The 72,089-nt window shown below is 40.7% G+C and overlaps 2 protein-coding genes across 3 annotated transcripts; both read right to left on the bottom strand.

The window, feature by feature from the left end:
• Positions 1-31,272: 31,272 nt before the first annotated feature.
• LOC127782952 (glutathione S-transferase T3-like) lies at positions 31,273-33,868 on the bottom strand. The gene is made up of 4 exons (XM_052310245.1): positions 33,577-33,868; positions 32,974-33,269; positions 31,800-32,593; positions 31,273-31,709 (listed from the first exon to the last, which is right to left on the bottom strand). Exons 2-3 carry the CDS (start codon positions 33,259-33,261, stop codon positions 31,805-31,807), a joined length of 1,077 nt encoding a protein of 358 aa, XP_052166205.1. The 5' UTR covers positions 33,262-33,269; positions 33,577-33,868; the 3' UTR covers positions 31,273-31,709; positions 31,800-31,804.
• A 2,225-nt stretch (positions 33,869-36,093) lies between these two features.
• On the bottom strand, positions 36,094-40,332 carry LOC127782779 (BURP domain-containing protein 12). 2 transcript variants are annotated; one of them, XM_052310049.1, is made up of 2 exons: positions 37,107-40,332; positions 36,094-36,811 (listed from the first exon to the last, which is right to left on the bottom strand). In XM_052310049.1, the coding sequence occupies exon 1, from the start codon at positions 40,214-40,216 to the stop codon at positions 38,336-38,338; it is 1,881 nt and encodes a 626-aa protein (XP_052166009.1). In that variant the 5' UTR covers positions 40,217-40,332; the 3' UTR covers positions 36,094-36,811; positions 37,107-38,335. The 2 variants fall into 2 exon arrangements, with proteins under 2 accessions (XP_052166009.1, XP_052166008.1); XM_052310048.1 differs by having other exon boundaries at positions 36,094-37,223; positions 37,345-40,332.
• Positions 40,333-72,089: the final 31,757 nt, after the last annotated feature.

Genomic DNA, 72,089 nt, shown 5'->3' with positions numbered 1-72,089 from the left:
TGGGGATCATGGGACCGATGTGCGGCCATGCGTTCATCAGCCTTCCTTGCCACCTCCTCTTGCATGCTGAGCTCGTAGCTCGATACCCTGTACTCAAGATCTGCAATCTTCGCCTCGGTATCTCTCTTGCTGCTCATCCGACTCCTGTACGTGTGGATGTCCTCCTTGAACCCAATCTTCCAAGGAATCACCCCTTTCCCTCGTGTTCGTCCTGGATGCTCTGGAGTCTGCAGGGCGAGTGACAGCTCATCCTTCTCTCTGTCGGGTTGGAACGTGCCCTGAGAAGAGGTTTCCACTGCGTCCGTTAGTCGACGTGCAGCCTCGTGTATCTGATCGCTGAAGACCAGGGAGCCATCAGCTGGGTCGAGCGTTCCACCGTCAGCATAATACCAGAACTTCGATCGATCCGGCCAATTAGCGGTGGCCGATTCGATACCCCTCTCAAGCAAGCTTGCCTCCATCTCCTCCCACTTCGGCATCGCGACGCTATAGCCGCCTAACCCCAAGTGGTGATGGTACTTCTTCTTGGAGGCATTTTCTTTGTTTCTTTCCATCATCGCCTATCCTTGTTGACCTGTCTTATATGCAACAAACTCGTCCCAGTGATCCCTTAGCTTTGGGAATGTGTCGAAGTTCGGTGTCTGCCCCTTCAGGATATATTTCTGGTACAGATCTCCCTTGAAGCTCTGAAACTGTTCTGCCATTTTCTTTAGAGTCTACCTTTTCACTTTGTCCTCTGTATCCACGAGAAGGGTGAATGTCTCGAGCATTGTGGTCCACAGCATCTCTTTGTCCGAATCTGGGACAAAGCTCTCATGATCTCCGCGTGCCCTTGTTCTGCGCCAGTACACCGTATTGACAGGCACGTTATCCCGGACAACCCAATCGCTGTGACGTATGTAGTTCTTCGCTGCTTCCACCGGGGCACTAGGTCGGCCGTCTTCGTCCACTTCCGTTATGATGTGCCGACCCTCAAGCTTCTTCGCGGCACCTCATTGCCCGTGTGCCCTCTTCTGTCCAGCGGAGGGTTGACTTCCACTAGCCTCCTCCTCCTGGTTCCCCTCCACATCCCTCTCCACGTGCCCCTCTTGGTTCCCCTCCGCATCCCTCTCCACGTTCCCTTCCTCGTTCAAGTACTGGTTTGGATCCTCGTTCCCCTCTTCTTCGTTCTAGTACTGGCTGCTTCCCTCCGCGATTGTATCATACAATATATGTTCCTCATCGCGATCAGCCGTCTGTTCATACAAGAAATAGTTGCTAAGTCATGAGACATTTTTGCTTTAACAATCTTATATGCTAACAATCATATATGCTAAGTCTAACTGTCGTATATTAGAACCCTACACAATCTTATATGCTAAGTCTAATTACAAATCTAATAATCTTATATTAAAACTATAATAATCTTATATTAAAACTCAAATAGTCATATATGCTAAGTCTAACTGTCGTATATTAGAACCCTACACAATCTTATATGCTAAGTCTAATTACAAATCTAATAATCTTATATTAAAACTATAATGATCTTATATTAAAACTCAAATAGTCATATATGCTAAGTCTAACTGTCGTATATTAGAACCCTACACAATCTTATATGCTAAGTCTAATTACAAATCTAATAATCTTATATTAAAACTCAAATAATCTTATACTAAAACTCAAATAGTCATATATATGCTAAGTCTAACTGTCATATATTAGAACCCTACACAATCTTATATGCTAAGTCTAATTACAAATCTAATTATCTTATATTAAAACTATAATGATCTTATATTAAAACTCAAATAATATTGTATTAAAACTCTAATTATAATGCTAAGTCTAAGTGTCGTATATTAAATCTAATAGTCTTAATTGCATTAAAAATCTAACAATCATATATTTACATCACTTGCCTGCGCGAATTCCTTCGAGGGCTAGCTACCACTCCGGCTTGAGGGACGATGACGACAACGTCTTTTCTGCAACATACAAAAAGATGTATTAGGATAAACGCGAAGTAATATATATTGTATTTCACGTTCGCGTTCTCGTTAAGTTCACGTTTCGTTCACGTTCGCGTTCTCGTTAAGTTCACGTTTCATTCACCTACATTTGTTCGTTCACGTGCGTCCACGTTAACGTACGTTAAGTAATGTTCGCGTTCTTGTTAAGTTCACTTTTCGTTCACGCACGTTCATTCGTTTACATACGTTCAAATACAACATTAAGTTTACGTTCGTTCACGTTCACGTTCGTTAACGTTCGTTCATGTTCGTTCGTTTGTTCATGTTCTCGTTCATGTACGTTTCGTTCGTTCACGTTCGTTCACGTTCACGTTCACGTTCGTTCGTCCACGTGGCGGCAGCGGAGCGGTGGCGAGGCGGCGCGGCTACGGCTTGGCGCGACGGCGGCGTGGCGGTGCGGCATCGGCGTGGCGCGGCGGCGGTGTGGCACGCGGCCTGGCGGCAGCGAAGCGCATGGCGCGGCGGCGGCGTTGCGCGGCGGCGGCGTGGCGGTGCCGTGCCGCGGCGGCGTCGTGGCGTCCCGGCGTGTCGTGCCGCCGCGGCGTCGTGGCGCGGCTTCGTCGGCCTCGCGGCTTCGTCGTGACGTCGTCGCCGGTGCCGGCTGCATCGAGGTCGGGGTCAGCATCGTCAGCGCGGCGGAGTCGTGTTCGGCCGCGACGATGTCGGCGGCGGCGTCGGCAACGAGGCGGCCGGCGGTGGTGTGGGGAGAGAGAGAGAGAGATCGAGATCGGAGAGAGAGAGGGAGGCGGCGGCGGCGGAGGCGGCGGAGGTGACGACGACGACGCGCGTGAGACGACGGCAAGATACGACGGCGGCGTCGGCGCGGGGATGCCCTAGGCAGTGGCGGCGAAGGAGAAGCCGAGAGAGATCGATCGGGGAAGAAACTTCTAAGTGTTGGTGGAGAAGACGAGGGCGGCGCATCGGGAATATATATACCCCTAGATCTTTAGTCCCGGTTGATGAGAACAACCGGGAGTACATATCATCAACCGGGACTAAAGATATTTTCCAGTTATTTCCAAATTCTTTTTAAACCCGGTTAGGATTAAGAACCGGGACTACTGATAAGCATACTGAATATTAATATCCATTACATCTGTGTTTCTAAAATAGAAAATAATGCATTAAAATTATTTAAAGTCGAAAAATTAATGACAATTACTTCGAAAAATTATTGTTGTTTGTAGTAAATTAAGTGGATAAAACGTAATAAGCAAATATATGATTTAAAATTAATAAAAATTCTAATAATCATATATACTTAGCATATGAATGATATTAAATTGTTAAAAATTGTAATTAACATATGTATATACATACGACATGCATGATTTAAAATTAATAAAAGTTCTAATAATCTTATATAATTAGCATATGAATGATATTAAATTAATTGTTAAAAACTCTAATTAACATATGTAAATACATACGACATGCATGATTTAAAATTAATAAAAATTCAAATAATCATATATAATTAGCAAATGAATGATATTAAATTAATTGTTAAAAACTCTAATTAACATATGTAAATGCCACAAGCATGATTTAAAACTTTTAAAAATCCTAATTATCGCATATAACTAGCATATGCATGATTTAAAATTGTTAAAAACTCTAAGTAACATATGTAAATGCCACATGCATGACTTAAAACTTTTAAAAATTCTAATTATCGCATGTAACTAGCAATTACATGATTTAAAATTGTTAAAACCTCTAATAATCGTACGTAATTAACATATGCCATACAAAAATTGATTTATATGGATAATCAATACATCTAAAATAGTTTACATCGTGTACACAATAATTACGGCAATACATCGGCGGTGACGGTTGACCGCACGTACTTTCTCCTCACTATTGTTCCCTCCTTGTGATCGCTACATGAGTAAGGGGTGTATTCATTTGATAGGAGGATGCTAGGATCAATCGTCACCGTGAAAGGGGGTTGCCCATCAAACTGATCGTAATCCTCGTCAGTCTTGTCCTCAACTCCGACGATTTTTATTTTGCCTGGGAGAACCACGTGACGCTTCAGCTCGTTAGGCCCTCTGCCCTTCTTTCCTTTGCTAGACATGTCCTTCACGTAAAAGACTTGCGTTAATCATTGGCAAAGACAAAAGGTTCGTCCGAGTATCCAACCTTGTTAAGCTCAACCGTTGTCATCCCACTGTCATCAATCATTACGCCTCGACCAGTCAACCTTGAGAGGACCATAGTCAAGTTCCTATATGTCCTCGATGGCACCGTAATACCGTAATACGTGCCAGTTATTCCATCGCGTCCCATGGCATCGATACGAACAGCGCTGTTTTGGTTCGTGCTCTTCATGTCTTAGGCTCTCGTGCAGAATGTGTACCCATTGATCTCATATCCCTGGAATGTCGCGATCGACCCAGATGGTCCCCTCGCCAGAAAGGCTAGTTGTTGGTTGATCGTCTCGTTACCCATGAGATGTTGTCGTAGCCACGCGGGGAAAGTATCAATGTGATGCTGTGTAATCCATGCATCGGACTTACCGATGTTTCTGGCGCGAAGTAGAGCCAAGTGCTCCTCGATGTAAGGAGCTACCAATGAAGATTGTTGTAGAACCGTGAAATGGGCTTTACGGAATAAATTGTTGTCTACCGTCATTATTGCTTTCCTTCCGAGAGTTCCCTTTCCCCGTAGTCTCCCTTCATGGCGTGATTCAGGTACCCCGATTGGGCGAAGGTCTTCAATAAATTCTACGCAAAATTCGATGACCTCCTCTATTCCATACCCCTTGGCGATGCTTGCCTCTGGACGAGCACGGTTACAAACATACTTCTTCAGAACGCCCATGTATCTCTCGAAAGGAAACATGTTGTGTAGGTACACAGGCCCGAGAATACTGATCTCTTTGACAAGTTGACAAAGCAGATGCGTCATTATATTGAAAAATGAAGGTGGAAATATCAACTCAAAACTGACAAGACATTGCACCACATCATTCTGAAGGGCTTCTAATCTATCCGGATCGATGACCTTCTGCGAAATTGCGTTCATGAATGCACATAGCTTTGTTATTGTTGCTCGGACATTGTCTGGAAGGATACCCCTTATTACAACTGGTAGCAGTTGTGCCATGAACACGTGACAGTCATGAGACTTTAGGTTTTTGAACTTCTTCTCCTTCGTGCTTATTATTCGCTTGATATTCGTGGAGTATCCAGACGGTACCTTTATGCTCTCCATGCATTCAAACATACTTTCCTCCTCTGCCTTACTAAGAGTGTAGCTGGCTGGACTCAAGTAATGGCTTCCTTTCTCCTTTGGTTCCGGGTGAAGGTCGCCGTGTTGTTCCATATGCTTCAGATCATTACGTGCTTCCAGTGTATCTTTCGACTTTCCATATACACCTAGGAAGCCAAGAAGGTTTACGCAAAGGTTCTTAGTGAGGTGCATCACGTCGATTGCGTGGCGGACGTCCAAGAATTCCCAATAGGGTAACTCCCAAAATATAGAGTTCTTTTTCCACATCGCCGTGTGACCATCTTCGCTCTCTATAGGCTAGCTTCCAGTCCCCTTTCCGAACACTAATTTAAGATTTTTAACCATAGCAAGCACTGTTTTCCCGCTGCGATGTTTAGGTTTCGTATGGTGGTCCACCTTATGTTCAAAGTGCTTGCCTTTCTTCCGTACCGGGTGGTTTGCTGCAAGGAATCGACGATGACCAATGTACACAACCTTCCTACAGTGCTTAAGATACGTACTTTCTGTTTCATCCATACAGTGAGTGCAAGCCTTGTACCCCTTGTTGGACTGTCCGGATAGGTTGCTAAGTGCAGGCCAATCGTTGATGGTTACGAACAGCAGCGCTCGTAGGTTAAACTCCTCCTGTTTGTCCTCGTCCCACACGGGGACACCTTCCTTCTTCCACAACAGTTTAAGATCTTCGACCAGTGGTCTTAGGTACACATCGATGTCGTTACCAGGTTGCTTGGGGCCTTGAATAATAATCGGCATCATTATGTACTTCCTCTTCATGCATAGCCAAGGGGGAGGTTGTAGATACACATCGTAACGGACCAAGTGCTATAGCCGCTGCTCATCTCTCCAAAAGGATTCATGCCATCCGTACTCAAACCAAACCGTATGTCTCGTGCGTCCTTTCCAAAGTCTTTAAATTCTCTGTCAATGTTCCGCCACTGTGAACCATCGGCAGGGTGTCTCAACATCCCGTCCTGTTGACGCTCTTCAGCGTGCCATCGCATCATTCTAGCATTCCCCTTGTTCCTGAACAAACGCCTTAGCCGTGGTATTATAGGGAAATACCACATCACCTTAGCAGGAATTCTCTTCTTTGTTAGCTGCCGATCAACTTCTCCTAGATCGTCTTATCTAATCTTGTATCGTAGTGCTTTGCAAACAGGGCATGCTTCTAGGTTCTCGTACTCCTCACCGCGATATAGGATACAATCATTCGGACATGCGTAAATCTTCTGAACTTCCAGTCCTAGAGGGCAGACTATCTTCTTAGCCTCGTACGTTGTCTCGGGCAATTTGTTTCCCTCCGGAAGAATGTTCTTGACGAGTTTCAATAAATCGCCAAATGCCTTGTCACTAACACCATTTTTTGATTTCCATTGCAAGAACTCCAAAGTGGTATCCAACTTTTTGTGCCCCTGCTCGCAACCTAGGTACAACGACGTTCTGTGGTCCTCTAACATCTTGTCCAATTTATGGGCCCCCTTTTCACTTTCGCAGTCCTCCTTGGCGTCCTGCAACATCTAACCAAGATCATCCGCAGCGTCGTTACCATCAGCATCCCTTTCCTCCTCGCCCATTTGATTTCCTTCAAATCCAACGTACTGAGCAAAGTCCGGAATATTATCGTCTTCCACTTCATCTTCTTCCATTTCAACACCTTGCTCTCCGTGGGATGTCCAACAATTATAGCTTGGCATGAACCCCAACTCAAACAAGTGGAAATGAATAGTCCTGGATGCAGAATACTCCTTCTGATTCTTACACTTATTGCATGGACAACAAATAAAACCATTATGCCTGTTAGCTTCGGCCACTCTCAAAAAATAATGCGCGCCGTCAATAAACTCTTTGGACCGCCGGTCAGCGTACAACCATTACCGATCCATCTACATGACATAAAAAAAATCGTACACAAATAATTATTCTTACAATAATGACAGTCATACAATAATTATAAAATAATTACAAACTCTTTCAACAGTCATACAATAATGACATATCATTATTCATACAAAAATTATAAAATATTACACCAAATAATTCTTATTTACTATTTCTAAAGTTTTAAACTAATATTAATGTGTTTTACATCTTTTAATTTTCATTTTAGTTTGTTTTCTATTATTTAAGATTAACTTTCACTATATTTTCCTTCTCAACTATTTTATAAAACCTTCTTTAGCAAATAAACTAAATTTCTATATATTCTTTCTTCCCCACACAAATTTTCTCTCTCATCAACTTACAACTAAATTTTGGAGACAAAAAAGTGTGCAAAACATAGCACCAAATGTAATATGACAAAAAAAACATTGGAGGATGAAGTTGCTAACCTTTTAGGCAGCTCCGATTTGTATATAATCACCAAAATAAATTCACTAGAAATTTTGGCATGACCTCCCCCTCTTTTTTGAAGAAATTTTGAAGCTTGCTCGGGCAGCTGGAGGAGGAAGAAGACATATATATAGGGGTGGGACTTTAGTCCCGGTTGGTGTTACCAACCGGGATTAAAGATCCCAGGGGGACCTGACAGGCCCTGACAGCATTTGAACCGGGACTAAAGATGATCTTTAGTCCCGGTTAAAAAGGGTTTAGCCCCAGTTTTTATTGCAACCGGGACTATTGTGGAATTCGGGCGACCAACGAAAGATGGTTTCTCCACCAGTGAAGGAACCTTCTAGCCGATTTGAAATATTTAGCAAGATTGCTTTTACATCATCGGCTAAAGGTGCCAAAGCTGTGCTCGTGGTCTCTTCTTCTTCATCCATAAACTATCGGATATCGAAGGAAAACATATCGGCTAAAGTCTGAAAATAATATGGGTAGTTAGAGTCATGTGATAGCCGATATGATTTGAGAAGATGAAGATTGAAACTTACAGGGATGGCCGGAGATGGTGTTACCACTTCTTCTTCTTCTTCTTCTTCTTCTTCTTCTTCTTCTTCTTCTTCTTCTATATGACGACTTCCCGCAGCATCGATTACTTAAAGCTGAAAATGGAAAGTTCGAAGCCTTCGGAAGAGTTCGGGTATGGCTCTAGTAGCTTATCTCTTCTCTTTTGTAAGATTTGTACTTTTATTAGAATACTCTTCTATATACATTTATGGTATTGAAATACTCTCCGAGTATATGAGTACCTACTTTACATTATGTTCATGTTATACTGAATATACAGCTAGATTATCTGGGAGATGCTTTGGTGCGGGTATAGTGTTTGCTTATACAATTACTCTACGTCATGACAATGATATTAGAGTAGTATCTGGTAGTTTAGATATTGCTTGAGGTGTGTGTTGAAGTGAAGAGAGTGAAGCCTTTATATAGAGGTGGTTATGACGGTTTTGGAAGGGGAATTGTCCAAAGTACCCTCCAACCGTCATTGGGATGCAATCTTGGACATCCATGCCAAACCCTGGTCTCAACGGTGGAGATGGGGGTTCGGCCGAACCATGGGCTGGCCCAAACCAGCCCATCTTCGGCTGGCGACCTCCTCTATTGCTTCACTTTATAGACTTGTGAATTTTGGCCCAATTCATCGTGTCAATTCTGAGTTCTTGGCCCATTTATACATAAGTCTGGTTCTCGACATTGTCCGATTGATTTATCGTCTATGTTGATGTCAATTCTCCTCCACTTTAGTGTCATTCTCTACAAAAAGGTTAGTATACCTAATACTAGTGGAATATTATTACTCTAACAAACATATGCATTGCTAGCATCACTAGTTCTCTCCTATTTTGGTAATATTGACGGTCGAAACTGATCGATAACGACCGTCAACACCCTCCTTAGCGTGCTCCTTGGCAATATCAATAAATTTAGACACTTGTTCCATATATGGCGATAAAAACATCGGCCAATGATACATCCATTCGAGCCTTTCCATATCTCTGCAAAATTTATATTAATAAATTTTTTTTACAAATATATTTGTAAACAACGAATTGGAACCTATAAATTTTCGAGAACATACTAGTCTTATTTCTACAAAATATAACTATAATGAAATCAAATGTAACATTTTGAAGTTAACATATTATATTTAACCAACTAGAGGATGGGACGACTACATGAAATCAAAGATTACACATAAATCCAACAAAATCATAATGTACAAAAATTAAACATAATAATTGGTTTCTTCATGTCATGAAGTTTTCTCTCTCCTATCTAGATCTAGGCAAATACATAAGAGCAAAGTATATAATTTAGTCCATTATATTACATTATAAAATCACTAGAAGATGAGAGAACCCCATAGCATCAAGAAACACACATAAATCTAGCACACATATCAAAGCAAATTAAAAAAACAATCATGGGAGCTAGCTTTTCCCCTCACTATTTTGCATACGTAGATCCATAGTCAAATGGGGGTTTAAATTACAAAAAAAATTATGTATATAGAGTGCAAAGGCATAGATCTAACTACAGTAGAAAAATCCCTCAAAGATTTGAAGTTCAAAACCTCCCCCCTATATTTTGGTGCCTTTAAGAGAGAGAAAATCGTCGAGTATGAACAGGAGCTCGGGGAGGAAGAAGACTATATAGTCGGCCAGATTTTTATAGGCGGTAAATGGTGTTGCCGCGAATGAATTTTGCAGGTGGCAAAAAATGGGCGCTTGCGAAGATGGAGCTTCACAGGCGGACCACATAAATAGACCGCCTGGAATAATCACAGGTGGTCCTTATTAGAGATAGGCTCCATGAAATAGATGACAAAATTCCAGATGAGCTAGCCGAAGCCATTACTCTAGCAACATACCTTGAGCAACATCGGCTTAAGCTTGAAAAAGCCTAGAATAGAATTGCCGATCGGCATGAAAGAAGAGATCTTGAAGCAACCGCAACCATCCAAGCAAACAGAGCTTCTATCAATGAGGAAACAGCTAAACTGGATGAATTGGAAGCCGGTCCAAGTGCAACCCAAACAAACATTGATCGGCTAAACAATCGAATGATAGAGCTCCTGGCTGAACTAGAGCAATGCAATGCACAACTTGCTCTTGAACAAGCAAAGCTTGCCGATTTGCCAAAAGCCATTGAAGATCAAAAGTCCAAGTTGAAGGCTTCTATCAAACACCTAACTAAGTTGACAAAATCTCTGAAGCCGATCCCTGGCACTGATGCGGCCGACGCCAAGATGATAGATGAAGTGGATCAAATTAGACAAAGGGCGATATCAGCCATCCAAAGAAATATATCTGGATGAGCTATATCTTGTAAAATTAACATTAAACATGCAAACTTTTGGGCTGTAATGAATTCCATGTTAATCTCCTGCCTTTAAATTTCGCTTTTGAAATCCATGTTTTCTATATCTCTGCCCCCCTAATTTTGCAATGTTGAAGACATTGATAAAATTATAATTTGAACTAAGGGTGATATGTCAAATATGAACCATCATACATCGGCAGAACACAACCGATTATGATAATTAAAAACAACTGAGGGCGATATAACATATATCGGCCATCTAAAGGCGATGTTAACCACATTGGCTTTGCATGTATTGGCAAACCTCAGCCGATCATGAATTAATCCATTAAGCACTTGTCCATAAACTTCACCACCAAGTACTTGCCATTAAGCGCTCGTCCATAAACTTCACCATCAAGTCCTTGTAACATATAAGCTCCTTTGGATACAACTTTATGGATTTGAAACGGTCCTTCCAATTCGGTGACCACTTGCCGAATTTATTATCACGTGTTCCAATCAGTAGAATCAATTTCCAAACTAATTCTCCTTCTGAAAAGGACTTATGTACCACTTTTTTGTTATAATGACGAGTAACTCGTTCCTTATCCTTAGTAACTTTCACAAGGGCTCTCAATCTAGACTGAACTAGGTCTTCTGTTTCATCGGCCATGAGATTATAATATTCATCGGCTGTCAACTCATCTTGTAAGCCTATCCTTCATGAGTCGATTTTAATCTCCCATGGTAAAACTGCCTCATGTCCATAAACAAGCTTATAAGGAGGAAGTTGAATCGATCCATGGCAAGCCATCCGATAAGACCATAATGCTTTAGCTAATCTTGTATGCCATTACCGAGGATAATCAGAAATTTTTCTCTTAATTAATTTGATCAAACTCTAATTAGATGCCTCGGCTTGCCCATTAGCTTGTGTGTAATATGGAGAAGAATTCAACAACTTGATACCCATATCATTGGCAAACTGAACAAATTCATCGGACACAAAGATCGAACCTTGATCTGTTCTTATGGTCCAAGGGATACCAAATCGGTAGATGATATGTTCCTTGACAAATTGTATAGCATCCCCTGAATCAACCTTTTTCAAAGGAATAGCTTCTACCCACTTGGTGAAATAATCGGTCGCGACCAATATAAATCTATGCCCCTTACTTGAAGGAGGATTAATCTGACCGATCATATCCATACCCCATCCTCTGCATGGCCACGGCTTGATGATAGGATTCAGAGCCAACGCTGGTGCTCTTTGAATTGCTCCAAACTTCTGACAATCTTGACATCCCTTGTAATATCGGAAGCAATCCTCTAACATTGTCGGCCAAAAATACCCTGCACGCCGAAGCAACCACTTCATCTTATGTGACGATTGATGAGTACCACATATACCTTCATGCACCTCTCCCATCACAACTTTAGCCTTATCGGCGCTCAAACATTTAAGCAACACCCCATCAATCGTTCGATAATATAGCTCGTCATCCAACAAGGTGTACTTCAAAGCCTTATAGCGCAATTTCCGAGAAGCCGATTGTGATGGATTTTGCAAATATTGATACACATCATACCTCCAATCATCGGCTGCTACTATGGCAACTTCAACCTCAATATCTTTCACCATCGGCTTATATCCGGATGCCCCTTGAGCCCAGTCATTAGCTTCAACGTTTTGCTCCCGGGACACATGCTTTAGAGTCACCAACCGAGTCACCAACCGAAATCCATCCATCAATTCCCGGCACTTCTCGTTGTAGACCATCAACATATCATTTTTGCATTCATATTCCCCTGCCAATTGACTGATCACCAAGAAAGAATCTCCCATAATTTCAACAGCATCGGCTTCAACCTCCCTGAGCAATTGTAAACCCTTGAGAACTGCTTCATACTCAGCCTGATTATTAGTTGCGTAAGGTTTAATAGTATAGGCAAACTCAAAGTTTGCCCCCCGAGGAGAAATTATAACCAAGCCGATACCACATCCATGAGTGCACACCGATCCGTCGAAAAATAAAGTCCAAGGCACAATATCGACTGAGCCGACTAAATCATCACGATGCTCTACAATAAAATCGGCTATAGCCTGCCCCTTTACTGCCTTAGGTGATTCATACTGAAGATCAAGTTCTGTCAAAGCATATATCCACTTTCCGATTCTCCCCTTTAAAACCGGAGCCGATAGCATATATTTGATCACATCGGCTTTGCACACCACAGTGCATTCATTGGATAACAAATAATGCCTCAACTTTGTGTAAGAGAAATATAAACACAAACATAACTTCTCCACCGGAGAATACCTTGTCTCTGCGTCCAAGAGCCTGCGACTCAAATAGAAAATAACTCTTTCCTTGCCTTCGAGTTCTTGGATTAAAACCGAGCCGATTGACTTCTCGCCAGCCAACAAATATAGTTTGAAAGGTACTCCCTTCTGTGGAGAAGTCAACACCGGAGGAGAGCTAAGATATTCCTTAATATTGTCCAAAGCCTTCTGTTGCTCTGCCCCCCAGGTGAATTCTTGATCGGCTTTCAATCTTAACAAAGGTGTAAAAGGTTCCAATCTCCCAGATAAGTTAGAAATAAACCTTCTAACAAAATTCACCTTGCCGATCAACTTCTGCAATTGTTTCTTGTCTTCTGGAGGTAGAATTTTCTTAATCGCATTGACACTCCTCTGAGTTACTTCAATCCCCCTCTCATGAACAAGAAAGCCCAAAAACTGCCCAGCCAATACACCGAAAGCACACTTCATAGGATTCATCTTCAAACCATATTTCCTTGTCCTCTCGAAAACCCTTTTCAAATCGGCTATGTGGTCCTCCACCTCCTTTGATTTATTTAACAACCACATCATCAATGTAGATGAACCAACAAGCCGATCAGATCGAGGAATATATAATTCATGGCCCTCTGATATGTAGACCCAGCACTCTTCAAGCCGGGAGTCATCACAACCCACTCATATAAACCGATCGCACCAGGACACCTGAAAGCAGTCTTCTGAATGTCTTCTTCCGCCATAAAAATTTGATTGTAACCCGCATTGCCATCCATAAAACTGATAATCTTGTGCCCTGAAGCAGCATCAACCAATTGATCGGCAATCGGCATTGGGTACTCATCCTTAGGGGTAGCCTTGTTCAAATCCCGAAAATCGATGCACACCCTAAGCTTACCGTTCTTCTTGATGACCGGAACTATGTTAGAAACCCACTCAGCATATCGGCAAGGTCTAATAAAACCAGCATCATATAAGCAAGTAACTTCAGCCTTGATAGCGTCATACATATCGGCTTTACATCTCCTTGGAGGTTGCTAGTATGGCTCATATCCTGGCTCGATAGGGAGCCGATGTTCAACAATCGATCGGCTATGTCCTGGCATCTCGTAATATTCCCAAGCAAAGCAATCTCTATACTCTTTTAAAAGCTCTATCAACTTGGTTCTAAACTTTGCCGATAAATTCTTGCTGATAAACGTCGGCCCTGGCCTATCTCCTGGGCCTATGTCAATCTCCTCCAAATCATCAGCCGACATAAAACCCTATCATAATTTGCCATCGAGATCATCCACCGTGTCCTTGGTGCAGAAATTTGAACCCTCCACGACGCCCTCAAAATAATAATTTGGGGTCTCCGTCTTCAATTGGATGTATATCACAATCGGACACTTTTAGAAAATCTCCATCCCAAGCTTTTCCAGACATGCAATCAATCCCATCCATCTCCCAAAGAGCTAAATCGGCACTAGCAACATTAACTGACCTGTCGGCTGGCACGATCTCAATCTTGTCACCTTGCCATTGAATCAAGCACTGGTGCATGATTGAAGGAATACAACAATTTGCATGAATCCAATCCCTTCCAAGCAACAGGCTATAGGAACCCTTCCCATCGATGACAAAGAATGTTGTAGGAACGGTTTTATTGCCGATTGTCAGCTCCACATTCAAAACTCCTTTGGTTTCCGATGGATTGCCACCAAAATCATTGAGAACCATGTTTGTCTTCATGAGATCATCTGAATTTCTACCCAGCTTCCTGAATGTAGCATATGGCATCAAATTTACAGTAGCCCCACCATCGACCATCATTTTGGACATCGGCTTCCCATTGACATATCCACTAACATACAATGGCTTGAGATGCCGATTTTCTGTCTCCTCTGGTTTCTCAAAAATTGCTTGTTCTGGCAACAAAATCAATCTAGCAGAGGCTTCTTCAACATCATTGACATCGGCTTCCTTGACTTCATATTCTACAGGCAATAAAAACACCATATTCACCGACGTAGATGTAACACGTTTTCCTTTAGCTAGCCCCTTTGCCTTACCAGCTTCAACCTCATCTGTCGTCGCTACTTTGCTCTTAATGCGCCATTCTTGCTTAGTCTTCTTCAGCCGATGGTTGATCTCCTGCTGCACCTCCTGAAAACGCTCCCTGTTCCTCATCCGCTGAACCCTTCTCTTCTGATTCTTTGTGAAAATACCAGAAGGACACCATTGTGTGTTCCTGTCCTCCTCCTCATCTTAACGACAATCTTGATTGACCAGGCCCAACCTCTGATGAACATACAACCTCTTCTGACTCAGCCGATTTCCTCTATTGTAAGATCGGCTTGAACTCCCTGCATTGTCACTACATCCAGGGCAATCCTCAATTGACGGTAGCATCATTCCCTCATTCCAACAGAACCTGAAGAACTCACAATCCCAATGAGGATCAAAACCACCATCATCTTCCTCGTAGTACTTCTCCTATTGCTTATCATGCTTCTCTGATAATAATCCTGGCTGAATTCAACTGAGAACTCCGATTTTTCCCTCCATCGGCTGCTCTTCCAGCTGTATGCACCATATTGACGGGGAAATTATGTCCATCTACCTTCATCGGCTTCTTTGATTCATCAAATTTGATTTCTCCCTCCCTCAATAGCTGCTTGGATCTGCTGCCTAAAGACTTTGCAATCATTGGTAGCATGGGAACCAGAGTTATGCCACTTACAATATTTTCTCTTCCCTAACTCCTCAGCCGATGGTATTATATGACCAGTAGGAAGTTGTATCTGTTTCTCCCGAAGTAGCAAGTCAAAAATATTATCAGCCTTAGTGATATCAAAATCATACCTCTCTTCTTTTCCAGAACTCTTCACCCATTGACACGGTACAACCTTTTTGCTTCTCACCATTCAGCTGCTGCCACTTCGGAGTCATCTTCCTCATCAGTGTCATACATATAAGGATACACGTGATTGATCTTCTTGAAATTCTTCTTAGCCTCCGCAAACCTTTGCTCATGCAGGGTCACCTTCTATGCAAGATGAGACCAGCTTTCAAACTCCTGCGACAAAAATTTCTCCTTGATCGGAGCTATCAAACCCTGGAATGCGAGATCGGCTAACTGGGAATCTATCAAGGCCAAACTGTAACACTTGTTCCTCATATCTCTGAATCTCTGGATGTAGTCTTGCACGGTTTCATCATGCCTCTGTCTAACTGCTGTCAAATCAGAAAGTTTCATCTCATGGGTTCCACTGTAGAAGTAGCTATGGAACTGCTTTTCCAAATCAGCCCAACCTTGAACATAATTATAAGGCAACAAAGAAAACCATCTGAATGCTAACCCAGACAAAGACAAAGGAAACAACAGAATTCTGAACGCATCAACAGCCGATGCTTCTCTACACTGAGCCAAGAATCGGCTGACATGCTCATATGTCGAAACATTGTCTTGCCTTGAAAATTTTGAAAAATTTGGAACCTTGTATCGGTTGGGAAGCGGAACTCTCTCAAACCACTAAGGATAAGGGTGCCGATACAAATTTCCAGTGTCCTTTGGCTTAAGCCCAAACTGCTCCCTCATCACATCTGCAATCATGCTGGCCCAGGGCTTCTGCTAGGGCACTCCTTGCATCTGCTGCTGTATCGGATCAAATTGGTTAAGCTAAGGAACAAACTGGGGTTGAGGAGATCCCCCTGTTTGATATTGGATGTGAGGTGACCGAGGTGTATACTGAAGAGTGAAATTACCACCAAGGTAGTTCTGAGGGGTCTGTTGCACATTGTACATCTGCTGTTCAGGTACAAATGGGGTTCCAACAAGTGGATTTTGCTAAGCAATAGGTGTTCTCTGTCCTGTTGGTATCTGTTGCACCATCTGTTGCGTAATCGGCTGAATAATCTGCTGCTTGATCGGCGTCGACTGTACTAGTTCGACAGTCGGCTGAGTCGGTGCAAACATTGCAGCGACCTGCTCCTAAGTCAGCCGATTGATGTTCTGTCCAACATGTTGTGGTTGCTCCCTGGTCAAGACATGGGGATTAATCACTCGCCTTTGCGCCGCGACGGTGCAGCTGGTGCTAGAGCTGAAACCGCTGCCGTTGGCTGGACTGGTGGTGCATTGGTAGTATGTTGCTGGTTGTTTGTCACCAAATTCCTATACTGTGGGAAGACGCCACCTGGTAGAAAGACTGGCCCCGTGTTTTGATGTTCAGCTATTGTGCCATCAACCATAGACTTATTCATATTTGTTAAGGTATTGACAAGCACCCCTGATTGATTGATCAAGGCATGTTGAACAGCATAATCAACCTAGTCTTGGAAATTGTTGCATCCTGGAGATTCTTGCTCCTCAGTATCGTCTTCATCAACATCCTCGACCACACCATCTTGAAGCCCCTGACCTTTATCACCCGAACCATCTGCAACACCTTTAGCTTTACCACCTTGGGATGAGCTCGTTCCAGGTTCATCGGCAGCAACCACCTTCACCTTGTATTTTTGAATAACTTTTCCCTGGCGGGTTTCTCCAATTGAGTTCATGAACTGCTCCTGAGCACTCTTTATCATTAGTCCAAACTCCTTCTTCTGTTCTGGTGATATTTTTTCTATAGTAACTGGGACAATGTTTTCAGTATCGACTTCAGATGATAATTGATTGGTTCCCGGAGGTTTTGGATGCTTGGTCCCCGGAGGGTTTTGAGATTTGGCCCCCGGAGGATTTGGAGGCTTGCCTGTCGATGCCGGTGATTGTTTCTCTGCCATGAGAAAAAGTTGTCACAACTCGGTCCCACTGGGTGTGCCAAAAGCGTGTTGATGCGAAAAATACACACAGGCCTGGAAGATCTGCTTAACTTCAGTGCAGGTCCAAAATCTTGCTTTTAGGTTCGTGAGCGTGCCAGTTGATTTGATCTTGCAATCAACAAGAAAGAAAGACAAGAAAACCGCGGTTAAATCCATAAACGATAGCCGATCGGCTAGTTGCCGATGACGTATCATTTATCTTCGAGCCGATGTCATATTGGGATCGATCGGCAATTATAGGTAACTAAGATAAGACTAAATCTACTCGATCGGCTGTACATATTAACGATATATAATCCTTCCATCGATGTATAATTAAACCAAGTGAGGTCTCCTCCACTCCGCCGGCCCCTCCGCTCTACCCGTGGCCTACTGCCGCCGCTCCGCCGCGAGGACGAGGGAGAGCTGAGAGTAAGAAGAGGAAGAGCCGAGAGTGTAGTGGAAGAGGGGAGGGGAGCCAGCGAGCTCGAGCTCGCCATCCTGCCCGCCCGTCCTCGTTGACCACTACCGCGGAAGCTTGCTCTGCCCTTCTTCCGCTGCCTCAATGTCGACCCTCCTCCAGTTCAGCTTAGGGGTGGTGAGGGCAACTGGGTCGATGCTTGCGGTGCCTGCAGGCGAGCCCTGGCAGACGGGGAGGGGTCGACGGTTGGGGGAGGGTCATCGGCGGCAGTGGAGGGGCGGAGATAGCGGCATTGATGTCGAGAACGGGCGAACGAGGTGGGCGGCGACCTCGGCAGTGGCCTAAGCGGCGAACAGCTTCCATGAACTCGCCTGCCACTACTCCGCCAGCCGCCCGCCACCGTTCCGCCCACCGCCCGCCGCCGCTCCGTCCCGCCGCCGCTCGTCTACTCCTTGTAGTGTAGGGGAGAGAGAGGGGGGATAGAGAGAATAGGGAGGCTGACATATGGATCCCACGATTTTTATTATTTTTTCGGGACAAAATTGCCATATAAGCGCCACGTGAGATGAAGACCTAGTCAAAGGAACCACGTAGGCGCCATGTCGGCCAAAACTGCCCTCCATACTACCGAGGGGCCTCGTTTGCTCAGTTTTCATAAGTTGGGGGATAGGCCGTACCCAGTTTTACGGTCAAGGGACGAAAATCAGATTGACTGAAAAATAGAGGGACCTAAGTGAACTTATTCCATTTTAAAAATCCAAATGTTATTTCTAACAAATCAAAGGCCCAAATATGCCCTGCGAAGCAATGACAGGCCGAAAACACAACTTGTAACGCCAAATTTCAGATCTATTAAAGCCCAAATATCAAATTTAATATAAAGCACACCAACAAAATTGGAAAACTTGATATGCAAGTTGATCAGCAGTCACATGATTCCAACACATATGTGAGGACCACTCCTTTCCCAACTCTAACTCCACGCTAGATCAAACCACAAAAATATCACCACACTTCTTCCCATCAAATCACCACTTCTTTAATTATCTGAAAACAAAGATTAAACTTGATTATTCTAGATTAAATTAGATCAAGTAAACTTAGATGTTGAAAGCAACAGACTATTATACTACCATACAACAGATCAAATCATATATTATCTGAAAACCAAAATTAAACCTCATTATTTCAAACTTTGATTAGATCAAATAGTCTTAGATCAGGAAATGAGGCAAACTATTACAGTACCATACAACATATCAAAAACAAAGTTAGCACCATCCTTGAGATTAATATGCCAAATGGATACACCATGTATGAATTTGAAAACAAATTACTTAATTTGAAAACAAATTACTTAATTTAGTAAGCAATATATGATTCAAAAGATGTAAGAATACAAAAAAATTTAAAACTGCAAAATAATACAGAACTTAATGTCTGAAATTGCATTTAGTTCATGTTTAACCACAATGATCTGCAAAACTAATCTTGAAAACTAATGTAAAATAAATTAAGGCAGGGTGAACTCATACATTCCAAAATCTTCTAATCTACAAATAATGTGCAAAACATTTGGTCATGTCATTTGTGCAAAATCTTCTAAACCGCCGCGAGCCCATGCCCTGGCCTCTGTCCGGCGTAGATCCGTGCGCGGCAGCGCAACCAACCAACCGGCCACGCATGCGACCCTCAGCGCGCCACCACTCCATTCCCACGCTGACCGCCACGAGCCCCACCCCGGCCTCCGTCTAGCGCAGGTCCTTGCACGGCAGCATGACCCAGCCACGGGCCGCGCACACGGACCCTCTGTGTGCCGTTGCTTCCTGCCCATGAGCCCCCACATCGTCTTCTGTCCTCTGAAGGTCCAAGCGCTGCGGCGCGACACTCCGCACCGGCCTCGACAAGGTATCAGCCCCGCCGCGAAGATAAGAGGGGTCAGACCCTGTTTTGGCAAGATAAATGTGTACTAAGGGCATTTTGGTCATTTTGAACAAGATGAAATGAAATCCTAACGGTGTAGTAAAAATAAGGTCAAACGGCGACTTTGATTTTGAAAAGTAAGGTTGAAAGGACTTGATGTCACCTGGAGGGGGTGAATAGGCGGTTTAAAAATGAATGCGGAAGCTAAAAACTAAACAGGGTCGGATTGTCTGATACTGGTCAAATAGTCCTATGGATCGGATTGTCTGAACTGAGATCGGATTATCTGACCTGCACAGCAACAATCAAACAAGCAACAACCTAAAAACTCTAGATCCAATCCACAAGCAAGGAGGTGAGCTCAACCAACAACAAGATTAGCATGGCACAAAGCAATGCAACAAGAAGGTAAAGAGAGTGAGGATATCATCGAGGTTTACACAACGATGTATTTCCCGGAGTTCAAATCCTTGAGGGGATTCTAGCCTTCATTGAGGAGCTCGCAAAGAGCCGGGTCTTTTTCAACCCTATTCTCGTGAGGTTGCACAAATGCACTCCTCCTTCCACTAAGGGTATCTCTTTTCTTGCGAAGGCAAGATCCGGCCTTCACAAACTTCTCTCGGCCAACCACAAGTAGGTCGGTGTCCCAAGAACGACAAGTCCTCAACCTCCAAGAGTAATAAACACCACACAACTCTTGGACAAATCCTAGTGCTCAAGATCATGAAAAACACACACTAGGCTCCCAAACTCCAAATCCACACACAAAGATCCAAGTCACAAACAATATGGGGGATTTGAGATAGAGATGGAGAGAGCTCAAAGATCCAAAGCACTTAGCACTAAGCTCAACCCAAAACAAGATTTGAATGAAATAAATTTGGGCAACCCTAGAAAAGGGATGGTGGGGGGTTTATATAGATCCCCAAAATGTGACCATTGGAGGGGAATCTTTCAGCCCATGACGGATAGTCCGATATTTTAAACCTCAAAGGAAACGAGAGACAGAGAACAAAGTTCCATGAAATTTCGGACTTTCTGATACATCGGACTATCTGATGTGAAATCGAAGAGTCCGATATTTTAGAAGTAAAAACTTCGTCCTCAAATAGAGACTCAAGTTCCATGAAAATTCGGAGTATTTGTGTCATAGGACTATCTGATTCAAAATCGGATACTCCGACACTTAGAAAAACTCACTCGAGAGGATTTTTCAAATCAAGACAGAGAGTGAAGTTCTGAGAAAAAAGGGATAGACCGATACATCAGATAGTCTGATGTTGCTTAAGTAAAAAGGCAATAACTTATTTACTCCGGAGTCTGATTTTCAAGATCTTGGACTCTATGGAAAGCTTATTTCATAAGCTATCAAATACATCATAAAACATCAGCCAAAACCTTCAAGAGATGTTGAAATACTTGCAAAGAAACCCAGTGTAAGTGTTGTGACATGTGAAACAACCCGGAGTTCAAATTTTGGTTTACGTTTTTCAACTCACACAAAGATGAAAAATTTTGAGCACTAGTACTTGACTAATTATATGCATGTGGTATCCCTCTTAATAGTACGACATAATAAACTCAAATGTAAAAAGGAAAGTTATACCATAGGAATACCTTCACACCATTTTCTTTCTTCACTTGGAGGGTTACCAACGTCAAGGTCATTTGATCATCGGGAAAATCTCATCTTCTTGATCTTTGACATTTCATATTCCATTTCTCAAATGATTGGTGCGGATAATCCATGGCTTCAAATGATCTCGCACGGTCCATCACGACAAAGTCTTCGCTCGTCCTTCACCACCGGTTTCAGTTCATCGGCGTCAAGCCCCTTGCTTGCCATTTACCACCGCATGGTCCATCGCAGCTGAGTGTCACCTGCGCTTCACCGTCTTGCCATAGGTAGTCACTTCATATCACGCATCTTCAACTTCTTGCCTTTAATTCTCATCCATCGGCAAAGTTCATCTTCTAACTTCTCACACCATCTTTATTTCTAACAATCTTGAACCATGGTGTATATTCTTCAACATATCCATCAACTAATGATGGGATCTCATCAAGTATACTCATCATCAACATTTGACTCTTGTTTATTCCCGATATGTGAGGTATCATCCTTTTTGTCATTAATCCACAATTCTATCACTTGATTCTCACATATGAGCCATCAACCTTTTTTTCTTGATGCCGTAACATAATCTATCATCACAAACTTATAGCAAAGGTTAGTTCCAACAACCGTTGTCATTAATCACCAAAACTCCTCCTAACACAAGATTAGAGAACATGACCTTTCAAAGGTTAAATAAGAAAACTCAAAAAAGTATGGTCAAATTGATAGTTAGGCTTCGAAACAGGGCCAAATGAGCAATTGTACCTAAATTTATATAGGGCCTGAACTTCAACTCGACGTCTTATCATTCACACTTTACAATAGCGTTTATGTAGTCTTCAATTTTTTAACCTTTACAGCATTGACTATAAATAACTTTAAAGTAAATTTTACAAAACTATAAGTACTTTGGCTAAATTATCATAAAACTGCATTTAACAAGATGCATCACAAAACTACATATTTAACACTAAATTTATTTCAGAACTACAGATTTAGGGTGAAATATCCCAAAACTACATATTTAGTAACAAATGTATTACAAAACTAAAGGTTTAATGTCAATTTAATCACAAAACATGGATATTTATAACTCAATTTAACATTAATGCTAAGGATTTATAACCTAAAAATCTATAGTTTTGTGATATTTTTATTATCAAATCTGTAGTTTTTGCGACACTTAGTCTTAAACTTATAGTTTTATAATAAATTATTGTTAAATCTGTATTTTTTTTACATTACTTTAAATTTGTAGTTTTACGATAATTTGGACAAAGTATCAGTCGTTTGTGAAATTTTCTCTAAATTTTAAAACACATAGTTTGGACATTTTAAAAAGGTCTGTGATTAATTATCTTAAAAGACACTTTATAATATTATATAGCTCATTATAATTTTACAAATTTATTCTAATAAAAAATTTGTTGATCAAAATATACTAAGAAAAAAAGTCAAAAATATATGACCCGTATTTAAGTTTTTAACCATCCCACTGGTTACTCGTAGAGAAAAGATTTTAGCGGCACACTAATATTTTAGAGTAAATTTTACAAAACCCCATATTCTATGGTGAAAGTTGTAGAAAATCATAGGTATTATAACACGTGGCATATAGCTTCAGGTATTATGGTTGTAAAGTTTCACAAAACCCTAAACTTATGTATGTTGAGCACGAATTTACTTAAAATTTTAAAACATAAAGTGTATAATTTTTTAATTATTAAATTCTTGAATAAGGATGATAAGGCTGATACTTTAATTCTTTGTTACTTTGAAAAAAAAATATTCAAATATGCTTCAATTAATCAAGTTTTTATAAAGGTGGAGTCTTATGAAACATATAGACATAAAACCTATGATTATGTGCCACGCGTCATAATACCTATGGTTTGCTGCAACTCTACCCGTTCTCTAAAATTTACTCATATTTTTTTAGAGTAAATTACACTAGCGTGCGCGGCCGGCAGCCGGCGAGAAAGGAGCGGCGCGCAGGTGCCGGCTGGCAGGAGTAGAGGAGCCGCAGCAGCGGGGCAGCAGGGCGAGCTCGAGCTCGGCGGTGCAAGCTCGACGGCGACAACAGCCATGAGGGGGCCACCGCCGAAGTGGTGGGGTGAAGAGGCCGAGCCGCACGCGGGGGGAGGTGTCGCCGGCCATGCTCGGGGGGAGGGGTCGCCGACCACGGCCGCGCATGCGGGGGGAGGCGTCGGCGAGCTCGGCGCGAGGGGGGCGGGAGCGAGCTCGACGGTGGCAGCGGGGCGGCAGGGCAAGCTCGATAGTGATAGCAGCCATGTGGGGGCCACCACCGGAGTGGTGGGGCGAAGAGGAAGGCGGCGCACTTCGTTGGGTGGCAGCGCGTCATTCATGCGTCGCCAGCCACGCCGGGGGGAGAGGTCGCTGACTGCGGCAGCGCGTGCGGGGGGAGGCATCGGTGAGATCGGCACGAGAGGGGTAGGCGCTTGCTCAACGGTGGCAGTAGGGCGGCTGGGCGAGCTCGAGCTCGGCGGCACTTGCTCGACGGCGTTAGCGGGGCGGCCATAGCCGCTTGCCGTGCACGCCCGCGGCCGACTAGAGCGAGGTCCTTCCCTTCCCCTTCCCCTCCTCCTTCTTCCCGTACTCGCCCATCCGTCCCTCGTCGTCACCATCTTCCAGGATTTCTCCTCCACCGGAAAGCCGCCGTCAACGCGCAGGCCTGGGAGGTGGGAGGCGACGCAGGACGCGGAGGCCGGAGCAGCAAACTCCACAGCCGGCGGCGGCGGTGGCGAGAGGCCGAGGGCCTGCGGGTAGGTCTAGCTCAGCGGGGAGAGGAGGGGAGCGGCGGCCGTGGATCTCATCGCCGTCAGCAGCAAGAAAAAAGGAGGATAAAAAAGGAAGAGGGGAGAAAAAATAAAAAAATTCCATGTCATCATCCACGTGGCATGCCACGTAGGCAAGACCACGGTCAAACGAGACTTTGGACCGGGATGATACATTAAACCAAGTTTAGATATCTCGATGTGTGTTTACAAGTTCGTGGACCTAAGTTAAACTTCGTTACAAGTTTATGAACCGCTAGTGTAATTTACTCTTTTATTTACATGTTGCAATTTACTCCCCATGCATGTTTGGTTCAGACAACCCATTCAGAAAAATGGCAAACTAACATGCAGACAAACACACTCATGTTTGCACATCACTTTCAGACTTTGAGCACATAATTACATGCAGACACCGAGACACGCTCTTAAAAAAAAAGAAAAAAAAAAGCTTATCTGAACCTTCCATCGATAAAACACCACATATGGTTTTCCTTTGCAAGGAATCAAAATTCTTCATAAGTTCAGATAAAACACCAGATATAAGAAGCCATGGAGAGGCTGCTTCTACCAACCGGGCGCAACACTGAAGGCAATGCACCTGTAGTAGCGCAGTGCAGCAGGTACAGTTATTTGTCCTCCGGGCACATGGCCTGCTCAATGATTTGGCATGGAATGGAGGCCATTTGCAACTTAATTTCTGCTGCAGAAAATGCGAGTGCAAAATGGCTCACTGCTCATCTTGATCTCAGATCAATGCCATGATTGTTCGGTACGATGTCGATGGCAAGCAATAACTGTTCTGCGCAAATAATAATAATAATAATAATGATGACAGGATTGAATAATAACAAACTGAAGAACAGAAGCTCCGAATATATTGCCTCTTGCAGTCTTGATCTGAAGTGTCTAATCTTGTTGAAGAGATATATGGCTGAAAAAATACCAAGTGTGCTGACCTACTACCTTGTAGAAAATCATGTGAATTTAGGTTTACTCCCTTCCTTCTCGAATAACTGATGTTGTTGACTATTATTGACCACAAATTACTTTAAATGGTTATATTGTAATAAACAAAAGTTGTATGGTTATTTATGATACTACACACTTCAATACTATAACATATTTTTTAAGTATTTATATTTTTTTTAAAAAAATAAATGCATAAAGTTTAATCTTAAATAGTGGTAGTGCCAATCTTCTATTATATACTAAAAGTCCATTAAACTTCCTACAAACGCTCTCAAACCGTCATGTGGCATTTCTACAAACGCTCCTAGACCGCCACGTGGCACTATCTAATCTCACCGTCGATTTTCACTTAAATTAGTGGCCCCTATATTTTTGACCATTAGATTAGATCTGTTATTAAAAAAATAATACCTTCCTCCCACATAAGAAATATATAACTGTCTGTACTACGTACGATTCAAAGAAAAAAAATAAAGCTGGCCTACTGTGCCGCAAGAAAAAAAAAGACCATATACATGTACTTATACAATATACAGAAGAAAATAAAGTCAAAGAAACATATGTACGTAATACCATCATTGGAAAGAAAATCGATAGGATTTCCTATAATTTTTTTAAAAATAAAATATATCTATCTATCTATCTATTATATATTAAAAGTTCATTAAATTTTTTACAAATGCTCTCAAACCGTCACGTGATGCTCTAATAAATTAGAGAAAATCCTAGAAATTCTAAGAATAAGCAAACCAAATACTATGGGGTCCCACCTCTCCTCTTCTCCCGGGCATGTGTAGGTATACTAAAACTTCATTAAACTTCCTATAAATGCTCTCAAGCCGCTATTAGAGAAAATTATAGAAATTCTAACAACAAACAAACCACAGGTCCCACCTCTCCTCTTCTCCGCGCATGTGTAGGTATATGTACGTACATTCCTTCCCTTCTTTTTTTTCTTCCTTTTCCATTTATATAATGGATATATATTTTTTAAATAATCATAATTTTACTAACAAAGAATCTATCATCAAACAACTCACATGTAACTAAATTAGCTCTACAGTTATTGAAAATAAAATTTACACCATTATATGTTACCCATTAAATTAATAATGTACTCTCTCCTGTTCTATAATAATTGACCTTTTGGACAATGTTGAGGTCAAACTTTTATAACTTTGGCTATCAATAACTTTAAAAATATTTAGTTTAAAGGAACTAGAACAACATATATAGATTTGTCTTTCAAAGCACTATAATAAAAGTAAACATATATTTATTTATTGTATATATTATAATAGAAAAATAAGGTCAAATATATATTTTGTAGACCGTGTTATTATCCAAAACTTCAATTAGAATGAAACCGAAGGGAGTAAGATAATTTCCACTTAAACCGTCGTACTCATTACTTTGTACTATTATTTTCAAATAATACACTATTTTAGAATAAAGTTTACACAATTATATTGTGTACCTATCAAATAAATAATTTAAGATCTATATTAACTAATTTATACGTGCACTTAAACCGATGAACCCATTATTTAAATCATTGGAACTATTTTTTATTACATTGGACTATCATTCTCAAATAATGCATTGTTTCAAAACAAAGTCTACGACATTATATTGTGTACCCATTAAATTAACAATTTAAAATCTATATCAACTAATTTACACTTACACTAAAACCAGTGGACCCATTATTTAAATCATCCGATCTATTATTTGCTAATAAATAAAGCATCCAAAGTTCCCTTTTTGGCCCGCTGCACAATGCACGTATGCACATTTGCCTTTTGCACGCGTGACAAAGCATTGTGTTTGAGGCATAAGGTGATCACGATTGCTGCAGCGCTACCGCTTTGCTACATGTCAAATCATATATGGAGATGATAAATTTTGTTAATAACATGAAAAGAAAATTAGAGGTGTGATGCAGCGAGAGAAGAATTAAGCACCGTGGGTTGTGTTTTTGGAACACTTAGCTCCGTTTAAGCTAAACCGAGAGTTGATTACAGAATAATTATAATGTATTGTGTTATGTTGTATTTGGATTTTGTACTATTTGTTCGTACAGTTGAAAGAAATCATTATATTATAAATGTGACCACAATATTAACGAATATCAATTGAACTCTTCTAAGACAAGGGAGTTTAAGACCCTCTTTTTTTTTCCCGATTCCATAGTTTGGATTTTCATTTGCATGCTTTTCAAGTTTCTTAATGGTGTCTTTTTTTAAACAACATTTTAACTTTTAGAAATCAATTCATTCGTTTATACCCTCAAATAGCTATCACATAAATCAGATAATTCATCAATTTCAGTTGTCCTAAACCATAAGTAGTATATTTTTTCATGCGAATCATGGTGAACAGTAAATTGAGGATCAACGGATACTCAAAGTCATAAGATGAATATGTAAGAGCTACTATGAACAACTGTAATTAGGTGTCAAAATTAATTGCTATTAATTAGACATCTAATGGTTTCTCTCTACATGTATATAAACATCGACGAAGCTGGAACAAATATTACTATATACCCCATACATATATATTACGTGGTTAATATTCTAATTACATGTGTTAAGTCCTTTAAAATTTCTTAAAATGCTCTCGAGCTATCACATGGTGCTCTAATAAATTAGAGCAAATATTAGAAATTATATGAAAAAAAAGCAAAGTATATATTACTTGATTTTCACTTAAATCAGTGCATCCAATATTATAAACCGTTAGACTAAATTGATCTTAGAAAACACTAAATACTATGAGGTCCCACCTCTCCTCCCACGGCATAGGTGCGCACCTACGTACGTGGGTACATACTCTTCTCCTCCCTTTTTTCATTTTCCCCTTTCTTCTTTTTTTCCTTGCATACGCTTCCCTCCATTTCTTACTATATCATGCGCCTTCATGAAGCGATTTAATCACAAGAATTTTGAATATCTTGCTCTCGCACAAATATTCATTTGTGGACATACTACATGATATGTCTATGGATGGATTGTATGATAATTAACTAGCAATAGTTTCTTATTTACTCGAGAAAAAAACATGATTCAAAAGTGGTAAGAACTTAATCCATTTTCTACTCAAAAGTTTATGAATGGTTTTTTAAGATACCTTAAAAAAAATAGAACCCTTAAATTATTATAAAATACCATTATCCCAACTTTAGTTTGCCCTTAATCTATTTGACAATTTAATTTTGAACAAATAATAATCTTACCTTTCAATAATATAAGTGCACGCGCATGCGCGCGGGCCACCTTCCTAGTTATTCTAGAACGGAGAGATGACAAAGTAAACCTGTTTTTGTTTGTTTCTGTGTTAGTTTAAGCATGGACGCGCAGATGGCAATATGAACATGGTGTTTTTGCAACTTTAAGAACAAAAAGATTAGTGCCTAATGAGTCACTTTTCTGGACCATGGTTATCAAGCTTTATCAATGGCAGAGAATCTGGAGGTCACAACAAACAAAAGGAAGACTGAAAAGGAGCAGAGAGATCAGGGAATAAAGCCAATTATAGCAAGCACTTGTCTCTGACCATGGCACACACACAAACAAAAGCTTGGAGATTGTCACTAACTTGGTAGTCCCGCTTCCTGCTAAAGCTAATAAGGGCATGTTCAATCAAAACCACCCCTAGAGTGTCCTCATTAACTGAGGGCACTCTCAGGGGCACTTATCTTCCAATGAAGACCACCCTTTAGATGGGCTCCTCAAAATCTGAAGCTACCCGGTGAGGCTACTACAGCCCACAATGGGGTGCTCCATCCTAGGTGTCCTCAGGTATGTATTTTCTCCCTTGCCCCTGGTTCTTTTCAGCCCACACCGATTGCATCGGCCGCATCGGCGCACCGATTGCATTGGCCGCCGACGGATCGAGGCAAGTTGTCTTTTGGTGTATATATGAAGATGGCTGCAGTCTGGTAGTTGTTAACTGGATGACACATAGCAGTAGATGGTGGCTGATCGCCGGGGAGTAGGAAAGTGTTATGTGATGCATGGGTTTTGGCTGATCAGGGACTAATCAAAGAAGGCTAGTGTTAGGACTTGTGAAATGGATGCTTGTGAACTTTCAGTTAGTGGTCAACTTTTTATTTATTTACATTCACATGACCATTATTTTTGTACAGTGAGTCATGGTGACCTTTATTACTGCCTAGTGCATGAAAGTAACTAGTACTGCTACTCCATTTGTCTTACTATTACTGCTACTTTATTCTCTAATCTTATTTAACTTATTGCTAACAAACCATGGCCATATTGACCTTATTTTAACTACACTACTTCTACAGCTAACTTATTGTTGGAAAATAGATGATGTTTGGTCGAAATTGTGCAGAGGACAGCATACCTGAGTTCTAGCTTCCGCTTGAACTTCCCCTATGGTATGTCCATATGTGCTCCATTAGATCTTTCTTCAAACGGTTGTGAACAGAGGCATCGTGCACCTCACAATCAGCAGATATCACTTGGGAAAATGCACGTGGCACGCCGTTTGTGTACTCCGGAGCTTCAACCTCATATTCACCGGGGTCATCATTCAAATCGAGAACATCCATTCCCCTCTCGTCTTCAATAATCATATTGTGCATTATAATACATGCCTTCATTATCAACCCAATGTCGGCCTTCTTCCACAATTGACATGGAACAGCAATAATCTTAAACCGGGCCTTGAGAATGCCAAAAGCGCATTCGACATCCTTTCTTTGGGACTCTTGTGCCCGCGCAAATAGCTGTTGTTTCCGTGTTTGTGGTAGTTTGATTGACTTCACTAGTGTGGCCCATTCAGGGTAAATTCCATCGGCCAGGTAGTATCCCATGTTGTACTGGTGGCCATTGACAATAAAATTGACTCTCGGAGCTCTACCCCATAATAACTCCGTGAAAATCGGAGATTGGTTAATCACATTGATGTCATTGTTCGCACCCGCCACACCAAAATATGCATGCCATATCCAACGATCGTGGGATGCAACGGCCTCCAAAATAATAGTAGCAGACCCATAATCTCCCCTTGTATACATCCCTTTCCACCCATTAGGGCAATTCTTCCACTTCCAGTGCATACAGTCTATGCTACCAAGTATCCCTGGAAATCCATTCGCACCATGCATTTGCAAAAGTCTCTGTGTATCCTCAACTGTTGGCGATCGCATATATTGGGGACCAAAAATCTCAATCACCCCTTCACAGAACAACTTAAGTGATTCAAGTGCAGTGGATGGTCCAATACGAATATATTCGTCGACTTGGTCAGCGGAGCACGCATATGCCAACATTCGATTCACAGCTGTGCACTTCTGCAAAGGGGATAGCCCTAGCCGACCAAGTCCATCAACTCTCTGAGTGAAGAATTCCGACCATTGTCCCAAAGCATTAACAATGCGAAGGAATAGAGGCCTTCGCATTCGGAATCGCCTGCGAAAGTCATGATCATTGTAAACTGGGTTCTCAGAAAAATAATCAGCGATTAACCTAGCATTCCCAGACACTCTATCCCTCTGCACATATCTTCTTGGGTGACGCTGTTGACGAGAACTGGATGTCTCAAGAGAACTCATCAGATCAGTTGCTAGTTGTGCAGCACATGCATTCCACGCATATTGCCTTTGCAAATAATCATCCATGGTAAAAATTTCGGTTGGATCCAACCCATTGTCACTGAGATTAATCTCATCATCCGATGGTTCAGACATTGCTATAGCATATGCAACAAATAAAAGCGATAATTACAAAAACTAATGGCATCAAGTTCACTCAAGAAATCAACTTCTACTAATTACATCATCCATTGAAAAATAAATTCAGATCACAACATAACCATGGTTTTACAAAACTCAAACACATCATAAGTACAAAATAAATTGAGATTCATTGACAATACCTTCACAGATCACAGCCAAGCATAAGACAATATAGGCACAGAGACAATATTAATCCCAGGAAACCCAATCTCCAACACAGCCGAGCAGAAAACCCAATATCCAACCCAGCCAAGCATAGGCCACATAGGTTCAATATATAGAAGGTCTAGTCTTTAAACATGTATTACATAAATGTCAAGCCCCACCAAAGTACAGTGGCCTTGAAATCTCTAATAAGACATAAATAAAAGCAACATCTCCAATTACATGTAACCCTGACATGTATCTCTAGTCATAAAAGCCCAAAAGAAACTACTATGTCATATGTCAACTACTTCATCTCGAAGTAACTCCATCACATCTCATCTACAAGTAACCCATTTAGACAAGTAACTCCATCACTTCTCATCTACAAGTAACCCATTTAGGCAAGTAAATTCCACCGCAGCCATCACATGTTGTGTCAGCCACCTATCCATGTGACCACACCAAAAGACTTAACTCAATCACAACCTCCAAAATGGTGCCTACCACAGCCAAAAAACTTCACATATTACCGACCTGCATCGAACCACCAAAATTGAACAGCCATTAGTACACTGAAATGAATTCTTGCATGTGACTCATTTAAACAGATGTGCATGTACTTACCCATATCACTGCATAGATGGTCCCTTGCCCCATAGCTGGTCTGACATGTGGGTGCAAGCTCTGATGTGAGCCTCTCTAGCCCATGGCTCCATGCAAGATGTGTCCACAGCAATCATCTCAGTGAACTTCTCCAACAACTTAGTTTGTTGTTCAATCAACTTAGCCTTTGTCTTCTCCTGAGCAGCTAGGAGCAGAATGTTAGCTGTTTGGGTTTTCTCCTCGGAAAGCTTTTGCTGAAACTCCTTCATTGCACTTGTCTCTTCATCCTGCCTAGCCTTTGCATCTACCAAAGACTTGACCAAATCTTTGACCTCCAATGATATTCCAGCTTGCTTGGCCTTCTTTGCCCTCTTGATTCCCATTGGCCTTGGTTGTTCTTCATGCTCCTCAATAGGTGCTGCATTGACATCAAACTCAGCAGCAATCTTCCTAGGGCCACGTCCAAGTAGAGATATATGAGCATTCCACTTGGGGGAATCACACACAGCCTTCCACCAGTACACAAGAGTGAAGGGTTGCCCCACTCTTGACCTGTACATCTCCAGAGCTTGCTCCATCAACATTTCCTCACTCCTTCCACTTTCATAATTATCCCTCAGCTGGATATAGATGCCATTGAAAGCTGAGATCTTCCTGGTGGTCTTGTGCCAATGTCCCTTGAGGTGTTTGGGGTCCCTTTTCCTGTCATCCTCTGTGGTTGAGTTGTATGTAGCTGTCACTTGTCTCCAATATGTGTCACCTTTCCTGCTATTCCCCTCAATTGGATCTGTAGAGTGGAATAGCCAAGCACTCACCTGCATACCATCAAAAATGATTGACACCAATAGTTTAATATAGATCATCCATAAGCAATCAAATTTATGTCATCATACTTAAAATATCGGACACATCAAAACTTCACCAACTGAGATATATCTACAATACACATGTTCAATCACAGCCTAGCCATAAATTAACCGACACTTTGAGCCAACACAGAGTATTTCAACCACAAGCTAGGCATACCATCAATCGTTCAGAGTACATCATCCATTAATAAGTGTCATACCCTACCCAAAAAGCATCAATATTTCCTACACATGACTACTGCAACAATCCTTTTTACTAGGTATAACACAGACATGACAAATCTGACATCAAACTTTGGATTTTCATAAAAAACATAGGTGCTTACCAGGCGTAGGTCCTCATCACGAGTGTAGTACATCCTGCCCCTTCCATCATCTTCGCCGACCGGATTGGCCTGCACACGGTGGCGCGTCCCAGCTCGGGAGGCCGATCTCAGGCCACCATTGCTGGCTCCATCTGTTGGTTGCTGTGTAGAGAAGGCGGGGAACTCAGCATGAGCATAGGGGAAATCGTCCTGGCGATGATGGAGGTCGACTTGGCTCCTTGATTGACCAAATGGGTGCGCTACCTCTGAGTCTTCCAAGAAAGAGTAGTATGCACGGTCGGGATCCATGAGAGCACCTGCCATACATAGAGAAAACCAAATCCATAAAAAAAAACAGCAAGAAAATCTCCAAGAACATCATATCCATCACCAAAAACACCAAGAAAATGAGCAAGAACAGTAGATCCATCACCAAAAAAACAAATCCATAAAAAATGGACAACTAAATTAGCAGAAACAACAAATCCATTCAAATCACCAAGTAAATCAGCACAAATACCAAATCCGGCAAGAAAATAACCAATGAAAAGAGCAAACAAGAACAAAAATGCAACAAAAGAAAAAGGAAAAGTATGCAGGGACAGCTAGGGTTTCGGTGCTTACCCTAGCCGACGTGAGGCGGGAGATGGATGAGAGGGAGAGGCGGGAGATGGAGGAGAACGAGAGGTGGGAGTGGGATATTTGTGAGGGGTGAAGAGGGGTGAAGAGGGGAATTTTTCGCTGAGGGCTCGGTGTCCCTGAGCCGGGCCTGCGCCAGCGCGTCCCTCCGCTCCGCGCCCCTGCAAAAAGCGAGCGAGGGACGCGTCTCCCAGCTGGGACGCGCGCGGCATCGCCAGGGGACGGCTCGGGCCAAAACTTCTAACGGCGTTGGACGGCAGTCGCTAGGGACACGCCTCCAAGACCCGCATTAAACATGGCCTAAGCAGGAGGCATGAGGAAGCAAAGCATATGGTAGTGTCTGCTTTTGCTTTCAGAATCCATTGAGGATGTTTATGGCTTTTCTTGGTCAGGATTGCAAAGTGGAGCTGGAACAAACACAGGTTTTGCATCAAAACTATGCCGTTCCTTTTGTGTTGTCTGTAAAAGGATCAATCAGTATGCCTCCAGAGTTGAGAGCACAAAGCTGACCAAAGACTGGCAAACCTCAATTAAGATTCTTTCTGACTTTGGAATTTAAGTGTCATAGGATTGGAAAGTCATTCAGGAACCAGGATAAGGGCTCATTTGGATCGAAACAAAAACAAAAGAAAATGGAGGTTTTGGATTCGGTGACTATAGCACCGTTAAAGTAAAACCAAAGGAAAATTTTAGTTTCCTGTGGATTCTACTGAGAAATAAAAGGAAAATTTACATCCGCTTGGATCTCTTTGTTTCATTTCCTACAGTTTTTCAATGCCTGGCCCAAACACATGTTTTACAATCCCATCTAAAGAATGCCTGTGTTTTTCAACCCTCTATATTTATACATGCATTCCTATTCTATTCTTGTGATTTTTTCTGTTCTTAAGGTTTTACAATCCTATGTTCTGAAGAAACCCTAAGAAAAAAATAAACTCAGGCCCCGTTCGTTTCCACTACAAACACTTGATGAAGTTTTTGATTTTCGTGGCACGTATTTCAAACTGCTAAACGGTGCGTTTTGTGCAAAAACTTTCTATATGAAAGTTGTTCTAAAATATCATATTGATCCATTTTTCAAGTTTGTAATAATTAAAACTCAATAAGCACACGTTATTACCACATCGTTTTGCATGAAACACTTAATCTTCATCTTCAGGAGATTCAAACAGTCCTAGAAAAGTATCACATTTTGTAATGTAAATTTTTCTCAATCTTAAAAGTTAATGTGACCTATCAACATCATATAATATAATTTTCAGATTTCTAGAAAGAAATTTGAGTTAAAATGTGTTATGTGATGATCAAATCTTTGGCACTATGACAAGAAGACAAATTACCCTGAGAGATTTGTCATCTAGCATGACGTCAGGATGACCTGTGCTGACTTAGATTGTGACCACTGCAAGGTGGCAAATTTCCTTTAATATTATTTATCTATCTTCAAACCAATATCATTCAACTTTTAAGCAATGGAAGAATACAATCTCTTTCCTTGGGTCAGATTTTACTTATAGCTAAGAGCATGACATGGTGAGCATTTAATTAGCGAAGTAGCCATGAGATCTTGAAATTTGCTCAGCTTTTGTCGGAAGCTCGGTGAAAGAACAAATTCACCTTTAGTGCTAAGCCTCTTTCTTTTGTTCTTTCTTTGATCACTTTGCCTTGTGTGTTAGCAACCTACTAAGGAAGCTCCAAAACAAGCTTTTGCACTTATGCAGTTTGCTTGATTTATTGAGAAGATTATTCAGTTGTTAGTGGCTCTAGTGTAAGTGAGACAGAATATATCCCTAAAAGTTGCATGAGCCTACCTTGCTACCATACGACCATGCTAGTGATAGGCTTCATTATTTAAAGATCGGCACATTTGTATGAACATGCTGTGCTAATTGCCAGATCTAGCGTGACACTATTTTTCACCAAGTGCAGCATTGGAAGAAGTCGTATTCTATCTCATTATTGATGTACATCATGTTTCACTGCTAATGGAGAAAGTTACAATAACAGCATGCGTGAACATTCAGTTAAAGAGATTAAGAATTACAGACAGATCCATGTGCATTGCATTCATTATCTTTCTTCTTTGATTGGCACCAAACCATATAATTGCTGTAATGATAGTCCCAATTTCACAAAAGTTGTCAAGGTAAATTGGCTTCACACAATTGATAATAGAGTCTCAGATAGGATTTTACAGGCTCTGAAATTGGCATGCCTTATCTTTCTTCTGTGATTGGCACCAAGCCATATGATTGCAGAAGAAAAAAGGTAAAAGTTTTAAGGGAAGAATGATCCTAGCTAGAAGGTAGGAAACTGCTAGTTGTTATTTGTTCTGAAGCAAGAAATCATTATTGTTTTGTCATGCTAGTGGTTTTCTTTCAGAAGAAAAAACACTTGCTGTACAGGGTGTGATGGTGTGACCACAGCTTGTGGTGTGCATGGCAATGTTTCAGTTTTCAGTATTGCAATTATCAGCACCAGACACTCACAAAGATTTTCAGATAACAAAAGTGTTTTCCTCTCATTGATGAATCATTCATGAGATCATGGCTAGAAATGCCCTAAAGTCCTTCACCAAACTTGCCCACTCACTCCTTGATACCTCTCCTAGACAACCCTAGTGTGAGCCAGGAGCAGCTTCCATCATCACCACACACACACAATAGACAGAAACAAAAGGATTTCAATGGGATCATCATTGACTCTTCTCTTGTGAGGTTGGAGAAATGGAGAGGCTTTATAGTACTAGCAATTGGCAAATCAGAGGCCCTTATCTTTGAGTCAGTCCCCCAATTTGATCCTCTTCTTCTTCTTCATGTGATGCATTACACTCTGGCCATTAAATCTTGCCAGCTCCTTGACCTCCAAAATGCTCACCAGTTACCAGCCAGCCATGGATGAGTCCTCTCCTCCCTCTCTCAAGAGTCTCACCCAGTCACCCTGCTGTACTATTGTTCCCCCAAATGACAATGCATGTCTACCTCATAAAGGATGGAACATTTCTCTCTTGCATTTATTACTGTTCATAGGGCCCTCCAGTCCAGGCCCTTTGGGAATGCTGGATACCCTGCACAAGGTGTGGTATGACTCATATCCACTAGCAGGGTTTGGATCATCCAAGTTGACAATGTAGTGGAATATGATCATGAACTTTATGCGGATGTCAAATGCGTCATAACGGAATGAGGATTTTTTGATTCCTTGCATGTGTTGAGTTGTCCTGAAACATCGTATCGAATAAGATCCTTATATTATCCTTTTAGATTTTTCTTTTACCTAGAGCCTAAGATGAGCAATTTGGCATCTTCAGAAATCTTACAGAGGGAGGTCAAAAAAAAATTAATAGGAATATATAGTTGTTTTACTTTACAAGAAATTGGTAAATAGTTTCAGGGCTGATGTACATAGTACATACCCATCTGTAATTTGTAACTAGTTTCCGCAGTGCAAAAAGAAAAAACCTAGATCAGAGAGCATATTTGCAACCAAACTCGCCTAGAAAGTACTCCACTTACATTCAGAAGATGCACCTTGTTTACTTCAGAACAGCCTCCAGAATACATCAGGGGATCTTGTTGAGACCAGAGTGACCCAACTCCAGTCAATAGCCAGCATGACCCAACTCCAGTAACCTGAATATTATAACAGCATTAAGCCTGAGGCTCGTGATTGCAAGGCCATAGAGCAGCATCAACTTAATAAGTAGCTATCACGGGGACACGGTTGGTCTTGTTGAGTAGTAGTAATAACAACCTGTCAACCCAACACTTAGACCACTTGCGATTTGTAGAAGGCCAATGCAAAGGCCATCCTGATTAGATTATCAGTGCAGATGCACTAGGCAACAATGAGCAAGGCAGCAATCATCTCATGAGCTCTGACAAAGAGCCATTGTATTTTAGTGCACAAGCTCTCTTCTCCAGGAGAACACGCATGAGCATGAGCATGCAGGGCTTAGGAATCAGGAGCCCTGCATTGTGTCCAAATCCAGTCACCTATCACAAGGAAGAAACAGATTACTAGTTGTTGATTACAACTAAAGAGCATGAGTACTGCAAATCCAAGAGGGTCATTTTCTCAAGATTCTCAAGAGAAAATGACATTGCAACATACATGCTTTGAGTTGATCATTATTGGATTGGATCACTAGGGGATTACATTCCTTTAGATATGTCAATCTGACTAAGAATCCAGTACCACTCCTTTTTTTTCAGCTTCACAGGGGAGGAAGAAAAAAAAAGAACTGGTGCTATCACTGTTTTTATTTTTATTTTTTCACTTTCTGTTCCTTTTGATCATTGGAACATTGGAGGATGGTCCATGCAAAAGCCACCCAAATCCAAACCATGTAGCTTCAGTTACAAGTTGACACTTTATAGTTACTCTTTTGAGACCATGATGTAAACTATTTGCATCTGATGTGCTACATAGCTTGGACAATGACACAACCTACTGCCAGCACAGCACTTTAAGTAGGAAATTTGACCAAACTTTTGAACCACTCCTTTTGTTTTACCACAACGAATGCAATTTGATCAAGACAATCAAATTACGCACAACTCCCCCAAATTTCCGGGATATACTGTTTACATTTGGTGATGAACCAGCACTTTTCTCCTACACACATTGCACAATTCTTAAACCCTTATGGTTGCAAAAGAAGAAAAATCAAGCATAGGAAAAAGAACTCTTCTTAGTTTGGCAAGAGGAAGATTGACCGGTTAATAAGATGGTTTTGATCGCATTAATCCGCGACTGTCCATGTCATGTCACCCTCGAAGATCCAGTGACAAACCTCAACCTCACCGGGTTTTCCACCAAGCGCGATGAACGCTCCATGGGTTGGGCTCCAATCAGAAGTATCGAGGTGACAAATTGCCACCCCATGATTGATCTTCTGATCGGAGTCGGCAGCCATGATATCGGCCTCATACACCCGCACCTTCGGCACCGAGTGGCAGTAGTACACCAGATACGGGAACAAGCTCTGGTGACACGATACAGACCAGGTCACCTTGCCACCATCAACACCGGTAACATTGCCGAGCCTGATTTGCCCGCCACTTCCAGCCGTGGAGGCCGTGCTGCGCACAACAATGTCATTGCCTAGCATCTCCACGGCAAAGTCCACAATGTCCTCAGCTGAGGTTGCACACCGCTTGGTCTCACCCCGGCTCGGCGCTCGCTCGCACTCAGCCACCGTGGACGTGACCGCCTTCCCCATTGCAGTGTCCAACGGCACCCCGAACACCTCCGACACCGCATTCGGCTTGAATGGTATCTTCTTGGCAATGTCCCTTGGTAGGAATGCCCTGGGTGGCATCTTGTCCTTGATGTCAGGCATCGGCATTGTGTTCCCGGACACCAGCTCCGTCTCCCTAAAGAACTTCCCTGGCTCCGGCGACCACTTCAAATGCTGGTGGCCGGACGACACCGCCTCCAATGACATCGTCGTCGCCGCGTCTGCCGACGACGTGTTGTGGTACTCCTTGAAATCGACGCCGGACTTGGCATACCCCTTGAATGAATTGTTGCTCCCGGCATACTCCTTGAAGCCAATGTGGTGATTGGGGTTGCTCCCTTCGCCGTAGCCTTTGAAGGTGACGGTGCCGGGGTTGAATGAGCCGCCATAGTTCTGGAACTCGGCGGCGTTGCCGTTGGCGCCCTTGGCGTAGGAGGCGAAGCTGTCGTCGCCGACATTGGACTCGGAGCGGTAGCCCTTGAAGGTGTCGACGCCGGCATTGCCGCCGGCGCCGTAGCTCCGGAAGGTGTTGTCGGGGACGTTCCCCTCTTTGCCGTAGGCGGTGAAGGTGTCGGTGGCGCCGTTGCCGGACTCGCCGTAGTTGGTGAAGCCGGAGGCGATGACGTTGGAGTCGTTGCCGTAGGTGGTGAAGGTCTCCCTGAGGCCGTTGCCGTTCTTGCCGTAGCCGGCGAAGGTGTTCGACCCGTGGTTGGCCTCCTGGGAGTAGGAGGTGAACTCGCGGCGGCGGCCGTTGGCCTCGGCGTCGTAGTTGGTGAAGGTGGAGTCCGGCACGTTGGTGTCGGCGGCGTAGGCGGAGAATGAGCCCGACCCGCCCGTGGCGGCGCCGGCGTAGGAGGTGAAGTTGGCGGTGACCACGTTCCCCTCCGCCTCGTAGCTGGCGAACGTGTCCACCCTCCGCGTCGAGTCGCGGCCGTACCGCCGGAACGAGTCGCCGACGACGTTGAGGTCGGGGGAGTAGGCGCTGAACCCGTCGGCACCGCCCACGCCGCCGCTGCCGTAGTTGGTGAAGTTGGCATTACTATACCCCTTAAACGGCCCACCACCTCCGCCGCCGCCGACGGCGAGGGAGGCGGCCGTCTCGGTGTCGGAGGCGGAGGGGCAGAGCAGGGCGGCCCTGGCGCAGAGCGGCGGGAGAAGCCGCGGGAGCGCGGCGGCGAAGGAGGCGGCGTCGGCGGCCTGGAGCGGGGAGAGCTTGGCGACGAAGAAGGCCGGGTGGGGGCGGTTGTTGGGCACCCGCCGGTTCCAGTACCGGATGAACGCCGCCTTCGCCGTGAACGGGTTCACCCTGGCACCGTCGCCGCCGGCGGCATTGCAGACGACGACGAGGAGGAGGAGGAGGGGGAGGTGGGGAGGAGACGCCATTGCGGCGCGGCGGTGGTGCAGATTTGGGGGGGAGGAGAGGGGATTTGGAAGAGGAGAGATTAATAGAGTGGAGTGGAGTGAGAGAAGGAGATGGGCGAGAGTGTGTGTGAACGTGACTTTCTTTGGAAGGGAGAGGGAGTTCCAGGATGGCAACTATTTTTGGGGGCCATTTGCTGGAATTTGGAAAAAGGAAATTTTGGGGGCCATTTGGATTTTTGGGTTCATTTGGAGTTCGGAAAATATTTGGGGCCATTTGGGAAAGCTTCTGGATCCATTTTGAGTTGGGAATTTTGGATTTCGGAGCAGGTCCATTCGGAATTTGGGAGGGACCATCTGGAATTTGGATGTTTTTTTTTCTCGCTACCTTTAACAACCGCATCGTTTAGCCTTCACCTTACAAGTACAAGCGAATATTTAAATCTTAAAACTTATAGTTGATTTTAAAGCTTTTTTATCATTGTTTATTTTTCAACATACTTTTAAATCGCTAAGAACATGTATATAAAATGTTTGTCTATAAATTATTTTTCAATCGCTAATAAGACATTTCATTTATAATCAATATAAATGAAATGATGAGGCTGTAAAATTTGGACTTGGGGTTTGCTAAACAACCACCAACTTAAAAAAAATATCACAGAAGAAATTATTTGCCGTATGATGTCCATGATGATTCGTGTTCATGTTCAGTACTAAGATTTAGCATAAATATCATCAAAATCGCACAAAATTCCTCCATTTTGAAGAAAGAGACTTTTATTACTGTCCACGTAAAACAAGAAAGTTGTTGGTATATGATTAATTGAGTTTTAATTATTTTAAACTCGAAAAATAGTTATATCTAATATTTTAAATCAACATATGTATAGAAAGTGTCCATACAAAATGCACCGTTTAATAGTTTGAAATACGTGGTAATAGAAACCGAGATAAATCTACATATTAATCAGAAAAGAAAGTAGCCTATTGACTGGAGGAAAGCCCTCTATTTTTTTTTTATTTTCCATCTAGTGGTCACGAACTTATTTGATTTCTTCTTTATTTTTAGCATGTACTCATCGACAGTTCGTACCTTTCTGTTTTACTCAGCCTTATATGTTTAACTTAATTCTGTTCTTTCTCTTTTTTTTTTCCTCACTCGTTGTCAGTTTGTAGTGGTGCTGTTTTGCTGGTATTTTGTGCATTTTCTCCAGGAAATTGACTGTTGGTTTCCGGCGGCGATTCATACCATCACATTACATTGTCTGTATATACATGTGCTTTACGAAACTTTACCATCTTACTCTTTTCAGTCCAGTCATAAAATTTAGTCAAACTTGTGAAACTTAACCTTTAATTTAATTCAATTTAATTTTATCCTAGTAGGCATAACTTTTTCGTAGAAAACAAAGTATTTGAGAAACTATATGTCTCAAAGTTTCGAATGTTTAACCAAATTAAAGGGTATGTTGGTTTGTCAGTGATTTATATGTTAGAGAATGTTATTTTGCTAGTTATGGATTTCGTAGTCTCTTATTAATTATCTTATCCAGTAAAGTCTATCACCGGTCTCTAAACTTATACCGCTGTGTCATCCCGGTTCCTAAACTCGCAAATCGACCGTTCAGGTCCTCAAACTTGTTCGACTGTGTCATCCCGGTCCCTAAACTTGAAGATCAATCGTTTAGGTCCTCCAACTTGTTCAGTTGTGTCACCCCAGTCCCTAAACTTGGATTTGAATATCATCTGGGTGAAATAAGACGGTCTAAAGACTTTATATTTAAAAATAATTCATAACTTTTTCATGTGAATTCTAATGAAGACAAACTTTATATCAAGCTTGTAGCCCTCGACGCGATTAACTTTGTAGTTAATTTTTTTTTATTCTAAGTCATTTTTTGTCCCAAAATGTAATTTTAAAATTAAAATTTCAAAATCTATAAGCATGCAACAATATTTTGGGACCCTAAACAGTTTTAATTCCAAAACTTTTCAACTACAAAGTTGTAGGTCGCACCGAGGGCTATAATTTTGATATAAAGTCTGTCTTCATTAGAGTTCACATGAAAAAGTTATGAATTATTTTTTAATATAAAGTTTTTAGGCCGTCCTGTTTAGGGACCGGAGTGACACAACTGAATAAGTTGGAGGATCTAAACGAGTGGTCTGCAAGTTTAGGGACCGGGATGACACAGTCGAATAATTTTGAGGACCTGAACGGTTGATTTGCGAGTTTAGGGACCGGGATGACACAACGATACAAGTTTAGGGACCGGTGATGGACTTTACTCTTAATTATCAGTATCTAGCTACTAGTAATAATCGTGCATAAAACTAATATATGTATAATTTTTAATCAGCATGGATTCGATCATACCCAATTGAACCCTTTAGAACAATAACACGTGTATTTTGTGACTTCACTCCAATACTATGCATGTAATGCTGAGTACCCCCATTTTTTATTATATAAAATTGAATTGTTGAGTAAATTATAGCTCTACATAAAAAAATAGAGTAAAATGCACCAGCGGTCCTTAAACTTGTCAGGAGGTTTCACTTAGATCCACGAATGTGCAAAACGCACATCGAGGTCTCTAAACTTGGTTTATTGTATCATCCCGGTCCAAAGTAGCATTTGACTGAGGTCTTGCCTACATGGCATACCACGTGGATGATGGCATGGAATTTTTTTCTCTCTTCTTCCTTCTTTTTTCCTCCTTCCTTCTTTTTTCTCCGGTTGAGATCCGAAGAAGGTGGGGAGAGGCAGCGGCCGACCGGCGCGTGGAGGCCGCCGCCGCAGCTGTCCTCCCCCCATCAACGCCGCCCCCGCGCGCTCGCCGCCGCCACGTGCTGGCCTCCGACCCCGGCCACGGCCTCTTCACGCCGACTTCCCCGCCTCCGTCGCCCTCCCTCCGCCGCGACGGTCGGCCGGCGCCTCGCCAAGCACCACCACGACGGCCCCTCCCCCTCATGCCGCCTCTCTCCACCGAGAAAAAAGAAGGAAGAAAGAGAAAGAAGAAGGAAGAAGGTTGAAAAAAATTCCATGTCATCGTCCACGTAGCATGCCACGTAGGTATGACCACGGTCAAACGCGGTTTTGGACCGGGATGATATAATAAACCAAGTTTAGGGACCTCGATGTGCGCTTTGAAAGTTCGTGGACCTAAGTGAAACCTCTTGACAAGTTTAAGGACCGCTAGTGCATTTTACTAAAAAAATTAACTATATTCAATATTGCCCTTGCTTGTTTATCGTTCCGTTATTGAAGGTGTTGTTTTTAGGCTTTAAATTTGGATGACATTGGCGAACAAGCGTCAAATCATTTTTGAAAGTGTTGTTTTGGAGTATATGTATATAAACTTTATGTTATCAACTAAGTTATTAAGGTAATGTTTTGCTGCAAGGTAGTGTGATATGTTCATGTTTGTCCTAGATCTTGTTTTTTTTTTCTGTCGTGCATTCAGAGTTGATGCAAAGGTTGGATGTATTCTATTTCTTAATGGAATATCCATTGTCTAATTAATATTTTTGCCCTGTTGTCTCCATGGCAATTTCAATGTTGGTACACCATTTTCTATCGCCTCCATGCATGGTGGCATGGCTAAAACTAACTTTACCACCCAACTATATTTTTCCAACATGACAAAGTTATCGTGCCAGCAAAAGGTTTATCTTTAGAGTAAAATTTGAAAAAAAAAGTACATATATTTTGACAAAAGTATTGCAAAATTACATATTTAAGAAACTATATATCAAAACTACACATTTAACACAATTTATAAAAAAACTACAAAGCTAAACTACAATATTACAAAACTATTTCTAAAAAACATCACAAAAATGCAAAACTCTCTCTAAAAAACATCACAAAATTACATACTGAATTTGACGGAACTACAAACATACATCCCTATCACTATTGCCATGATAAGAATTTTAAAACATGTAGGGAACTCTAATAAATTATACGCTAAATATGATTTTACAATATTGTGACTTAAATATATACTTTTGTGATAATGCGATACTAAAATAAAATATATATAGTTCTGTCATACCTAGGGAGGGGGTGGTTGGTTTAAATTTGTAGTATTTTGAATAAGTTTGTTAAAATATTTGTAGTTTCATGAAATTTACTGTTGTTTACAACACCTAGTAGATGTTTTACTGTTAAAATTTAATTAAATAATCACATTTGAAGTCATAGTTATCAACTTTCATCCAAGATGTGGCACAGACAACTCTGCACATGGGTTGTACTGGCCAACTAGAAGGGTGTGGCAACATGAACAGCGATATTACATCCCAATAATATCGCATATATAGTGGCTTTCAGGCTCAAATAAACAGCACTGTTAGCTCATATAAGGTCCTGTTTCTTTCATATTGGGATTATTATAATCTAGATTATTGAGTTAGATTACTATAAGCTAGATTGTTATAATCTGTAGTAGAATAATCGGTTAGTTGTTTCTTTCGTAGATTATTAGAGCCTAGATTATTGGGTTTGCAAGTCTAAAGAGAGAGTGGGGTGGCATGGTGGGTAATTTTTCACCCAATAATCTGGAACAAGCTCACCTAAATGACCTTATCAGATTATAATAAGTTGGACTCCAGATTATAATAAGCTACTTTAATAAGTTGTCTGTTTCTTTCAGCTTACTCCCAATAAACTGGATTATAATAATTCCAAGCTGAAAAAAACCGTGCCTAATGGCCTTAGCTAAAACTGCAGCCCCTCTATTTTTAGGAGAGTACTGCAAGTTTGTAAGTGTAGCCTCTGTAGGTGGTAGCATTCAGTGACCCTTCTCCACTAATACTACTAGCTGACACAAGTCAAAGAAGCCAAGAAGAGCAATCCATTTATTACTTTCTTGCTCTCCCTAGTGTGCAGGTAACCTGCCAAAGACAGGCGAAGTCTCTGTTTCATACTACCTAGGGTGGGTTTAGTTAGCGAAAAGAAAATTTTTAGATGTCACATCAGATGTTTAATTGGATATTAAAAGGGGTTTTCGGACACCAATAAAAAAACTAATTTCATAACTCGCCTGAAAACCACAAGATGAATCTTTTGAGCGAAATTAAGCCGTCATTAGCACATGTGGGTTACTGTAGCACTTATGACTAATGAGGCTCAAAAGATTCATCTCGCGATTTTCATGCAAACTGTACAATTAATTTTATTTTTATCTATATTTAATACTTTATGCATGTGTCCAAAGATTCGATCTGATGTTTTTTAAAAAAAAAATTAGAAACTAAACCGGGCCTTACTGGGAAATTTCTAGAAAAATACTAAGTAGAAATTTTAATATGATTTATATCATTTTACGTATTTATAATTTTTTAATAAGACGACTGATTAAACATCAAAAGTCAATGACATTATTTATCAGTAAGGACATTGCTAATTCCGGTATAAATCAATATATTGTTTCTCGGTTACTGCCTATTTGTAATATACTATATAATTCCAAAAATAATATTTATGTGCCCAAGTTTATTTCAGAAAATAAGTTATTGTATTTTTTTGGCAGTAAGCAATTTTCAATTCTTGAGCTCTCCATCTTCCCAAACCTTAGGTTTATTTTGTGAGGCTGGAAATCTTAGATTTTGCTATGCGTTGCATTGAGTGGTTGCACAACTTCTGAAAGACTGTCTGGGGATAAGATTTGTTTTGACTTTTAAACCCATTTATGTATATATAATACATAACATCTTGCGTGACAAATTCAACACGCAAGTTTGTTACTCTTGAATCGAAATTCGGCTCCCAATTAGGGTGGTAATGTTGAGGTTAGAGCCATCCCGAACAAAGTCCTGTGTCAAATATAAAAAAGGCCTTATGTTTCAATACATTTTTTTAGATAATTTAAAAATTACATTAGAATGGATCTCTCTTTTTACTTCATCTGCATTGCAGCTGAATCTAATGCACCTTCCAACCCGTCAGGAAAGTTAGTATTAATCTAATGCTCCTTTATTTAGCTATGTTTAACTATAAAACGAGCAAGAGTTGTTCGCAACTAATGATAACCAAAACTATGTCAAAGAAACTCAACCACCTGTATATATGGCGATCCGGCTAAGTAAAAGAATTTGTAGCAATTCGATTTTTCTTACTAAATGGAAAAATATATTGTATCCTTATTGCTTAGAACGTATGCTTACATCTTTGTCACGGAATGTATTTCTTTAATGTAGTCATGATTAATATCGAACATTTATCGATGTTAAGAAAAAACAACTAGTTCTATCTTATTTAGTGAAGCGGAAAGAGAGATATTTTAAACAATGGAATGAAAAGATCTGAATATATAGGAACGTATTGGTCTACATTGAGATACGATGTTTAGGGTTTTAATTTTTTTTAAACCTGTACGATCGCATATCTCGCAACGGGACTGGCTTGATAAGTAGGGGTGGGCATTCTGTCAGACCGAAAATTTCAGCCTTGGCCTTCGATCTTCCGGTCAGTTCGGTACCGAATTTCAATGCAAAAATGTCAGGACCAGCAAATTCGGTCTCGGTCTCAGTCCTGACTGAAATTCAACAATAATTTCATATATGCAAAAAAAATCATAGAAATTTTCAACACAAAAATCACAAAAAAAATCGCAAGCATGTCTAAGTAAAGACTCTTATTGGATTGCATGCATAGAAAGAGTAGGATGTGAAAATTAGAGTTTAATCATATTGAACTTAGTGCATTGTAGGTTGTATTTGGACTTTTTTTTTTATTAATTTGATCTCTCGATTAACCGAGAAGACTAACCGAATAAACAAAAAAAAATTTGTTCTTTCACTGCTTAAGACTAAATTTCTCAGTCTTGATCTTTTCAGCATTAGTCTCGAACTTTTCGGTTCTGACCCTTTTCTTCTCAGCCCTAGGCTTATCAGCATGTACTCCCTCTGGTTCTATATTAATTGACGTTTTGGACCAGGTTGAGGTTAGACTTTTATAACTTTGACCATCAATAACTTTAAAAATATTTAGTACAAAGAAACTAAAAAAACATATATAGATTTGTCTTTCAGAATACTGTAATAAAAGTAAACATGTACTTATTTATTGTACATATTATAATAAAAAAATAAGGTTAAAGGTATATCTTGTAGAGCGTGTCATTGTCCAAAGCGTCAATTAAAATGAAACCGGAGGAAGTACCAAGGTGGCAGCAACATACTATCCGATAGGACCAGGCAGCCCCAACCCAAGGATAGATGTTGGGGTTTTCGATCTCTACGTATATAACTGTAGCCTTTTCCCCTACTTTCACCAACCTTCAATTCCCTTCCATGAATCACGTCGGTTGCTCAGAGCCTCATCAGAGATAGCGAGAGCACGGCAAACACCGACCGGAAACGAAGCAGTGAAAACCATAAAAGAGGAACAGTTCATGTGGACACCAGCTGTACACAGTAATCTCCCGGCACTGACAACAGTGCGAACAGTGCAAGCGATCCAGTCAATGTTTAATTAAACCTCCGACGACCTCTTTCTCTGCAAAGATGCATGTGCATGGAAATTATATACTTCATCCATCTCAAAATATGGTAATTTAAAAATAGATAAGACAAAAATATCTTATCATAGTACTATAAAATATCGTACTTAATTTTAGATTATTATATTTTAAGATAAAAATTGTAGCTCGAATGCATAGACTTTAGCCACAGGTGAAATTTCTAGCCCTGTAGTATGCACTATATCTTGGCCTGTGTATTTAGATTGGAATATGCTGGAATTAATTTCAACACTACATGATGTGAATGCATGGGAGAGCGCTACGCGTCGGACGTACGGCGCGAGACGAAAAATCAGACGCCTCCGCAACCGTCCGATCCATGCACAGGTGCACCAGCCATCCATCATGCATGTATCAAACGAATTTTAAACTATTTTTCTCTCAAAATATTTATCCAAATCATGATCCGATTGCACAATTAAATTCGTTGCAATTAAATCTTTAAAACAAGACCACACATGAATATAATCCGATGAAAAAAAAATAGCTTATTATTGAATTATTTTTAAATGTTGCACGCTGTTGCACCAAGTATATCAGAATTGTTTTACTAAATAGATCGAAAATGTTTTATTAGACGTCGTTTCGCCTTATATGAAAATAATGTTTCAGCGAATAGCGAAAGGATGTTTCAACTTACTGCAGCATTTGATTCATGCATAGTGAAACATCATGAGTACATTAGGTGAAACATTTTTAAATTAAAAAAAATCGGATGGTCAAATGTTGCAGTTGACCAACAAGTAAAACATTATGTTATATATATGGTGAAAAAAAAATCAGCAATTGGAACATTTAAATATTTTATGAAACATGGTGAAGATACACGTTGAAACATGTTGCTATCACACATGAAACAACAAGTATTAACTGCATGTTTTTCTTTTATCAAAATATAATCAAGCGATATCTTATTGTAAAGATTTAATTACAATGAATACAATGGTGTAATCAGATCTTAGATTGAATATGTAATTTAAGAGAAAAATCATTTTGAAGCTTGCTAAAATATATGCATGTATGCATGCATGAGGTGGAGAGAGAGTAGTAGTAGGTAGTTTCAGGAATTTTGTGAAACACACTTAAGACACATATTAAAACATATCACTATCACGTATGAAACATTTTGTTTTAACGGTTTGAAACATATGTTTTTCTTTTGACATAATATAATCATGTGATATCTTGTTGTAAAGATTTAATTGCAACGAATACAACGGTGTGATCGGTTCATAGATCGGATAAGTAATTTAGGAGAAAAAAATATTTAAAGAGAGGAGGAAAGAATGAAAAGTTAATTTTCTTGACGTCAACAGAGAAAAAGGAGAGATTAGCAAGCAAGGACTGAGCTGACCGTAGGCGTCCGATGTTTTTATCTGTTTGGACGTTCGAAGAGAAGCATTTTCGGAATGCATGGCAAACGCTTCACACACACCCCTCTCAAAAAAAAAAACAAAACAAACAACATAGACGAAACAAGTGAATCAAGAGAGTTTTTTTATTTTTTGCATTTTTGTTATTTGGGAAACTCGTTTTATAAATTAACCCTCCACAAAACTTATTCAGGAATATGCACGAAGGTCAGAGCCATACTCCCTGCATAGCATGTACGCTGATCAATGGTTCTGACCTTCGACACCAATGGATGTTAAGTTGTTAACATGGAGAAGACGGAATTAATAGTAACTTTTTGCCACTTTGTCAGAGGAGGAGTTATGAGAGGGATTAAAATATACTAAAAAGTAGCAAGTAGTTAAGGTGGTGTTTAGATCCAGGGACTTAACTTTAGTCAACGTATTTAGATACTAATTTAGAGTATTAAATATAGACTACTTATAAAACTAATTATATAAATAAAAGCTAATTCGCGAGACAAATTTTTTAAGCCTAATTAATCCATAATTAGATAATATTTACTGTAGCATCACATAGGCTAATCGTGGATTAATTAGGCTCAATAGATTCGTCTCGCGAATTAGCCCAAGATTATGGATGGGTTTTATTAATAGTCTACGTTTAATATTTATAATTAGTGTCCAAACATCCAATGTGATATGGACTTAAAAATCTTAGTCCCATCTAAACAGGGTCTTAAACAGGGTCTAGATCTCCCGTTCTTCCTGAAAAGTTGCTGAATTTTTTGACAGTTGGTTGACCCAGAAAAGTTTTCTTATTGATGATGACTTGTATCCATATGCTTAAAACTTGTATCAAACTCTTCTATCCTCCTTTTAATGAATAGGCAGAGCTCCTGCCGTTATCCCCTCAAAAAATATGCTTAAAACTAGCCTTCATTAATTGTCGGTATGTTTCATGTTTACAAATTGCTAACATACCTCCATAATAAATTAAATGAAAACATTAATTACTATGCTCCTCATACTGCACTGATTAATGTGGCATGCAATTTGGCAAACACACATATATGCCTACCACACCTCACAGCATAAATTCGGTAGGGTGAAGATTAACTCATGTCAGCAAGGACATAATAATCACTACAGTTATGCACTGAATTAAAATTAATTCGTACGAACAATAATACTATATAGTAGTATGTACTAAGTCCCCATAGATCAGGCGATCTGATGGCCGGCCGGCTGATCTGAGGACAATATAACAGTATATATCTGCAAACACCCAAGAAACATTAATATCATCATATAATGGTCGTCCTCCAGAGCAGGGCACCCCAATAGTTCTATAGCTGTAGTGCATCTCTCATCCCGAAAATACATATGAACATTTTAAATCTACTTTGTACTATTTTCAATTTTTAAAAATAATATATGCTGCTACAAAATAGTGTATTATAAATTTCATTTTTCACAACAAAGTTTGTATCCCTCTACTTTAAATTATTTGACATTCTAGATTTGTCCTAAATCAAACATTTCTATCTTCGACCATTAATTTCTAGAAATTCCTATAGTCTAACAACATGTGAATTAGAATTTCTCATGGTAATCTAAAAATATAAATCTTATGATGTTAAACTATATGAATTTCTACGAATTGATGGTTAAGGATATAAATGTGTGGCTTGGGATAAAACTAAAATGATAATTAATTTGAAATGAAGGGTACAATAACTCTTGTGTATAATTTGCAGATGTGAGTTTAATTGATCTTGTGTATAATTTGTGGATAGTTAGTTTAATTGCTATTACTAACACCTACCACTACAACAGAGTTTCTTTACTATTCTTACCGTCATAACCGGGTTTACTGTCGAGTTGCGATAACGAAACCTCCTGGTATATAGACCAAGAGATGAGAAAAACAAAACAAAAACATCAGTAATGTCACTATAGTTCGATCTGCAAGTCCTGTAGCTAATTAAATGATGATGCATGCATTAGATCTGCTCAACCCTGGCGTTTCTAGTGAGAGAAGCAAGATGGCTTCGATCAGGAGAAAGGACGGCTTCCATTACGAAGATCCAGCGGGAACAAAATTTGATTAGCCATGAATTAGCAAACAAAGCTAGAAGGGACGATTACTCAGGCTTCTGGACTGGGTTTGAGTCCAATTCTGTTTCTTGGTTGATTGAAACCGACTGTAATTTCACTACTAGAAAAAACGTCTTTCCATGCGGCCAAAAACTGTTTTCGTAGGCGGAGGAAGGGACCGTTGTTAAGCTATCGCATGTGAAAATACATGATTTTCATAGGCAGGCCCATGGTCCGCCTACGAAAATCATCTCCGCAGGCGGTATAATCACCCGCCTGCGAAAAGCATTTCAGGAAATAAAAAAACGTGCTGCCACCGCCGGCCTCCCCCTCCAGCCGCCGGCCTCCTCCTCCGTTGGCCGCCACCCCCACAGGCGTCGGCGCATCATCGTCGCATCGTGGTCATGGCAGTCGTCTTCCTCGCGGCAGTCATCGTCGTGTCGGCGGCAGTCGTCGTCCTCAGCGTTGCCTCCCCTCCCCTCCTCTCCCTGAGACCGGCTAGCTGCGAGAAGGGAGCCGGTGGCGTGTCAGTCGCCGTCGAGGAGGAGAGGAGGGAGCCATCGCCGCGTCGCGAAGGTCGTTGTCGTCACGGCTAGCGGCGCCCGGGCGTCGGCGGCGTCGTCGTCGCGCGTCGAGGAGAGGAGCCGGCGGCGAGGAGGGAGCCGGTGGCGTGTAGGTCGCCGTTAAGGAGGAGAGGCGGGAGCCATCGCCGCGTCACGAAGGTCGTCGTTGTCGCGGCCAGCGGCGCCCAGGCGTCGGCACCATCGTCGTCGCGCATCGAGGAGGGGAGCCGGCGGCGGAGGCGGTGAGGAGGGAGCCGGCGGCGGTGGTGGCGAGGAGGGGAGCCGGAGGTGGCGCGGTCGAGGAGCAGTCGAGGAGGGGAGCTGGAGGTGGCTCGGTCGTCGTCGTCGTCGAGGAATGGAACTGGCGGCGGAGACGGCGATGAGGGGAACCGGCGGCGAAGGGGAGGTGGCGCGGAAGGGAGCCGGCGGAGGAGGGGAACCGGCGGCGGAGGCGGCGAGGAGGGGTGCGGTGAGGTGGGATGGAGATGGAGGATTTCTAAGTGGTGAGAGAGAGGGGAGAGAGAGGAGGGGGAGAAAATGAGTGGTGGAGGAGATGATAAGGTTGGTGGAGGAGAGGATAAGGACGACACTTAGAAATTTTTTTGGTTGCATGATTTTTGCAGGCGGACTACATAAGGTTCTGTCTGCAAAAATCATATTTTTCCAGGCGGACCAGTTAAGAGGTCCGTCTGCAAAATAAAGGTATTTTCGCAGGCAGACCTCTTAAGTGGTCCACCTGAAAAAATTAATTTTCGCAGGCGGGTAACAAATATCCACCCCGGTTTACATTTTTATAGGCGGTGTCATACCCGCCTGGAAAACAAAAGGCCAACGTTGCTAAAAATCATTTTTTAGTAGAGTTTGTCCCATATGATTTAATGAAGTCCTTTTTCCCCCAAAAAAAAGATTGACGGAAATAAAAAGAATTGTCATGTGAAATCTTACTAGCTAGTTTTTTTGTAAATATAGTCATTACAATCTGACATAGTTTTGACTGCTAATTTATGGACTAGGATGCGTTTCATTTAAAGCACAATAAGAACCTAGAAAAGTTCATCGTTTTTCTTATGCACCTTTTCCAAACTATTAAATGTGTTTTTTTTTTGCTAAAATCACTACTACAAAAAGGAAAAAAAAAGTAATACAGGTGCTTTTCCCACCTTTGTGAGGTGGGAAAATATAGGACTGGCACCTTTCAACAACAATAGATGTCGGTTCTATAGAAAAAATCACCACCAATATAACTATAGGTGTCAGTTTTCTATGCGAACATGCACCTATTAATTTATTAGAGGTGTCGATTAATTTAAAACCGATAACTATAATATATTATAGGTGCCAATTTTTAAAAGGCCGGCACCCCATGAAAACCGAGCCAAGCCAGCAGCTCGACCTTATCCGCACCATATTCTCGCCCTTAGCCCTTATCCGCTCCACATCCCTTGCCCCTGCAGTCTCCTCTTCTCCTCATCCTCTCCGTTGCTCCTTCACTCCCCTCCGCTCCTCTCCATTCCACATGCCCTCCCCTTCGTCTTCTCCATTTACCACATCTCCACTCCCCTCTGATTGGTGGCGGCTTCTCCCACATGCACAACGACGGGCGGCAATCAGCACCGGCATCGGCAGCTAAGGTGAGCAGTGGTGGCATCGACCTTCTTTCCTTCCGCGTTTTCCTTTATGTTCATTGTTCTTGGTTGTAAGTTCATTGTGCTATGATGTTGATCTGGGAGTTTGTTGTTCTTAGTTGTATGCACTTGATTTGGAAGTTCGTTCAGGGGTGACGCGGGGTGGATGCGCTCGATGCACTAGCTCGATTCGAGCCAATGCATCAACCGATTTTTTTTGTCTCTTCTGAACCGGTACCAATGACCCAAGGTCATCAGTGCCGCCTTCGTCATTCTGGTTGGGAAATCCGGTGTAGGGGTTTCCCAACCGGCACCTATGACGTTTTCTGTAGTAGTAAATTTTCTATATAATAGTTGCTTTAAAATTATATTAATTCATTTATTAGTTTTGAAATAATTAATACTCAACTAATCATACTCTAATAGTTCATCTTGCTTCATGTATCTTCTCAATCTTTTATTTCCCCTCCTCTCAAACACACCTAAGTTACAACCTTCTAATTGCATAATGGTACAAGTTTTTCTATGTTCAGGTGCCAAGAGGTGTACCACACAAACAAAAACATGTATATTTTCTGATTTCTACCTTAAGGGTGTGTTCGGATGAGAGGATTTGGGTGGATAGGATATGGCGGCCCATTTTTTATGGGTGTTTAGTTGGTGGGTAGAGACTGGATATGGTGGCTTGGAGGGGAAAATTCCCCTCAGATGCCGGAGTGCTGACTCCGGCCGAATCGCCCGGATGCGGTCGCCCGAGCAACTGGACAAGCAAGACGAGCCAGCTGGTGACGACGACGCCGATGTGTGCCCGGCGACAATGACAACGATGTGCTGCGGCCGGCGAGCGCCGCGTCGGTGGGAGGAGGGAGCGACGGCAAGTGTTGCGTCGGCGGGAGGAGGGAGTGGTGACGAGCTCGGAGATCCGGCGCGGGAGACGAGCGCCGCGGCGACGATGATGACGATGCGCTGCCAGCCGATGATAACGACAATGTGAACCCGGCGACGACAATGATGGTGCGGGCGGCCAGCGCCGCGTCGGCGGGAGGAGGCGGCAGCGGCGATGGGAGGAGGCGAGCAGCGGCGGTGAGCCCCCAGATCCACATCCACCCTGGTTTTTTCTTTTTTTTCTTTTTTCTATGTGTATTTATAATGGAGGTAGGGTTGTAAAATTTAGGGAGAATTTATGATTTGTATTATGTATTAATTTGATTTTTTTTGGGGGGGTATATTCACCATCTCAAGTAAGAGGTGACCGCACTTACAAATCCACCCTACTCCCTCCAACCAAACAAAGAACTGGATCACCAAATCCACCTTTATCCCTACAACCTAACAAAAAAAATTAGATCGCCATATCTAACAAAATATGGACCGCCATATCCCATCCAACCTTAACCGTGAACCAGACGCACCCTAAGAGGGTATGCTTATACCTTCTACTCCCTTCGTCCCAAAATAAGTGCAGTTTTGCATTTTTCATATCCAATGTTTGACCGTTCATCTTATTTAAAATGTTTTTATGATTAGTATTTTCATTGTTATTGGATGATAAAACATGAATAGTACTTTATGTGTGACTATTTTTTTTATTTTTTTCATAAATTTTTCAAATAAGACGGATGGTCAAACGTTAGACACAGATATCCACGGTTGCACTTATTTTGATATGCACAGTTACATTTATTTTGGGACGGAGGTAGTATCTCATAGGTATAAAAAAAAGAAATAAATTGTATCTCTCAGTACATCTTTAGCAAGCAGGTAACAATAAGGGCGAGGGCGAGGGCGACATATATCATTCCTTAGAGGTACTCCCTCCGTTTCATAATGTAAGTCATTCTAGCATTTTCAATATTCATATTGATATTAATGAATTTAGACATATATATCCATTTAGATTCATTAACATTCATATAAATGTAGGAAATGGTAGAATGACTTACATTGTGAAACAGAGGAAGTAGGATCCACGGCTGTATAGCAGGATTTTTGCAACTAGTCTATGCAGTCGCACATTCGTGCTACTACAGCCCATGCTATTAAACATCTTTTCTTGATCATTACGTGGATCAGTCACATGGCCACTATATATAAAGTTGTGCATTCGCACAACTCTAACTATCCTGCAATAAGTCGTTCAAATGTATAATTTTGATGTTAAAAATGGAGTATGAATAATCATCTTGTTCGCTGCAACTTGAGCCCACTTTACGACCATGTCTATTATTGTATGACCCTTTTATCTAGACTTAATTAAGAAATAGCATAAATGCTAATCTCATACTCGCCCCTTTTCCCATTGAATATCATTGAAAATTATCAACATTATAGAGTGCTTATTAGATTTTTCAATGTATTATACGTACGTAAGTCCGGATAATTTTAATCAGATTTTTTTTCAATTTTTCTTTAGTTTTCTCCTTCCCCTCACCTTCTTTATTGGGCTTCTTAGGCCTGATTTAGTTCCCAAAATTTTTTCCAAAAAACATCACATCGAATCTTTGGACACATGTATGGAGCACTAAATATAGATTAAAAAATAAATTGCATTGTTAGGGGAGAAATCGCAAGACGAATCTTTTGAGTCTAATTAATCCATGATTAGCCATAAGTGCTGCAGTAACCCACATATGCTAATGACGAATTAATTAGGCTCAAAAGATTCATCTCGCGGTTTCCAAGCGAGTTATGAAATTAGTTTTTTCATTCGTGTCCGAAAATCTCTTCCAACATCCGGTCAAACATCCAATAATGTGACACTTAAAATTATTTTTTTCGCGAAGTAAACAGGCCAGTGTGGACTGCGAGGCTTCTACCGGAAGTCTAGAAGTCTCATGAAGATGCATGCACTTTATTTTTACTATTTGCCACTATATCCAACGGTACACTTTATTTCACTGTTACTCTGTTAGTATCGATCGACGGCTAATAACGTTTGTATAACGTGGCACATCCTCCTAACGCCGTGAGATTAACCTTTCACTTAGGTAGATACGTAACTTAAATTTAAGACGAGATCCACGTCATTGGCACATAAGTGGACAATTACGACAGAAAAAAGCGAAGAGAGAATAATATATTTTTTATTCATTATAGCATGTCATTGGCACATATATAGATAGTTCATCAGATAGACTATTGTAGGAGTAGTCTGTATGGACTACTCTCACAAGGGAGGCAGGCCATATAGCTATATTAGTAACATTTTTTTTCTTTCCATTGTGGCTACCATAATGAACTGGCTGGTTAATTAATTATACTCTGATGGCTATTACATGTTCTCATATTAGGAAGAGGCCCATTTTAGGAAACATGTGAAGCTCATTTCAATTTTCAAAATAGACTGGTCTAATTAATTAAACAGTTGAGGGGCTCAAATAATTAAACACAAATAAATACAGTCCAACTAACAGTACTTGCCTGCAGAGGGAATCCATCAATGGTTCGCCCACAAGGACTATACGATACATCTGATTTGTCTGAAACATGCTGTACGTAGTACCATAAATTCAGTAAAAATTAATAGAAGATAGATCACCGATCTACCAAGGTTGGTAAAGATGGCTGAAATTGTACATATAGGGTCTGTTTAGTTCGCGAAAAGAAAATTTTTGGGTGTCACATCACCACATCGGACGTTTGACCATATGTCGAAACGGGTTTTCGGACACGAATAAAAAATTAATTTCATAACTCGCCTGGAAACTGCGAGATGAATTTATTAAGCCTAATTAATCCGCATTAGCACATGTGGGTTACTGTAGCACTTATGGCTAATCATGGACTAATTAGGCTCAAAAGATTCGTCTCGCGATTTCCATGTAAACTGTGCAATTATTTTTTATCTATATTTAATGCTCCATGCATGTGTCCAAAGATTCGATGTGATGTTTTTGGATAAAATTTTTTGGGAACTAAACACGGCCATATTTTGTGTTGTGCATGCAAATTCTAACACATTTAAATTGCTCTCAAAAAATGAAAGAATTTTGATTTAATAATGCATGCGTGAGCCGGCCGATCATAACTTTTGCCACAACTGTTGTTAAGTACGTGGGTCATTACGAATTGAGCATAGCTCAACTAGTTAGGTTTCTTTTGGTAGAACCAATCTACCTGGATTTAAATTCTAGATTTGACACGGTGCTCGTATTTACGGCTAGTTGTTTCTAGTGGTAGGTGACGTATCCAGTTTTTCGGAGGTGCTCATACCAGCAGCGTGTGCGTATTGTGAACGCCAACATTTGTACGGTGTTTTTTTCTAAAATAAAAATAGAGAATCACTCCATTGCCAAAGGACGGCAAGGACAGCAGGCTGGGTACCAACAGAGTTAAAACTCCCGGCCCATGTCTGCACGGCTGCACGACAAAAAAAGATTTTCAAAACCTGGTAGTAATAATTATCGATCGGATCGACTCCGCAGTAGTATATAAGTAATGGTAAAAAATACAGAAATTTCGGTGGTATGCGAATATTTGTGGATATACACAAAGCTTATGTCGTGAATTCGGGTTTGTATCCCGAACTTAATAGGCTATTAATCACATTCATAGCAAACCCGTCGGACACTAAGGCCATGTTCTTTCTGGGGAGGTCAGGAATACTTCCTTCCGACACGCAAAATAGAACAGTAGATTAACATATGATTAATTAAATATTAGTTAAAAATCTTTAAAAATATATTAATATATTTTTAAAAATAATTTTTTATAGATTTTAGAAAAGACATTGTTTAACAGTTTGGGAAGTGTGCGCGTGAAAAACAAGATGAGAAGTTGAGAAAGGCCATGGTTAAAAGATTAGCCCGGGGCTAATTTTGAGAACTAATGTTTAGTCATAAATTGGTAGGCTAAACATTAGCCTAGGGTGGTATGTTTGGATCCTTGGGTTAATTCAAGGCTAAAAGGTAGAGAGAGAGTAGAAAGAGAGGAGAGAGAAGGAGAGAGAGAGCTGCTTTTTGATGGTCCCCACACAAAATTAGCCCTATTAGCACTCCTTGGAGGGGCTAATATTTTGAGGGGTACTAATTCACATTAGCTCAAAATTAGCCTATATGTTTGGATCCTTGAGGGCTAATTTGAGACTAAAAGGTGAGGGCTAAACATTAGCCCATGGAACCAAACAGGGTCCAAATATAGTATGGAATACAGCCTAATTTTAGCTTAAAAAAACGAAGTAAACTACATATGTGTACTTGAGGATTGTCCAACCCTTGAACTAATTAAGGGTAGAAAGAATAGACATACATTCTATTTTTATGTATGGTGTCAATGATTTAATTTGATGGAGTTTAGAGAGGACGAGCACCAATTTGATGCCTATGCGCCGCATGGTGTAAAGCAGGGGCGCCGCATGCCTAATTTGACTTTTGACACACCCCCCAACTCCCAAAAATAGAAATAATTGTGTAGGATTAATTAAGACCAAACTATTCGTTAATTCCACTAATATTCTTGTCAATTAGTCCTGGCTTCGTCACATATTTAGCTCAAGCTCTGCCACTCATGTCGAGGGTCCACATGGAAGTGCCCAGCTGGTAGCCGGTTAATCTCACAATTACTCTTTTGCCTTTTTTTTTTTCTCCCTTTGAGATATTTTACAATGATATCTAGCGGGAGTAGAATTAATCTATACGGTTCATGTTTTCTAATCATCATATCTATTTGTATTACCACTTTAACTATTTGTCGATTTTTTTTACTTAGTACTATAACTTATAAATCAATGATTGAGTAATCTCTTGTTGGTGATAATAACTATGGTATATAGTAGAACACTATCACTGACACCACCGTGAAGATATTAGTTTTCTTTTCTTACTATGCTTAATTTACCCTAATTATCTTACGGACACTATGGTGCGTGCCACTCCTTCGGAAATAAAGAAATTTTAGAAAAAAAATCGTATAATGCGAATCCTTTGGAAAATAAATTTGCCATGTGTTCCGTTACGTCAATAAAGTCAAAGGAACCAGCCTTTTGCAACTAACTCCTGTGCAAATGGAATAATCAAACTCATACAAAATTTGGAGAAAATTTTCCTCGTGTCATTTTCTACCTAAATTCCTGTAGTAGTACTATTTTCCTACAAAGCATGCATCCAAACAACATTAGGATCAAGTTGAGACGACATGCCACCTCAGTTCCACTGTACCTAATAGTTTTGGTCGGTTGCTTGGACTTATGTACCCAACGCTGGTACGACTGGGTATCAACACACAAACCGGCCGGTAGTGCACTCTCCCAATATGTATACTGTGCCTGATCATAGAGTGAACTAGAGGTATATATGGGGGATGCAAGCGGGGTGATCAAGCAGATTATTTTTCCCGCCTATTCCACTTCTAGATTATTTTTTATTATAAAATTTGTACTATCATGTAAGAAATAAATGCCTATTCTACTTCTAGCTTATTTTTTATTCTAAAATTTATACTATCATATAAGAAATAAATAGCAAGCAGGTTTTTACGTGAGTAATGGTAGGCTTGCCCACTTATATAGCAACAGTGTGTTTGAGAGAAGGGAAAAATAGAAGATACGTAAAACGAGATGAACTGTTAGCACATGATTAGTTGACTATTAATTATTTTAAACTTAAAAAAGGATTAATATGATATTTTTAAATTAACTTTCCTATAGAATTTTTTTTTAAAAAAATGCACCATTTGGCAGTTTGGAAGTGTGCGTGCGGAGAATGTGTTATCTTTTCTCTCAATCTTTTAAGTGTACTTGGTTAGAGGGGCATATTTAGATAGGAGATGGCGATCTAATTTTTGGGCGTATTTTGTTGATGGATAAAAGTAGATACAGTGATTAGGAGAGAATATTTCACAAAGATGCAGGGCTAATCTTGATTATAGTAATTGATTAATGATTAATATATTTTAATGTTACTTAGTAATTAAATTGCCAAAGATTAGTGTTGATGAGATATAATTAATATATTTTGTTTTCTTTCTAATTATTATATTTTATAGTAAAATTGATGATAATTACTTATGTTATTATTAATTAATAGTTTAGTACTGTTTTTATTACAAACAGAAACAGAACGATCATATAGACATCATCTACTCTTGATCGTCAACCAAACAAAGAATAATTATTTATTTATTTGCTACTTTTACGAGTGGTGATAGATGATTTGTCACTGGTCTCATCAAACATACCCTTAACGTACGTATTCCCTCCGTCCTAAAATATAAGTATTTTAACTATGAATTTAAACAAATATACGTATATTCATATTTATAGCTAAAAGTTGTTATATTTTGGATGGAGGTAGTAGCCCACTAGCGGTTGGTTGGTTGGGTTCAGTTTGCCGCCGCTTGCTACCTAGCTAGCTTATCGATCAATCTAGCTACCTTGTTATGCATGTGTATGTGTCTGCAGCGTGAGTGAGTCACATGAGCTTGTCGCGCGTGCAACGTATGCAATGGCCGCGGGGTGTTTCATGCTACGTACAATATATGGTACTAGAAATTTAACGAAACCACGCGGTTTCTGGGCCTCACATATACGCATATATATGTGCACTAGTCTATCCTTCATCTCTCGATCTCTCTCCACACATCTACGCTAACTATATATGTTTTCTCCGTACGGCAATCTAAAACTAATATGACAGATGTTAATAATACGAATCAAAACAAGCTCATTCTACGAATTTAAATATGAGTATGCTTAAATGCAACAAGGTCATGTTAATATTTCCTTTCACAGATCGAGGACATGCATGTTACCACAATGTGCATCGGCGGTATATAGTTTTTCATGATAGGCTTCTATGTGCCGGCAAATTGACACGCCTGCAACTTGAATTGGCGCTGCCGTCTATCGACCTATAGCGTGCGAACTGTACACCATTTTCTTTTTTGAAAAAGTACCAATTACCTCTCCCCCCCGAACTACGGCCGAATTCCCCCTGAACCCGAAAACCAGATATGACTTACCCTGAACTTTCAATACCGGATGAATTACCCCCCTCGACCAAATCCAGAGCGGTTTTATTCTACGTGGTATACGCGTGGCAACTCAGTCAGCATTTTCTTTTTTTAAAACAGGGTGGGGCCCACCTGTCATATATACTATCTCTCTCTCCTCTTCCCCTCTCTCTCTCCCTCTCTCGGTGAGCACGGCACAACTCGCGGCGGCTACTGCGTCGTCGTCGTCATGGGACACAGAGCCGGCGGAGCCCACGACCTGGAATGTGAAGGCGGTGGCGGCGTGGGATGCGGAGCCGACGGCGGCGCGGGATACGAAGCCAGCAGCGGCAGCGGCGCGGGATACGGAGGCCGCGGCGGCGCGGGATGCGGCGGCTGAGGCGGCGACAACATGGGATGCGGAGGCGGCGGCGGCGGCGCGGGATACAAACCCGGCGGCGCGGGACACAGAGCCGGCGGCCGATGATGCCCGAGAGAGAGAGAGAGAGACGAAGAGGAAAAAGAGAAGGTGGGACCCGACAGCGCACGTTGCCGGCGAGCACCCGCATCCGCTGCCTGAGGATCTCCTCCAAAGTCTCGATCTCCTCCTGCCGCCGCCCACCGCCCGCCCTCACGCCATCGCCAGCCGCTCGCTCCGAACGCCCTTTGCTGACCGCCCTTTGCAGGGAAGGAGAAGGAGGAGGATCGGGTTGTCCTGGCGGATCCCGACACCGCCCGGAGGGGACTGGGTTGTCCCGCGTCCCGCCCTACCGCCGCCTTCGTGTGCCGCGCCGCCGTCGCGTCCGCGTCCGCTCCTGTCTCTGTGTCCCGCGCCGCCACCCACTGCTCGACAACGAAGACGAGAGAGAGAGAGTGCGCGCCGAGAGAGAGGGAGAGAGAGAGGGGTGATGAGGGGAAGAGGAGAGAGAGTATATATAATAGGTGGGCCCCACCATGTTTTAAAAAAAGAAAATGCTGACCGGGTTGCCACGTGTACGCCACGTAGGATAAAACCGCTCTGAATTGGGTCGAGGGGGGTAATTTGTCCGGTATTGAAAGTTCAGGGTTAGTCATGTCTGGTTTTCGGGTTTAGGGGGAAATTCGGCTGACCGTGATAATTCGGAAGGGGGGGAGGGAGGGGTGAGTTGTACTTTTTCCCTTTTTTTTATCTAACCTAGTCATGTCTGATTTTCGGATTTAGGGGGAAATTCGGCTGACCGCGATAGTTCGGAAGGGGGAGGGAGGGGTGAGTTGTACTTTTTCCTTTTTTTTTTTATCCAACCTCAGTTGAGCGGATTTTGAGTATTGGAGTTATCCATCTCTTCTCATTAGATTACAAGTGAATTACACTTTGAACTATCTTTCGTTACCTTAACTTCACTTTAAACTATCCCTAGTCCAATCTTTTTTACTTTAGATTAAATTTATGTTTGTTTCATTTTGGACCATCCAAAACCATTTCTTTAGCACATTAACGTCTTCAAAGACATTGGCTTTATGCATGCTGATGAAATCAATCATATATGAGTAGACCATTCTTTGCCCGAGTATAGGATTGACATAGCTAGAAAAAGAATCGGGTAATAATTTGTTACCATGGTAGCCGATCGTGTTCAAATTTGCTATATGTGCCAAAGTCGATCAGCAGCGTGGTTTTGGATTACATCCTTGCTCTCTTTTTTTGGCAGTGCTTCGAGATATGGAGCCATTTTTCCCACATATATAGGTCTAATATACTTCTTTTGTTAACAACAAAATTATAAAATATTAATTATTCTAATTAAGACATTGCACTATATGTGTATTAATTAAGAGATACGTATAATATATCTGTCATGTACAAAGAACATGTTCAAATATATGTCCAATAACATTTAATATCCCTCCTCTTTAACAATTTTTTCAGGTATATGTTGTGCTAATTAAATCCATCTGTTTTGAGGCACAGTGAACTGGTGATGGGGTTTAAATAAAGAGAGAATTCCTTACGTGTTACTGAGATTTTGTTCGATTAATCCCTCATGGGTCTTTTTGAATTTTGCATCATCCCTTACTTGCCCTCAAGCCTTGTTCAGTTTATTGAAAAAAAAACCCTTAACATTTGTTGGTAAATCCAAATTTTGAATTTGGTAATGCCAAAATTTTAGTAAAGTCAATATGTAAATTAAAGGCCGTGTTTAGTTTGATGCCTTACTAAATTTTTTTAGAGCTTTGTGAGTAGAAGTTTTTATGATTACCAATTTTTTATAAGAATTGAAAAAGGTTGTGATGGTAAAAACTTGTTTAGTTTGTTACCTTAACAAAAATCAGCAATGTCAAATTTTGGTATGCATGGTTGATTTTAACAGCATACTAAACAGGCCCTAAGCTTTCATTCTAATCTCTTCTAAACCCATTCTCTGGCTACATTGCCCTCTCTCATACTTATACTTATGTGCAACCTGCTTCAAAAACATATATATCAATGTGAAAAAGAAATTTATAACAAAATCAAATGCAGAATTAACAAAATTTAAATTTTCAAATATATTTGAAAAATTGATTAAATCTATACAAGAGTTTTACCGAGAAATTGAAAACCAAAACTATTTTTTGTTCTAGGACGGTTTGAATTTTGATGAAAATGTATTACAAATTTCATCAAGATTGATTTGAAATTTATTTGCAAATTCAAAATTTTCAGTTTTCAAATGGTCAAATCATTCTATTCCTCATTAAGCTAGCTCATAAGTACGAGAGAGAGAGAGAGAGTCAATGTAATTGTTTTTTCATAAAAAAATAATGGTCAACATTTGGTCAGCTAACAACATGATACAGATGAGATTAAAATGAAGACTTATAGAAATCCTTTCTTTCTAGAAAGTTAATACCATTAGCTGTGATTAGAAGAAGCCATGTTATCATTTTTTTTCTCACCGTAGGATTGATTTTTGATGGCACAGATTGCCATGTATCCTTTATATCTCACCGAACCGACGGGCTAAGCAGTAACGTATGATGGCTAAGCAGTAGTACTATGCAACGTACGATGGCAGAGGTTGTTCGACCAATTGTCTCCCAATAAGGATATTTAAGATTTTCTATCTCCCTCCACAATCAGCCATGTCATCATACAATAAGTGATTGTCCTCGGCTAATACACCCACCATCTCATAGCTCTGCATAAATCATGTCTTAAAATCCATACATCAATTGGAATCGTTTTACCTTATCTGTTCACATGCAATTCCCATTAACTAAATCTCTTCTTTTTATAAATTTAAGACTATTAGCTGCTTCCACAAGCTTTCATGTTATCAGCTGATTAGAGCAGTTAGATTAGTTCATATCAGCTAATACCAACCGTTCGATTGATAAGGGGTATTAAGAGGGCAAATTGGGATAGTTAAGATCCATCATTACTGATTCTTGAAAAGAAAGGGTCATCGCTTTTTAGCCGTTGGATGAAACATAACAACCCATCAGTCACCGAGTGAGTCTTTTTGCCTTACCAACCGTTAGATTCAATATAGGAAAACCATCGCAAACATATTAAACAATGGGAAGGCAAAAGGTTGCCCCTTCATTCCTTTATCTTTTTTCAATAAAATTATACAAAATATAGTTATTTTACATGTTATTTCTACTAATATTACACAAAACTCCCGCGGCAACGCGCGGGGTATCATCTAGTATAAGAGATGAGACAAAATTCAAGTGTAGAAGAGATTGAGGATAAACTCAGGGGAATATATAAGAAATTTTTTTAAAATGATTCTATTGTCCATAATTGCTAATCCCTCAGTCACATAATATAAGGGATTTTGACTTTTTCTTATACTGTTTGACCACTCGTCTTATTCAAAAAATTTGTGCAAATATAAAAAACGAAAAGTTGTGGTTAAAGTACTTTGGACAATAAAGTAAGTCAAAAAAAATAAATAATAATTCTAAATTTTATTTAATAAGACGAATGTTCAAACAGTACAAACAAAAACTCAAAATCCCTTATGTTATGAGACGGAGGGAGTACATACAGATATGTTTTATATTATTAATAGAATTTTAATAATATTCTCAGAAATGTATGTGTGCTATATACTCCCTCCGTTTCGAAATGTTTGACGCCGTTGACTTTTTAGCACATCTTTGACCGTTTGTCTTATTCAAACAATTTAAATAATTATTAATTCTTTTTCTATCATTTGATTCATTGTTAAATATATTTTAATGTAGGTATATAATTTTACATATTTCACAAAAATTTTTGAATAAGACGAACGATTAAACCTGTGCTAAAAAGTCAACGGTGTCAAACATTTCGAAACGGAGGGAGTATATGCGAGGAAGAAAAAACGCTCGTGCTATGGGCGCCGGCGGAAAGGCCTGTGTGATCACGTGCACGTATATATGCTAACTTTACGCGTGACGCGCGTACATACGTACATGCGACACGGGACAAAGTAGGTAATTGACTAATCAGCTGGTTAATTAATTAGTGATCATATACTACTCCTACTCTCTCCGTTCCAAGATATAAGAGATTTTAAGTTTTTACTTATAACGTTTGACCACTTGTCTTATTTACATTTTTCTAAAATTATTATTTATTTTATTTGTGGCTTACTTTATTATCTATATTACTTATTTATTTTATTTGTGACTTACTTTATTATCTACATTACTTTAAGCATACTTTTTTGTTTTTTATATTTGCAAAAAAAATTTAAATAAGACGAGTGGTCAAATGTTACAAGCAGAAACTCAAAATCCCTTATATTATGGAACAGAGAAATCCCTTATATTATGGAACGGAGAGAGTATGTTTTATCCATCCATTTCCACGCCGATGCTGACAGGTTGGGGACCACATGCTAACCACCACGTGGGCACTGCTACAGTGCTAATGAATAAGAGGGGATCGATCGATCAGGCTCTCAATTTATACCTTTGTGATTGGTACTAGAAGCTCAATTATACCTCGTGATTGGTTGCTTCTGGTGAAACCAGTACATCCGGACTTAAATTCTGCATTTGAGACAGATTCTCGTCTTTACAGTAAATTATTTTTTTAACGGTAACATTGACTATCAATGATAGGCGATATACCTGTCAATAGCGAGACATTCGTGATGACTTCTTCAATCATAAAATATGCTAGTGTAGTCTTTTAGAGATGCTCGTAAAGACCTCTCCCACTTTCCTCTCCTACTCCTCTCTTGATGTAAAAAAAATTATGCTCACTCTTGCCTTAACATTGATTCAATCACAAGGCTATCCACCTATCCTCTCCTGTCCTGTCATCCTCCTCGAAACCCTCTTCACTACATATAAAAATATTATCCTCACCCTTTGCGTAAAATATTTATCCCATTTCCTTATCTCTCATCCTCTCCACTCCTTTAAAAAAACAAACTCTCACCCTTCCAGGCATACGAACATAAAAATAAATTATGCTATGTATAGTATAATAAACTTTTTTAAAAATTGGTTAACTAAAACATGCATTTCAAAGATCGTTTGTGGGAGAAATTTTATTATTGTTATTTTCAACCTTCAACATGCTAAATAGAGCGGGCTTCTATCACTACCGACTACCGATAAGACATATAACATAGCAGATCAGAACGTAGTGACCGCAATAACAGCCTTATATATATGCGAAATACTTTTCCTTCTTTTACAAGGAAAGCATATATACATATAACTACCATCTTGATACCATCTAAGAATATATACAGCTATATTTATGAATATTAAGATTTAAACCTTAATGGATGTAATCATACACCCATACCTACATCACCCTATAGCAATGGTGCTTTCCCATGCCGACGGCAGTGGAATGCCGGCGTGGGCGGTCGGCAGTGGAGTTTGGTGGCCTGAAGATGTGGTTAGTGTAGGATCGAACACAAGTAACAAAACCTACCAGAGAAGGGTAAATGTTAGATTACGTCAGTGGAAGTCAAATAATTGAATCTTGATAGATCAAAACACACCCCAACCTCAAAAACCAATGGAACACACGTTCAGCGGTCTATCCGACCTACTAGGGTCGGTCTGACCGAGGCCTGGCCAGTCTGACCGCCGGTGTTTCGCCGGTTAGACCATCGAACCCGAGAAAACACAAATCGAAGAACTCTAGATGTAGATGACAACTTTATTACTTCTCTCTGTGTTTACAAAGTACAACAACAGCACTCCTCACGAAAATCTTAACTAAACTCGAAACCCTAACTAAACTCACAACTCAATGCTCTCAAAAGCGATTCGTTGATTAAATCATTTGCACAACAAATTGTTCATCACAAATATTAATCATGACAATGATTTCACAGTTAGAGTAGAGTTTGGTGTAGGGTGTTAGGGTTGGGTTTTGGACGATCTCACTTGTACTCCTTTGTTAGCCTAGCGGTGACCGATCACGCTTAGCGGCGGCCGGTTCGGTTCTAGCCTTCTTCCAGCTAGGTTCGTGTGCTGGAGCTGTCGGTGTGTGGGTGGTGGCTATTTTCTCTTCTCTTTCCTTGTTACAATCTCCCTTAATTGTAATCCTGTAATTTTTTCTGCTCTATCAATATAAATTCCGCGCTGTCTGGTGCGAGTCATTAAAAAAAATGGTGATTTCCCATATGCAAAATACTCTAGGTACTTGCCGAGCGTCACAATGACCGCTACTATTTTGTACTCAATCTGATTGTGCTACTATCTCTTGTTGATTCCTTGCATGAATATCTTTTAATATGAGAATTAAGATCTAAACATATACTACCTTATCCATTGGTACCATGTTTTTCATGCAAATATCGATGCATTATTATGATATTATCCATTTTCGTGTTTTGTACCTGTAGTTTCCATTTTGTTGTGCTATACTTAATTTGTTAATTTGGAGATATATCGTCCCAGTCTCTTGAATATACCCATAGGGTAAATTTTCAATAATTTCTCAATTTGATCGTTAAAATTTTAACCAAATTTTATCCTAATTTCTCAAATTAATTATCAAAAATTTAAAAGTTTTATTAAATTTTATCCTAAACGTTAAATATTTTGTACTTGGTGATCAGAAGGTATTATGAGAGTTTCCCTATGCATATACATTTGATATAAACATATATATCCAAATGCTTCTGTGGGCAGCCAACAGTTTTTCTTTTGCTTTGTTTCACCCTGATGAACATGTGCATGGGCATGCGTTCCAACCTATTGTTATATGGCCTGCTTAACAACCAAAACGGCTTGCATAGTTGGAGGCTTAGTAACCAACAGAATCTTAATTAGTTAGCATCTTAACTCATACATGCAGTCAGTGGCGGAACCAAAAATTACTAAAGAGTAGAACTAAAGTAGAACTTAACTAGTGAGTTGTTTATCTTTTCTTAAATTTATATGGTGATTTAACATGATTTAGCCATGATTTTGGAGGTAGGCCTACGGCTCCAGCTTTAGCTGCCCTGGGCCAGTCTCCGCCCCTGCATGATGCAGTGCCAAGCAGGAGCAAGCAGCAGGAATGAAGTACAATATCCATGGCTCAGTAAGCTATAGCTATAGCTATATAGGTCATCTGGTGAACATCTCATTGGTGGACAAGTAGTGAACAAGCATATCCTTAATTGAACTACTTGCCTGAATGACTAATTTAGGTTGATATAAGTATGAGATTCAGTGCCTGGCCTAAATTTGGCTGTTGCAACAGCAAAATAAAAACTGAGAGTTGTCATGCCTAAGTACAGTAGTGTCCTGTACTGCATGCAGAACTTATTCTCTCGCCATTCCTGCTTTCTGGAATGCTGAAGCCATAATTAATTAATAATGCTCACTTGCACATGGAGAATGCCTGGACTTTCGTCCTGGCGTGTTATAAACAGCTAATTGAGATATGCATTATTCATGCCATGCTTTAAAAAAAAAACTCAACCAACAGAAAAAAATCATCCCCACAGGTTTCTTATTAAGAAGAAATTTCAACCAAATCAGTCGAGAGAGATGATGAATCCTTGGCCCCACACATGGACTCGCCCTCTTTAGATAGGTCCTTAACCTGTGCTTTGATGCCTCTGCTCTCTACGCAAGGACCTATTCTTCATAGTTCGATTCTTAACACATCTTTTTATGAGGGTTCAGAAATACGATTTCTCTAAATGCTTCTTGTATCAGTATTGCTTAGATAACTTTTGTAAGCTGCTACTTCTATTCTATAAAGATTTTATTTTTAGCTACAAGTCTGGATAAATACGCATTTTGTTAGAAATGAAGTTCTTTGAAACAGAGGTAGTATTTATTAACTTCATAATATTTAATTCATCCATATGAGTATTTTTTTCTCTGTTCATAATCTATCCAATCATTCAGTTTAAATGCACCCTATTTTGTTTCCTGGTACTGCTAATTGCAACATATTCGGATATCAATCTAACAAAGTATTAAAGAGCGTCTGATTTGCCTCGTAATCAATACTTCTACTATGAAGAAACAAATTTATATTTCCTCAATCATTGTCTGAATCTCAGTAAGACAGTTCAGAACTATAACCCCACTGTGTGGCTGTGTGCATGCCAAATGGGATCTCTCAATCAATAGAACACTGGAGCTAGGCCCATACATTGTCAAGAAGAGAACAATGTAGAACTCTAGCTAGCTGCCTCAGCTAAGAGCCCTTGAGATCACACATCTCTATCTCTCTCTCTCTTGTGTGTGTGATAGAGAAAGTCTGAAGTAGTCATGTGTTAGTGTAAGTCTTATTGGTTGGAAGCATATGGTGAGGGGGGGAGATCAGAGGAGGGGAGAGTGTGTGGTTTCCAGAAAGAATGTGTGGATTGTTTGGAAAAGGGATTCCTGCTTCTCCTCTGTCAAAGCTTGTCCTAATGCTGGCATGTGAGCTTCCCTTGTTCTTTCTGCCTCAGGTGAATCAGTGGGGCGTTCACACACATCAGTACATCACCACTACATCAGTCACTCTCTTACATACTACCCTACATCCCTTGCTAGCTAGCTGCTCTTCTTGCAGTGCAGGACACAAGAGATCAATTACTGTCTTAATTTGATTTTGATATATATGCTTCCTGGATTTGATAGTGTTATATATATTTTCTCTGGCCCAAGTAGTTGCAATGTAGTGTAGGCTTGGAATGCAATACTTTGCAATGCGTATGTATGAGCTGAAAATAAATACTACCAATGCACATGTTCCATCTTTATTACTTTAAATGTATGTTTACTAATTAAAAAGTATTGAAAATATATAACTAGATGAAAGTATTTTTCATGGAAAATCTAGTAATATTATTTTCCCATACTAAATCCAAATAGTTTTATATATAGTGATTTAAGATTTTAGAGGTTTGACCATGCGCATTATAGCGCGTCATTTATTCGAGAACGGAAGTAGTAATACAGTAGTATTATAGACAGTACTCCATCGATTGTATGTAAGTACAAAAGGCATTATGTATGAATAATTTCAATGTCCTAGTTTTTTTTTGTTTCCATGTTATGATTAGTCTAACTTCAATCACGAAAGTTTAAAAACTTTGAACGTCGATATATTACCATGTATATATATTTAGATTGAAGTGTGACAATCATATATGTATATTTAATCAAACTAAGTTGGATTATTTTGCATAGAAATAATTAATGCCCAAAATGGGATGCTTTCTGTAACCATATGGACCACACATGTATCTGACATATATACACCACACGAATTGATTATTTGTTACAATATTATGTTTATGAAGAGAAACAAATTAAATTGCAGGTTTTTGTAGAGAGAAATAAATGAGGATCACAAGGCAGTAGAGTGAGTGAGTCCAAGGCAAGGTCACAGGTCCTCCACTGATCACACCTTGTCTTTCACTCCAAAAGAGCGGCTGCCCCGGCCCACGCGCATACAACTATATATATTATTTCAGAAACTACATTTTGTTATATATGCGCGAGCATCAGTGCATGCTGCTACCTATATATACGTGTCCAAAACTCATCAGAAACTCCATATATATTGTGGCCTGGATAGCTTTGGAGTTATGCCGTTCGATCTCGTGATCTCAGATCAGCTAGCTCAGCTCCTATATAGCTTCCAAATGGAAATGGGCAACATTCATGTGTATGGATATATAGATGCATGTGGATAATATGTGTGGTTGCATACTTGGCTGGAAACACCGGGATTGGAAAATAAGAAAAATTTCATATGTACCCCTAAAATTTCACTCATTCTCTTGTATACCCCTAAATCTTTATTGAGAAAATTTGATCCATACCACAGGAAACATGCCGGTAAACAAAATAGCACAAAAACTTCCTACTTTTGATCAGAAGCACATGCCACCCATTTTTTTTTTATCTATAGCACTTCCGTCATAACCACCGTTCTGCTCAAGTGTTTAGCCATGAGTTGAGACAAAGAAAGACCAATTTGCCCTTGCTCTCTATCCTCCTCGGCTTTCCCTATCTCTGTCTCCATCCTCGCCTTCCCCCCGCCTGGCACCCATCCCCGTCCGGCATACATCTGAGTCCTAGTGTACATTATTCCTATGGCTGCAGCGGTAGTGGAGGTGGAGGAGGGAGGCGGTGGTGGTGCCATGGTGCTCATCTTCGTGGAAGGTATTCCGAAGGGCGTGGAGCCCACAACCTAGAGTCCATGTTCGCCTCTATCGGCTGCGTCGCTGGCATCGAGTTCATGCGCACCAATGGCTTCCACCGCCCCTCCGACAAGGCCCTTGCCAAGCTCTTCTCCACCGTACGCATCGCCCCCTATCTTCTCATCCTTCCACCACTTCAGTAGCAGCCATCACCAGTCGATTTGTAGCCTC

The sequence above is a fragment of the Oryza glaberrima genome, chromosome 8, assembly GCF_000147395.1.
Source record: "Oryza glaberrima chromosome 8, OglaRS2, whole genome shotgun sequence".
Lineage (NCBI taxonomy): Eukaryota > Viridiplantae > Streptophyta > Magnoliopsida > Poales > Poaceae > Oryza > Oryza glaberrima.
The sequence above is the reverse complement of the archived record's forward strand: the minus strand, read 5'-3'. Positions and strand labels throughout refer to the sequence as shown.

Coding starts and splice junctions, on each gene's coding strand:
- LOC127782952 (XM_052310245.1), bottom strand. CDS start 33,261: ATGGATCCCGACCGTGCATACTACTCTTTCTTGGAAGACTCAGAGGTA. Junction 32,594..32,973: donor GTGATGAGGACCTACGCCTG/GTAAGCACCTAT, acceptor GATGGTATGCAG/GTGAGTGCTTGGCTATTCCA.
- LOC127782779 (XM_052310049.1), bottom strand. CDS start 40,216: ATGGCGTCTCCTCCCCACCTCCCCCTCCTCCTCCTCCTCGTCGTCGTC.